We start from the raw sequence: 72,089 nt of genomic DNA, 5'->3' as shown, positions 1-72,089 counted from the left end.
GGAGCAATAGTGTCATGTGGAACAGGTTTTAATTGGTCCTAGAAGAAATAGAGCATAATAACGAGAACCTGTTCTTGTTAGCATAAATTAAAGCTAATTTGAAGAAATCCAGGCTTTAGCTACAGTATGGAGCGCAATAGTGACCACCAGCTCTTTCAGCTGTCTTTATTCCAAAAGTATTTTTCCCATTCATTCTTTTCAGCCAGACAGCTGTCTCTTTTTTTGCTAATCTTGGCATTGTGGTAGTGAAGAGATACGTATGCGTGCAAAGCTCACTACTGCACTAATTCTCTGTACTCTAGCCCTTTATTTCTTCAGTCTCCCTCTTTTACTTTCTTTCCCCTCCACTCCATCTTTACCAAATCCATCTCCCTCAAGAATAGCATGACTACACTTAACTTGTCAGGAGCGGCACGCTAACAGGGGTCTCCCCATGTGTTCAGAGAAATTCATTAGCATGAGCTATAAATATGAGCAACCTCAAACTCTTTTCCATTATGGGTTTGTTTTTTGTTTTTTTGGTCCTTTTGGCATTTTTGAATGCAACTATTATGTTCTCTTGGGAGGTTCACAATGAACACGTCATTATGTCCAATTAGCTTCCATCATGATTATTTAATTGACACACCGCCAACTTGGAAAGTCATGCTGAAAGCTTCATTTTTATTTGCGCCAAATGAAATATAGTTTGACTAACGTTTTCCGTTTGTGTATGTGAATGTGTGTCTCTGTATTAATACTTCACAAAGTCATTCCCGAACTGAGACATTAGCCTTACATAAGCAGAACTACTTTAAATCAGGCATTACACAAGACATCACATAATTTACAAGCCTTAAAGGAACAGCTCACCCAGAAATGAAACGACAACAAAAAATAGGTTATCAAGAGTGCCTTCCAGCCACAAAATATATTGTATTGTAGTTTTATGTTTGTGCATATTCAAAAGTGGCACTAAATTAATCATGGCTAACATACATAAAACACTCACTTTTAGATGGCTTAATCTCCGCCAATCAGAACAAAAGTTGTAAGGTTGACTAACCAATCACAAACAAGCAAACATTCAGATATGACACATTGTGGTCATAGCCTTCATTAATAGATGGCCTGGATTGAGTTCTATTGCTCACACTGAGTCAGAGACAAATTATGTGGTTTGCCAAGGGCACGGCAACAAAATCATTCAGCTCCAGCTGTGTATGTTCATATATTACGTGTATCGGTTATGTACGTCTTTCATTTTTTGCATGTCATATTTTTATTATTCTTGTTTGTTTGCTCTTTTTGTAGTAGTTGCCATGTATTTGAAACATATAATTATTAGATGAAATTCCGTATTTAAATTAATGTCCACTTTAAAACTTTTCATGTTATGCCTTTTTTAAGTTTATTTATTTATTTTTTGTATAGTACAAATTCCAATATTCATTGTCATTTATGCCCCATTAAGGCCCTGAATCTTCAAGGACGTCTGAAATTCCTGCATGGACAGAACAAGCGTTTGGATGACGGAGGCCAAATGCCACCCCAGCTTGCCCTGTTTGCCATAGCGACACCCCTACAGCCTCCTTCCATAATGGAGATCCGAACCAAGAACATGATTTTCAGAACCAAACACAAGTTGGACTTCACCCCAATGGCCTGTGATGCTAAGTAATGATGGACGTTTCTTTTGAAAGAGTTGTAACGTGCATTGTATACAAATGTTTATATATCCATAAGTACAATAGAAAATGATGTAAGAATCACTGATGTTGGTTTTGCCTTTGTTGTAGGGGTAAAATCGTTCTTGGCTACACCGAGGCAGAGCTGCGAGTTCGTGGTTCAGGGTACCAGTTCATCCATGCAGCTGATATGCTCTATTGTGCTGAGAACCATGTCAGGAGTAAGATTTTCAGATGTGTCATTTTGGAGTTTTATTGTTCAAGAAAGTCAAATTCAGCCTAAAGCATCTATGTTGAAAATGCGACTTAACTAATAATGTGATTGACTGAATACATGAAGATTAAGAAACAGCTATGATGAGCTGTCTTTCTGCTGATGCATGCTGACATTGTTGCCAAAGGCTTTGTGTCTAAAATAAACTAGTGACGCTAAAAGACATGAGCAGTGTGCTCTTAGGCAAATACTTGAACAAGTGACAGTATTTTCATTCAGCTTGGTTCACAGGAGGTAATCTATAAATGTTATCACAGGAAGTGAAATCGACTGATATTATCAATTGTATGGACTTTTGAATTCTGATTATTCTATGATGGTCTATGGCAAGAAGTGTAAAAAAGAGACAGACAGAGCAAGAGACAGGAGGAGGAATGTTTTCCCATAATCCCATAGATCAGTGGTTCTCAAACCTGTCCTGGAGTACCCCCAGCCCTGCACATTTTGTATGTCTCCCTCATCTATCACACCTGATTCAACTCATCAGCTCATTAGTGGAGACTGCAAGACCTGAAGTAGGTGTGTCAGATATAGGGAGACATACAAAATGTGCAGCGCTGGAGGTACTTCATGGAGAGGTTTGAGAACCACTGCCATAGCTTATGGAGGAGATTGGATAAATCCTTGATGTTAGAAGTAGAGGGACATGTGAACTAGAGCCTTAAAACCAGTAAAATCAGTAATTCAATATGGAGCCAACATCTGTTAGCAGAAAAAGGCAACAAGGCAGAAAAATCTGATGTGTATGTTTCAACTAATAACTGGGTTTAAACACTGTTGCATTGTCTATTGCAGTGATCAAGACTGGAGAAAGCGGCCTGACTGTTTTTAGACTGCTTACAAAGGACAACCGCTGGAAATGGGTACAAGCTAACGCTAGACTTGTCCACAAAAACGGCAAGCCTGACTACATCATTGCCACCCAGAGGCCTCTTGTGTAAGTACATTATGGCTAATATCCATTTATATTTCTGCACTAACAATTTACAAAATAGATGTAGTTGATTAACATGCTAGTGTTCATCTTTAAACTGTTAAATAGCATGGACGAATTAGCAAAATTTTGGTGAATGTACTTCTTACACATCCACTGACAAAGTTTTTTATTCATTTATTCAGAGAAGAAGAGGGTGGAGAGCATTTGAGGAAGCGATCTATGCATCTTCCGTTCACCTTTGCTACTGGAGAAGCTCTGCTGTACCAAATCAGCTACCCCATGCCAGGTTTCCCCGACACCCTTCAGGGCAAAGGCAAGAACAACAAAACCAAAAAGAACAAGGTGGGCAAAAGTTCAAAGGATGATCTGGACCCAAGTTCTTTGCTGGGAGCCATGATGAGACAGGACGAGTCTGTTTATGTTTGCCAGCCTGCTATGGAGCCTAGAATGTCATTCCACAGTAGCCTCTTCAGTGAGCAAGGAGAGACTGGCACTTTCTCTTCTTCGGCGGAAAATGAAAGTTGGAGTCCAGCGCAGAATGGTGTAACTGCAGTCTCCAAACAGGAACCATCAAGTTTTGACCCACTACTGGCAACATTAGACTCTCTGTCCCTAGAAAATGAGGAAAGCTGTTCCAACAGTGAGCTATTCAGTGCCCTGGAAAACCTGGGACTCATCGCAGAGGACCTAGAGCTGCTGCTTCTGGATGAGAGGATGATCCAGGTAGAGATGGATCCAGATTACATCCCATCTCTGAATGATCTTCTCACCAACAACGAAATCCTCTCCTACGTCCAAGACTCACTGGAGAACCGGATCAAGGACTCAACAGATGCTCAAAACTCTGCCACGGCATTAGATTCTGTTGAACCCCCTAAGCCATGTTCTGCTTCCGATTCCGCTTCTCAAATTACTTCCTCCATGACTGCTTCTTACGTACCTTTCTGGCCACAAAAACAGATAACACCCATAGTTCATCTCTCACAGCGTATGCAGCAACATCTCAATGGCAAGTCGGTTTGCCACAAAACCGAGAGCTGGATCCAGGCACCAAAACCACAGGTGTCTACAGCAGACACTGAGACAACTACGTTTACCCAGCATGATACTTTGTTGGTGAACTCGGTACCAGCTGTACACAATGGACACTGGGTTCCTGAACACACACAAGCCAACTTGAACTCTCAACTTGGTGACGAGATAACAGGAACTAGTAAATCACAATCACATCAATGGCAGCACAACCAGTTGCTTAACCCATTCCAGTATAAACAGAAAACAGCTGTGGGTAGTGATACCCCTCCGAACGGGGTCTACAATGATCCGCAGTGGAATGGATATGACTTCACAGACCAGTTGGACACAAATAGACCTTATTTTCCCAATGGCCAAATGGCACACACACAAACACTGGGTACACATGTTGATTACAATATGACTGACAATTCAGGGGTGGAGTTTACAATGAACATCTGTACTGCTGGGGATGTAGGCCAGTTTCAGGGAGCCATGGCCTCATCTTCATCCTATCAGCAGGGTTATCAGAAACAGCAGCAGCAGCAGCCAAAGGTCGCACCCACTTATTACGCCTCCTATACCAAACAGAACTCCTCTCTGGAGCATATCCTGGGATTAGCCCCACCTTCAAACCTTCCCTCGCTGAGAGATTATGGCTCTGAACTGACCCATGACGCCACCCACAGTAAGGTAAGAATTAAGGAAGGATACAGTTGCGCAATGTGATTTAACCAAGTTGGACAAGCTCCTGGATCAACATCCCAAACAAACATATAACAGCCAAACCTTATCCACAACCCCAAGTTCACCCTCAACTCCTGATCTCAAATAGGAAATTATTGTGGATGAAAATGTTGTCAAGCCCCTAATCCTAAAAACTGATTGGTTGAAACGAATGTTGTCCTAGAACCATCAAGGATGGATAAGGGAAAACCAAAGGTATTGCAGTAACCCAGGAGTGTCCAATCCTACTCTTGGAGGGCCACCTTCCAGCAACGTTTAGCTCTTGTCTTAACTAAACACACCTGAACCAGCTAATAAATGTCTTGAGGATCACTATAAATTTCCATGCAGATGTGTTGGAGCTCAACTCTGCATGAAAGTGGCCCTCCGGGAGCAGGATTGGACATCCCGTTTTTTTATTTACATTGTCAAGGTGGTATAGATTGCTGGCTTAGAAATATTGTGCACTAGAAATTGTATCAAATTGTTTTTAACATTTCACATAATGATAGATACCCTTTTGACCACCCTTCACTACGTTCGATTTTATGTCTACATGCTCTTTAAACAGCTCGGATTGTCTAGTATTGTAGTTTAAAAGATATTCTGGACTCCAAACCATGAAACGCCCCACTCCACCCCCTCCATATTTCTCATCTTTTTTTCATTGGCCTAAATGCTCACTCTGATCTAATTGTGCTCTGTATAAGTGGCCAAGACCTAATAGGTCATTGCTAATGTGCTGAGATTGCATAATGCACAGTGACAGACCTACAATACAAAGTCTTGGCAGTCTCTGGAGATTCGCTATGGGGCCCCACACAGGTGGATGTTTGCTTTGCCTGCTGTGTTGCTTTATTATGGTGACTGTGGTTAAGATCGTAATCTTCAGCTTAAGAGTGTAAGCTTCCAGGTCAGCCCACCAGCATCAGACAGGTTTTTCCGCTATACTGATGGCAGCCAACTGTAGCATCTAGTCCATTGTGAAATGGGAGCCCGAGGCTATGAACAAGAGTTAGAGGAAGAGTAGCCTCCACAAAAGGACCGCTCATGCAGCAGGCAATATTCAGAGACCATGGGCTCCTGTCTGCACTCATTTATCCAGACGATCTTGCCTTTCCGCATGTAGAGCACCATGCTGTGGTTCCACATGTAGGGATTGTGTTTTCTGTAGATGGTTAGCAGTGCTTGCTAAGACAAATTTGGTAAATAACTCATCCCTTGTTGTCTGTGCTACTTAAGAATGATATCTTAAATACTGTGTCTTGTTGAGTACACTTACAATTCACTGGCAGACAACTGAAACATCTAGACCCCAAATACTATCATAGATACTTTTGGTTGGACTGTTTTGACTTGGGCCAGTGTACTGCACTGCAAGGCTGTGGCATTGTGGTAGTGACTTTTGCAATAAAGTGCTGGAGCTACTTTTCCAAAAAAAAAGGAGGTACAGTTAGAAATAGTGCTGAAATTGGAATGGCGAGGTTAGAAAAATGAATCATCAATGGTAAAGCAAAGGGAAAAAGAAAGAGAGACAATTCATTCCAGCGCTACATTCTAGGCTTTGAGTTTTCTGAGTTGTGTGTGTTCAGGGTCATTGCTCTCAGCTGAAAGGAGAATAGAGCTTAAATGCCCAGTTAGGCGTGAGCAGCCATGACCTACAATCCAGCATCAACATTACCTCATGCATACTAACACTACACTGTCATATACTATAACTAGAGGAGATTTGTGATACAGCCAATGATTTACTTATCATCTGCACAACACATTCCTACATTAGCAAAAAATTATGAGTTGGTAAAATAGCATGCACTGACAAATTATGCCAAGTGATGTAATTTTTAAAAGCTTTTACCCAGCTAATCTTTAAGATTTGTTTTGGTTAGCATGTTGTATGTGGCAGTTTGGAATTTGATTATTTTGATGAGTTCCTCCAAAAACAGCATGGAATTAGTTTTTGTTCCTGATTATGATCCTGGTGAATGTATCTTGTAAAGACCTTAAATGACCCCAGCAAACACAACATCTGCTGTCCAGATGCCACTAATCTGCTTAAATAAGCCACCGCTGTGCTAGTTCTATAAGTAAGCTCTGTAATTTGGGTCAATAGCAGAGAAGTTCTTCTAATGCTAATGAAAGGTCATGGTTGCTCGCTGTGGATTTTGTCAATGTTACCTTCAGTTTACTGACAGTTTAAAGAATACTTATGTGCGTTGTCAATAATAAAGCAGTTTAGCTGTACAAAAAAAGAATGAGACTCTTCTGTAGATCTCACTTGTAGATCTGAACCCTTCTCATTATTACATTTTGTGAGATTAGATTTTGGAAAGATGATTCCAGATCAAATGTGTATTGTTCATGTGTATAGTGAATCCAGAACCAACCCAGTCTTGTGACGAGCGCGTAATAATTGGTAAGAGTTAACCAGGTAAATCAGGTAAAGGCATAAAATATTTACATGCAAATATGTACGTGCAAGTTTTGAATTGTCTCAAATTAAGTAAAAATTTTACATTTTGTATGAGCCAACCTGTACAATCTACTACGATTTTTAACATGTTAACTCTAATTATTATGCGTTTGACATGAGACCATGTTGTCCAGAACTTATCATTAATGCATTTCAAAAACCAGTTCAAGAGCAGTTTTGTTTTGTCCATGAAAAGAGATTCTGGAAGCTTACATTGTTGAATGTGATGAGTATATTGTAAAGCAGTTAAAAAAGTTATAGTTTTGTTAGCCAATAAATTTGCACACCGCAAAGCTAGCTTCCCAGACACCGATTACGTTTAGTTTTGGACTAAACTCTGCTATTAACAACGTGAAGAACTTGTGAGCATTTTTACAGTCAGTTGGGCTTCTTGGTCCAAACCCAAGCTCCTTACAGGTCCCTTTTCTTCAATTTGCCTCAACACCACTAGCGCTTTTATGAGTGCTAGCATTAGCCATTTACAGTACATTAGTTACAAATCAGAATGAGAAAATGCATAAAATGGCAGCAGTTTTTTACTTCGACTAGTTGAGTAGATAGTGATTGACCTTTCCCTCAGATATTAAACCATTTTGTTGTATTGCCCTTGGTATTTTCAGTGTTTTCGTGGTTAATTCACTCCAAATCCCAAGAGAGACTGTTGCTACGCAAGACACCTTTTCTTTCTCTCTCTCTTTCTGAATTGCCATCAGTCTGTCAATGGTTATTAGTTCAACTACATCTCACCGACCTCTCTTTTCTTTCCAGCTCAATTGATTTTTTCGGTTTACTGTAAGAGTCTGCTGATGAAAGGGGCAGCCAGCACATAATCCAACACAGGCCTCTGAAAGTAGGTGACTGAGCACCATTGTGTGCCGATGTTTGATTCTGGCCTAGCATCTTTTGTACCCTTCAAATCAGTTATTGAAAAGTTATTGTATTTCTAACATCATAAAAACAAAAGTGCACCATGATGGTATCATGGCAACATTCTTACCCATGATTCTATTCTCATTCAACTAAAGCAACATTCATGTTGTGTTGGAATTTCTGTAATTATGAATTGACAACTCAATAATAACGTTCATAACAACACATGGACCCAACTGCAGTTGTGTTGTTGATAACAGCAAAACAATCAGTCACTACAACAATTCACCTCTATATTGTTTTCCAAAATGTAAAAGAATTAAGCCCGCTAGGAAACATCAGCTATAGTATATCAAACAGAATAACATATTATTTATTACAAGAATTACAAGGTAACCAAATAACTACCTTTCCTTGTTGAAGCTTTGACGTCTTGTCTGTTGTATGATTTAAATTGTTTTAACTGCATTTAATGGATACTGCCAAGAAGGTCAAGATCTCTAAGATTAAATTAAATGACTTTGAAATAATTTAATAATTATTAACGAATAAATAAATGTAATTTAATTAGAAGTTACAAATACAAGGGGAATTAAATTAAAGATTAAATGACTAAAATACAAATAATTAAAAAATTAAGAAATAAATGAATAAATAAATATAATTAGAAGTAACAAATTTGGGCAATTAAAGGTTCAATTAAATGACTAAATTACTTTAAAATGGATGGATGAATGGATGGATGAATGAATGAATTCAGGGGGGAAATGGCGCAAATCAAAAGATCCGTCAGACCTGATTATGGATCAGTCTTTGCTTTCATCTTTCTCTGTTGAAGTCCATACTGCCAAATCTTCATATTTCCACAGCAAGATCAACAGCGCTTCAGACACATGCAATCTCTTCAAAACATTAAATTCTCTCCTCTGTCCCCCTCCACCGATTTTAACAGCTGATGATTTTGTTACATTCTTCACAGACAAAACTAAAACCATTAGAAGTCAGTTCTCAGCTCCATGCATACAGGAACTTAATATCCGCTACTAAAACTATTTTCTCCCCCTTCTATCCCCTCATTGAGGCAGAAGTATCTAAACTTCTCCTCTCCAGCATCCTACAACATGCCCCCTAGACACAATCCCATCTCCACAGCAAGATCAACAGCGCTTCAGACACATGCAATCTCTTCAAAACATTAAATTCTCTCCTCTGTCAATCCTCTAGACACAATCCCATCACACTTTCTCCAAGCAATCTCTCCTACACTCTCACCAGCACTCAAACATATCATCAACACATCTATTCTCACAGCCATTTTTTCCACTGCATTCAAGCAGGCTCGGGTAACCCTACTGCTTAAAAAAACCTACATTAAACACTTCACTTGTAGATAGCTACAGACCTGTATCTCTCCTTCCATTCATAGCGAAAACCCTCGAACGAGTTGTTTTCAACCAGATATCATTCATTCTTTCACAGAATAACCAACTGGATGTTAACCAGTCAGGTTTCAGAAGAGGCCATTCAACTGAGACTGCGTTACTGTCAGTCACTGAAGCCTTGAGGATTGTTAAAGCTGATTCCAAATCATCAGTTCTCATTCTGCTGGATCTATCTGCGGCTTTTGACACTGTGAATCATCAGATCCTTCTGTCCACTCTCTCATCACTGGGCATCACACGATTCCACTTCACTGTTTTGAATCCTATCTCACCTTTCAGGCCTGTGGAGGGGAGGTATCCAAAGCACATCAACTGGTCACTGGGGTTCCTCAGGGATCATTTCTTGGACCCCTCCTCTTCTCCATATACACTAAATCACTGGGCTCCATCATACAGGCACATGGTTTCTCCTGCCATGGCTATGCTGATGACACACAGCTCTATCTTTCATTTCAACCAGATGATTCAACGGTAGCTGTACGGATCTCAGGCTGCCTGGCAGACATCTCAGCATGGATGAAAGAATATCACCTACAGCTCAACCTGGCAAAGACTGAGCTTCTCGTCTTCCCTGCCACTCTGACTCTAGCATGATTTCACAATCCAGCTAGGTTCATCAATAATTACCCCATCCAGTTCTGTCAGAAATCTCGAAGTAATCTTTGATGACCAGCTGACTTTCAAGACCACATTGCAAAAATCACTCGGTCGTGCAGGTTTGCATTGCACAACGTCAGAAAGATCAGGCCCTTCCTAACAGAGCACAACTTCTTGTCCTGGCCCTTGTCATTTCTAGGCTGGACTACTGCAATGCTCTTCAGGCTGGACTTCCATCATGCACAATCAAACCTCTACAAATGATTCAGAATGCAGCAGCACGGCTGATCTTTAATGAACCCAAAAGGGCTTACATCACACTTCTCTTTATTTGTCTGCACTGGCTACCAGTTATGGAAACAGTCACAGACTCAGCACCCTCCTACTTCCACTCACTCTTACGAATTTACATTCCCTCCAGAAGCCTGAGATCTACAAGTGAGCGACGCCTCGTGGTACTATCACAGAGAGGCACAACATCACTTTCCAGAACATTTTCCTTCACCGTACCTGGCTGGTGGAATAATCTTCCCACGCCCATCCGGAATGCTGAATCCCTGACCATTTTCAAGCGACAGCTGAAAACTCATCTCTTTCGTCAACACTTGACTGCATCCTAATATAAAAAAAAAAAAAAAACTTTGCTTCTCTTTCCTTAATCCCTCCCTGTCTAGCTTGTACTAATCTGAACAATGTCTAAAACTGTACGAGTACTTCCTGTGTTTATTTTTACGATGAATCACTTGTTGTATTCCTCAATTGTAAGTCGCTTTGGATAAAAACGTCTGCTAAATGAATAAATGTAAATGTAAAGATGAAATTACCACCGAATGCAGCAGACAGTGATGCAACCTTACCTCTGCAAAAACATGCAAGTATGAGAGGCGTATATTCCTCATTTTTATCTGAATTATTAGATATTTCACATCAAATTAGCCTAGCATGAGAAGTAGATACATTTACATCAAATCAGTCATTCCTTCTTGACTGAAAAAATTTAATTAAATTTAAAATAAAAAAATTAAGATAATCGCGACTTTTTGTTATCTCACAATTCTGACTTTTTCACACAATTTCAAGTTTATGTCTCACAGTTCTGAGTTTATATCTCAAACTTAGACTTTTTTCATCAGAATTCTGTTTACACCTCATAATTCAATTTTTTCCCCCGCAGAGTAACATTTTTAAAAAGGCAATTGTCTTTTTATCACACAATTCTGAGTTTACGTATATGTCGCATATCTGTTTATTCCACAGCAGGAGCCTGGCACACATAAACACACATGGATTTGGGTGGTGCGAGAGCATATTCGCCTGTGCCAACCAGACAAGCCCAGGAGCTGAAAATAGATGCAGATCAATGGGAGTCACCAAGCTGCGCTCCACGATTCCGACTTTGTCATCAGAAACACTGCAGCCCCAAGGACACGGAGAAAGAGAGAGATTGGGGGGAGTGTTTGAGGATGAAGGAAGGTAAAAGATCAATACGGGAATCAAAGGTGTGTGGAGAGCAGAAACAGAGCATGTGCATGTCTCTCACACTTCCGCTCGTCCTGTTCCCGCTCTCTCTCTCGTTGTCGTTGATGGCTTGTCCAGTATCGTCCATTATGGCTTCACTCTCTCAGCAGGGGGCACAGCAGTGGGGTTTGTTTGTGTGTGTGTGTGTGTGTGTGTGTGTGTGTGTGTGTGTGAGTGTGAGTGTGTGTGCTTGTGTGGAAGCAGAGCAGATCTCAAGGGCAAGAGTCAGGACATTCTGCCCACGAGTTACCGACATTCAGATGAGACTTTTAACTACGGATGTAGATGTAGATGAGTTTATTTCTTCATCAGAACAGATTAGGAGAAATTAGCATTACAGCACTTATGATAGATCCTCTGCAATGAATGGGTCTCTTAGCAGAGACCAGTTGTACTCGATCTCTTCTAGAAGATTCAGTTCACAAAAGCACTGTGTTTCTATATGTCTATATATAAAGGTGCCACTGTACCTTTAAGACTTCTGTATTTTAAAGTATGTGAATTATCTCTGTTATCACTAACAGAAGCAGCACATACCATTTGTGGCTCCTCTGTCTGACCCGAATGGACCTATAAAGTATGTGGCATCGGCCCTTGGTCATTTTAATACTGTGGTATCCGTTCCGTTATCCTTGTCAGAGCAAGTCAGTTTTTTATTTGTTTGCTGTTGTTTGCTTTCATAATGGAGTGACCTAGACTCGCAAGTCGCCAGATGAGTAAGACTTGTGATTGGTCGAACGCCTGAAGGAAACATAAACAAGGAAAGAAAAGCGAAATGCTCACTCATAATATTTTGATAGGGCTTCTGGACAATGCACTGATTTGTCAACCGTGTCCCGGGGACATCTGAGTGTGTGTCGTGTAGTTTTGAGGTCTTTATATGAGCTAAAGATATGTACAATAAAAAGATACACTTTATTAGCTAGCACAAGATAATATTTGATATGCTTATCCACAATTTACTTTATAAGTGCCGAAAGAAATTCAGTTATATTAATGTACAACTTTTTTTCCCTTTTTTTTTATAATCTTGTAAAGAAAGCATTTCCCTTATTATTATTAATAATAATATTATTATCATTTTCGATTTAAATCTAGGGTTACATCTTTCATTTTTGCCCTACTGATTATTTTAATTCATTTTATTTTTTAATTTTCTTGCATTTCTCCTCTTATCATGAGCTTACCAAGTACCATTTATACCTCAAAACTAAAATCCTGTCATCATCATTTACTCACCATCATTTTTTTTGGTGAATTTTATGCTGTCAGGATTCAAAAATTATGGAATCCTGTTTTCGCCCCAGAATAAATAAATTAAAAAGCTAATTGCTTATGTTTATCTCACAATTCTGCCCTTTTTTTTCTTTTCAGAATGCAGAATTTTGAGGTGTTAACTTACAATTCTCAGAAGAAAAGTCAGAACTGTGTGAGATATAACATGTGAGGGGGAAAAGTCTGAATTGTGAGATAAAAATTACCGTTTTTTTATTTTGTGGCAGAAACAAAAAAAACTCAATGTGAGATGTCAACTCAGAATTCAGAGAAAAAAGTCAGAATTGTGATGTATACCTTTTTTTAATGTTTTTATTCTGTGGCAGAAATAGATTTCCATTAAAAAAAATTGACAAGGAAAGGGAATTTTTCAAGAGAAATAAAAGCACACCACTAAATATTCCCCCTAAAATCATTATTTCTTCCATCACTGCTTCTGTTTTATTCTGTTTTTTGAGGACACGAAGCTTTCACTTTAATTGTTCAAATACTAGTATCAAGTTCCATTAGTTTTGGCACGGTGGTACACCCAGACCCTGTGCTGTACTAACCAGACGATATTTATTCAAAACCAGCTAATTCACATTCGTAATCATCTGCACTGGATTCCCAAGGGGAAAGTTTCTGTGAAAAACAGGAAAAATTGTGGAAGAGTTCAAAGAGGACCCTTTTTTAATCGATCCAACAGTTGGGTTCCCACGAGCACGGAGCATATACGTAAAACAGCTTCATTCCAACAAAACTATTTATGATTAATGTCTCCATCTTTCTCTGGTTCCTCTGATCTACGATAGAGTTTGCTCTTATAAGGTTGCACACCTCTGTGAAGAACAGGCAGTGTGCTTTCGTCTGCGGCCAAGTTTATACAGAATACAAACATGGATCCGCACTTGATGTTCATTCAACTTTGGGCGCTTTTCCCAGAGTTTGTTTTCTTTTCATTCATTATTGATTTTGTCCTCTTTTTTTAACTGATTGTTCGTAGCCATCATGGATCTGATATAATCCACCTCAGCTTTTGAGTGAAAAAAGCACTATACAAAAACTTACTTGACTTCAATCTAAACAAAGAATGAAATAAACAACTACTTCAATATTTATCATGTGAAATTGGTCATTTCCACCATATCAAAAAATGGTAGCTTATATTTTTATGGCTCATCATTTCCATTCACGCTGTAATGTTGTCAACTTTTGCAAAAAATTATGCAAAATGCTATTAAACATTGGTGGGGGGGGGGGGCTTTTTTTTCTCTGACGCATATGATCACTTTTGTTAATACTTAAATAAATAAACTCTGAAAAGTGTTTATTTTCTAAAACTCCACATGAATGAAAGTGAGCATAGTTTAAGAAGCACCCTCATATGATTATCATGTGAATTTCCAGTAAAGATGACAAACAGCATGCTCAAAACATTAAGGAAATAGCTAAAGAAACCAAGTAATTGTCACCATTTCAAAAGAAAAAATCCTTCTGCTATCTTTAAAACATTTTTTATGTGAATATGACACAAATATAAAAATACTGCCTCTCTGTTAATGTTTTCTGTGTGTCTGGATCAATCAAAGGAGATATACCTGTGCTGCCAACAATAATGCAGATGCAAGAATGGACTTTTCAGTCTCTATAAAATATCTCATCCCACACCATTCATACTTCAAACAAACTGTAAATAATACCTCAAATCATGTGGCTTAAGAAAAAATAAAAGTAAATTATTAAATATTTATTAGATTATTAAATAAATTATATAGGCCTAGTCTTTTGTTAAAAACGTTATACTTTTCATTATTAAAAATTTATTATATGTTCTATAATAGTTATTATATAAGTCTATAATAATATATTCCTTATTATCTTTATTAAAAATTCTAATTTATTAAAAATTTAATTTTTTAATCAAAAAAAACTATTTAGTTCATATTTTATTATATTATAAGAACATATATATGGTCTTTATTAATTACATTTATTAATTTGGCACTAATGGTTGAGCAGTTCAATGTTACGTTCATCTGAACATCTGCTATTTCATATGTGATAAAATCCCAGATCCATTCAGGAAAACCCATAAAGGCTGGAGAGATGAAGGGATGGAATGATGGAGCGATGAAGGGAGGGAGAGCGAGGTTCACAGGATTAAGTCGAGGTGGATTAAACACTTTTCGGTTCATTTCATGACCTCCCAAATGCTCTGCAGTAATACTGCTGCCAAACCCTGCTAGAACTCATTCAGGACGGCACTCGCTGCTCTAATTTTAATGATGCTCTTTACGGCATGTTTCAGACGTGGATATTAAAGCTTGAGCGTTAGCATTAGCATCTAGCTAAATATATCGCCTTCATTATTTTTGGGTTTGTACAATTAAAAATGGCACGTTTCATATTGTTCAACAGCGAAACAGCTCCCCCGCCGCCTCCTCCGTTGCGCAAAGGATTGTGGGTAATAATAGCCCAAATAACATGCTGTTACCTTTCAATCAAGAAGAAGTACATCGTCCAGGCACTTTTGGGATGCATTAATCCTAATATTATGACTCGGGGCTTAGCAAAACTGAATAAATGTAGACATGTGAATGGGTGACTTCTGCTAAAGCACTTGGACAAACACTCTTTTTACCTGCTCACGGCTTTAAACCCCCTCAGTTTGAATGGACATGATGCTTCTGTATGCAGTGGCTTTCCTCTCCTCTCATAACCTTTTTCTTTGCCACTCTCGGTCCTCTTTTCCCCTGCAGGAAAACACGAGGGGTGTTACATTTGATCTGTCTGGTTTAGTAAGTGTCTCTCTCTCACGGCTGAGCTCTTGGCATTTCTGCCCAAAACATCAATGTCATTAGTTCAAATCTTTCCCTTTTTTTCACCGCACAGTCTGTCCACCGTGGGCTGTTCAATCCTCTCTATCTGTCATACCCCCTCTGTCCCAGTTAACTTATTCCTCTAGCATAAATGTAAGTAATCAGCTGCTGTGCAGCTGTCTCTGCTGGGTTGCATTTATAGAATAAAGAAGCCACATTTAAACATTATTGGAGCCCCTTTTTATCTATAATTGAACATAATGGCATAAACAAATGCAGTGGAGATGAATTTCAAACCTTTTTAAATTTTCTGTAACTTGTAAAAAAATATGAACATTTTAAAAAGATGAAAAATAAAATATATTCTTATTTATTATTATTATTAAGAAAAAATGTAAGGATAGATAGACAGATGTTATGTGTAATGTGTGTTATTTTTATTTTTATAATAATAATATTAAATTGTTTATTTTATCCCTCTACGATACAGAATATGATATCAATGAGGAAAAAAATATTTGTGATGTTTTTCCTACTTAAAATTTGACACTATAACAATATCAATTAAACATTTTCATTATTTAATTAATTTATTTATTTTAAGTTTGTTGCCTCAAGGCAACACTGTATCACAATGGACACATTTAAATATTTGACATTTTCTTGCAGAAAAAAGAAATATATTTATTGAAAACATCAATTTCTTTAACCAAACACTTGAACAAACAGATTTACACTGAACAAAATTATAAACGCAACACTTTAGTTCGTCGTCGTAACCGACTTGAGTGGGCAAATGCTCACATTCGATGGCGTCTGGCACTTTGGAGAGGTGTTCTCTTCACGGATGAATCCCGGTTTTCACTGTACAGGGCAGATGGCAGACAGCGTGTATGGCGTTGTGTGGGTGAGCGGTTTGCTGATGTCAACGTTGTGGATCGAGTGGCCCATGGTGGCGGTGGGGTTATGGTATGGGCAGGCGTATGTTATGGACAACGAACAAAGGTGCATTTTGTTGATGGCATTTTGAATGCACAGAGACACCGTGACGAGGCCCATTGTTGTGCCATTCATCCATGACCATCACCTCATGTTGCAGCATAATAATGCACAGCCCCATGTTGCAAGGATCTGTACGCAATTTCTGGAAGCTGAAAACATCCCAGTTCTTGCATGGCCAGCATACTCACTGGACATGTCACCCATTGAGCATGTTTGGGATGCTCTGGATCGGCATATATGACAGCATGTTCTAGTTCCTGCCAATATCCAGCAACTTCGCACAGCCATTGAAGAGGAGTGGACCAACATTCCACAGGCCACAATCAACAACCTGATCAACTCTATGCGAAGGAGATGTGTTGCACTGCGTGAGGCAAATGGTGGTCACATTGATTTTTGAATTCTCGAGCTTGTTAAAGCAGGATGGATTCTGATTGGCTGTCAATTTTTTATCGTTCATCAGCTGGAGAAAAATCTTTTGAAAGTGATTCATCTGTGACTCATTAGAATCGGATGATTAAAGTTAACATTCACTGTTTTTGGAGAGTATGTTTACAGAACGGCTGGATGAGACTCGGTGAGACAGAGAGGGAGAGAGGTGCTGTTTTAAAGCTTTCTTATAAACAGAAACCCCCCCCCGGACCCCCCAATACAGTAAAACTGCACATTTTAGAGTGGCCTTTTATTTTGGCCAGCGTCTGTTCATTCTAACACCAAGAACGATAACTATAAAGATAATTATAAAGATAACGATTTTAGCGTCCACACCAGCGAACGATATCGTCTGCTGCTTTAAATTCTCGAGCTTGTTAAAGCAGGATGGATTCTGATTGGCTGTCAATTTTTTATCGTTCATCAGCTGGAGAAAAATCTTTTGAAAGTGATTCATCTGTGACTCATTAGAATCGGATGATTAAAGTTAACATTCACTGTTTTTGGAGAGTATGTTTACAGAACGGCTGGATGAGACTCGGTGAGACAGAGAGGGAGAGAGGTGCTGTTTTAAAGCTTTCTTATAAACAGAAACTAATGGGTGGTCTGTCTTTTTGTGCAGTTAACTGTGGCCCACTCTCACGCCGTTCCAGGAGCTCCGCCGTTTGTTCTCCCAGCTGCAGTGGAGTTTAAATGTTAAACGCTGTTGACCTCTCCTGGTCAGGAAGTGAACGGCACATACTGCATCAATGCCAGCGTGACCCCTGGTGGCACTGTCTATACAACCGCTCCTATGACCATTAAAAATGAGCAGAACTTATGTTACAGCATCAGCCAGCACAATGAAATGCTGAAAGTGGTGCTTCAGAAAGTCCAGGATAGATAGATAGATAGATAGATAGATAGATAGATAGATAGATAGATAGATGGCCCACTCTCACGCCGTTCCAGGAGCTCCGCCGTTTGTTCTCCCAGCTGCAGTGGAGTTTAAATGTTAAACGCTGTTGACCTCTCCTGGTCAGGAAGTGAACGGCACATACTGCATCAATGCCAGCGTGACCCCTGGTGGCACTGTCTATACAACCGCTCCTATGACCATTAAAAATGAGCAGAACTTATGTTACAGCATCAGCCAGCACAATGAAATGCTGAAAGTGGTGCTTCAGAAAGTCCAGGATAGATAGATAGATAGATAGATAGATAGATAGATAGATAGATAGATAGATAGATAGATGGATAGATGGATAGATGGATAGATGGATGGATGGAAATGATTGGATGCGAATGAATTGACCATCCTGTAATCCAGTGAATCCCGGCGGAGGATTAGAGTCTCATCTGTGTCTCACTCATTCTCTCTCATCACCCGCTGTGTTTACTGTGAGATGAAGTCTTGAGTGTCATAATCCCAGCAAACAGCACAAATCACTCATGAGTGAAGAATGACCACCTCACACACTGCACTGCATCCTGATGTCAGAATATCATCTTCAGCTGTGAGTAACCTACATCTATCTATCTATCTATCTATCTATCTATCTATCTATCTATCTATCTGTCTGTCTGTCTGTCTGTCTGTCTGTCTGTCTGTCTGTCTCTCTGTCCATCTATTTATTTATGTATCTATAATCTTTCGGTCTGGCTGTCTGTCTATTCTTATTACTTCTGTATTATTAATTTTTAACCTTTTTACATGGAAAGGCAACTCTAGAACGATACAAAAACCAGCAAATGGATGAACAATTCCTTTGATTTAAGACTCTTTTTAGGTCAGAGCTGTAGTTTATATCAGAGGTCCTGGATGAAACTCAACCCTCCTTCCGCAGATACCTGCACAGTTACATGATCTGAGGGGTTCAGGTGAACAGCGGCGGCCCACCTGCTCTCACCGGCCAGTATTCACCTACAAGGAAAGGGGAGGACGAATTAGGTCAATCCAATCAAGACCGGATCTATAACATAAGGTATGTATATATAGTAAGGTAAATGTTTTAAACATCTATACATGTAACATTAATCCACGTTATTTCTACATGTCCAACGTTTGTGTTCAGCAGAACTGAAATAATGCAGGACAAAGTGAGGCTTTGGAGAGCTTTAGCTCTAATCCTACTTTCTGTACTCCTCCTTCCCTTTTCTGATGTGAAGATGGATGGAGAGCTCAATGGGGGTTTTTCAGTTTTATCCTTCTAGTAATATCCCAAACATAAAGAGAAATAAGCTGGTTTTAACCTTTGCTCTTTGTTTCACTAAATCTGTCATCTGCGTGTAGATGGACGGGATGTATAGACTGGCATTAAAACCGGTGTAAGGAGAAACTGTGCTCATAGCTGAGATGGATGGGATTTTGTTCCAATTCCGAGATTACAAGTCTGATTTTATGTATGTATGAAAGACCAAAGGAGAATATCCCATAATGCACCATGCTACGAGATCATTACACTGGTATGTCAGTAAAACTTCACAATTGGGATAAAAATCAAATGTTTCAAAAGAAGAACATGAGGCTAGTGTGGTTTAAAAGTGCGTACTAACCTTATCTGTGCATATTTTCGTCTAGTCTATCCATAGTGTAACCTTTAAAGGGGTCATATGATGCAATTTAAATTTTTCCTTTCTCTTTGGAGTGTTACAAGCTCTTGGCGCATAAAGAAGATCTGTAAAGTTGCAAAGACTAAAGTCTCAAATCCAAAGAGATATTCTTTATAAAAGTTAAGAGTCAGCCACGCCTACCTAAAACGGCTCGTTCTAACACGCCCCCACATATCTACCTCACTATGTGGGAAGATTTGCATAACGCCGCCCAAATGTTCACGCAAAGAAAGAAGGCGTAACTTTTATTCTCGCTGTAGTATTGTTGCCGCCGCCACCATGTCGTGAAGGCGCTGTGTGCTTCGTTGTGAAAGCGAAACTACTTTGTTTGGACCTCCAAAAGAGTACGATAGCTGATACTTGCTGGTCGCTGAGGAAATACTTCAACTTCATGCTGTAGATCGCCGGATCGCCTTTCACCGTGGACGAAGCGGAGTCCAGCCCGGGGTCGTCACATGTGGTTGCCGCAGGCATCACAATATGTTAAGGGACGTAACATTTCCGTCACACGCTTGAGGAATTCGGCCAATCACAACGCACTGGATAGCTGGCCAATCAGAGCACACCTCGCTTTTTCAGAACGATGAGCTTTGTAAAAATCAATGCTTTTCAGAAAGGCGGGGCATAGAGGAGAAACTATTATGTACAGTATGTGGAAAATAATGTGTTTTTTTTTACCTTAAACTGCATAAACACATTTCATTACACCAAATATACAAAATAATGTTCTTTTTAGCAGCATCATATGACCCCTTTAATTAAAAAAAAACATATTTTAAAATTCTATATTATAATTTTTTTAGCTATTTTAAATTGTAGCAAGAAAAGGCTTTGAAAGAAGAACATAACGTTTTTTTAAATTACATAGAAAATATCCATATTTATTTATTTATTTTAACTATTTTAAATAGTAAAAAGAAAAGGTTTTGAAGAAGAACATGACATAATTTATCATATATATAAATATAAACAGGTAAGGATAGTGTAGTGAAAAATTAAAAATATTTTGAAAAATTAATAATTTTGTAAAAAAAAAAAAAAAACCTGCCATGACCATGTAAAACTGAACCCTATAAAAACTATAAAAATAAACAAGTTTGTCTGCTTAAAAAAAGCTGTCTGTCTGCTAATCAATTTAATTTATTTACATTATATTGCTTGTCAAGTGTATTTATTTTCTTATTTATATTTGCATAATTTAGGTCCGTATTATATGTGTCACCTGTATTACAATTCATAATTGTCCTCTTGAAGTGATGTGGTTTGCACCCCCTCGTTGTGTCTGTGCCCTCCGCTGCCGGCGTGAAATATTAATCACTTTGCTCTTTCTCTTTTCTCTTCTCTGCCAACAGCTGCCTCTGTATGTGCAAACACACAGAGTGTGGTATACAGGCACATCACACACGGCTGCTGCTCTGATGGCAGACACCAAACTCAGGTAAGGCTCCATATACACTTACTTTTGACTAAGTTGACCTTAAGTTTTCGGAGCTGAAGTAAACCATAGAACAAGGCACTGGCGTTTATGATAAGATCTGTGCTCTGACAGAGGACGTGAGGTACGACAGGTATCACAATACGATACATGATTGAAAACGAACCCGATGTGCTAAAGTGCGGATCTTTTTGTAGACGTTCTGTATTGTTAAAAGACGATTCATGTTTATTTATATGTATGTTTTATAAATTGCATATAGTTTTGTAATTATTATTGAGAGTAGTTTTAGTTGTACTTTAAATCTTTTGAATATTTGCTCTATTAAAATTATTTTGTTACACCAGATGACCATTTAAAATGAATTAGTGATGGTTAGAAGGTGCTTAAAATGGTGAAGAAAGGAATGCTTAACTTTTGATTCTACAATCCTATAAATTTTAACCCAAAAATACATTTTGATCAAATAAACATCTATAAACAAGTTCAAAGCTCATTTAGTAAAGTTCCTGCATGAACAAAACCACACTTGACCTGTAATTGTATAACAGGCTTTTGAACATTCGTTTGCTCACCTGTACGCAAACATCAAGTGCAGCTAAACATGTAGCTGTCCCGTCTGTGCTGTTTGTTTACATAGTTTAAACTGGAAAAGAGTATGTAAAAGCTCCATAAACCCATGCTGAATCCACAATTCAATTTGTTAATGATCTAACAGAAGCAGATAATGGAGAAATTTAGCATAGAGAAAAATAGATTGTTTTGCATTACACAATGACATAAATGCTATATCCCAGGGCATCAAAATAACAATTCAGATTCAGATTATTTTGTAATAAAGAACAATTCTTGTATTTTTTTTATTTTGTAACATATTCACCTAAAAGTATTTATGAAATTTGGTTGGTACAAATTGAAAGAATAGTAAGTTTACATCGTTTAATAATACAGAAAATAATCATATAGATTAGATCATATAGATTATTACTATTATTATATGTTAGTATCATTTTATATCATATATGTAATGTGTGTGTGTATATATATATGTATACATATATACTGTAAATGTTATATTAAATTATATAGAAATGAATGATTGTAATAAAATACTAACCCTAATATATGTCATATACTCAAAAAATTCACAACCATGCTCACGGTGTTTGCAACTATTTAAAATACTTTATTTCAAACTTTTCATTTAATAAGAAAATGCTGGGAGAAAAAAAAAAATATATATATATATATATATATACAGTGGGTACGGAAAGTATTCAGACCCCCTTAAATTTTTCACTCTTTGTGATATTGCAGATCTCAAGGATGATCAGAAGAAATGGACAGCACCTGAGTTAAATATATGAGTGTCACAGCAAAGGGTCTGAATACTTAGGACCATGTGATATTTCAGTTTTTCTTTTTTAATAAATCTGCAAAAATGTCAACAATTCTGTGTTTTTCTGTCAATATGGGGTGCTGTGTGTACATTAATGAGGAAAAAAATTAACTTAAATGATTTTAGCAAATGGCTGCAATATAACAAAGAGTGAAAAATTTAAGGGGGTCTGAATACTTTCCTTACCCACTGTATATATATATATATATATATATATAATTGTTAGTATTGTACTAGTATTATTATTATTATATAATATACAGTATTTACTACTATTATTATTATTAGAATATATATTAATTATATAATTACAGAACTTTTTACAGTTACTGTATATAACGTTATGCCAAAAATTGTATACGTCCTGTTAAATTTATTATATAAATTTATTATTATTTGTATTATATTTCATTTATAAATTACAATTTATATTATACATTATGATATTATCATATATTATCTCATACATATATATATATAAACAGTATATATATCATTATTATGAAAAAAACTATATTGTATACTTTATATCATTATATTTAATTACATAGAAATAAATTTTATAATAATAAATATTAAAATACAATTCCTATTATATATCATTTACTCAAAAACAGTGCTGTAATGTAAAAAAAACAGTGCAATAAAGCAGTGTGTAAAATAATTACAAGTCTTTTCATCATATTTAATATGTAAGTAAAAGCTCTAAATAATCTATAATCATGCACACTGTACTGGGATATCTGAATAGCTTATTGGTTTAAGTTTGACACAAACTGTCTTGGTTTCCCTGCAGAACCTCCAGGATGCATCTGTTGTTCGTGCTTCCCTTGGTGCTCGAGGTCCAGTCCATCTCCAAGAGCCACAACTTCACCTACGACTGCACCTGCCACCTGGAGCTCAAAATCTCCAACTGCACCAGCAGCAATTTCACCCACCTGCCCGCCGCCCTTCCACCCTTCACCGAACAACTGGACCTGTCCCTCAACCACCTGAGTGCCATCCGGCCCCAAGCCTTCCACAGCACACCAAGACTTCGCATCCTGCTCCTGAACGACAACATGATTGCCATGCTAGCCAACGGAGCGTTCTCTCTTCTAGAAGGACTGTTGAGGTTGGACCTAAGCCGAAACCGAATCTCATTCCTGAGTGAAGGATTTTCACGGGGTCTCGGTTCCCTTCGAGATCTGTCACTGGCTGAGAACCGATTGAGCAGCTTGGACAGCAGTTGTTTCGTCCACTTTGACGCCCTCCAAAGACTCAACCTCAGCCATAATGCTATAGAGACCATCAAGATGAGAGCGTTCGGGTCTATGAGTACCCTACGCCAGCTACAACTCAACTCGAACAATTTAACGGTTCTCAAAAATGGCATCTTCTCCATGTTACGAAACCTCGAAGTCTTGATCTTTGGTTTTGAGACTTTAGTCTTTGCAACTTCAGGGATCTTATCTATTCACGAACAGCTTGTAACACTCCAAAGAGAAAGGAAAACTTGAAATTGCATCATATGACCCCTTTAAGGTCTTCTATACTCTTTGCTTTTAATGAGAAACAGAAAAAAAATGAACAAGAATGATCTAATACTGTCTCGTGTGCAGTGAAAAACACAATGTAAATTTAAAATGAGAACCGCTAGGTAAGATGTAACGTTAGTATGTAACTTTTGACATGACTTCTTTGACTCGCGTGTGTTTTGAGGTTGCGGTTAGGACAGTCATTCACTGCTTCATTTTTTTAAACGTTAGATCGATTAAGAAACATAGATGAGATGTTAAAAAGAGTTATTAAACGCTATAAATTCACGAAAACGCCCAAAGCACGTGCACAGAGAGCCCTGACGTCAGGGTGACGAGTTTCTTTCACAGCTTAATGCACATAATGGTCAAAAAACACAAAATTATATACAAAATAAGTAAATAAAGCCCTTTGTTGGTGAGCATTCATGTCGGTTGTGTCTTAAACTAATATAAACAGTTGGTAAATAGTGTATCTTGAGAAGTATGCAGTGCACTCATATTACAAAATGGGCATTTTTGAAGATTGAATTGATCTCATTTTTCATCTCGGAACTAAATATGGTTATTTTGGATTTGAATCCAGTTTTGTGCGCATCTACATAACTAGAACAGTTATGGATAAGGGCCTGCACTCTTGTCCTCCCATGTGCAGGTACCCCAGTACGTCTGATCTGGTGATGGCACTGGTTCGGGTCTCAGAGAAGACTGAGAACATAATCATCATCGCCGTGTCAGCAGGAGGGGATGCTCTTCATCCAGCTGATCCAAAAGAAACGGGAGGTGGCGATGAAACAGTGTGGTCATGGCTGACTTCAAAACCCTGGCAGATGTGCTGGTGCAGTTAGTCATCAAACACAACATTGGAAAACAGGTGATAGCCTGGCATTATAATTAAAGGTGCAAAGCCCTTTGTTGGTGAGCATTCATGTCGGTTGTGTCTTAAACTAATATAAACAGTTGGTAAATAGTGTATCTTGAGAAGTATGCAGTGCACTCATATTACAAAATGGGCATTTTTGAAGATTGAATTGATCTCATTTTTCATCTCGGAACTAAATATGGTTATTTTGGATTTGAATCCAGTTTTGTGCGCATCTACATAACTAGAACAGTTATGGATAAGGGCCTGCACTCTTGTCCTCCCATGTGCAGGTACCCCAGTACGTCTGATCTGGTGATGGCACTGGTTCGGGTCTCAGAGAAGACTGAGAACATAATCATCATCGCCGTGTCAGCAGGAGGGGATGCTCTTCATCCAGCTGATCCAAAAGAAACAGGAGGTGGCGATGAAACAGTGTGGTCATGGCTGACTTCAAAACCCTGGCAGATGTGCTGGTGCAGTTAGTCATCAAACACAACATTGGAAAACAGGTGATAGCCTGGCATTATAATTAAAGGTGCAATAGGTGATTGTCTTCAGAAATGTTTTTTGTTATGCTGGTTGAAAGTCTCTCAACATCCCGATAGCAATCATTAAGTTAAGTGGTCTAAATGTATTTGTCTGTATTTATATATTCTGTGGAAGGCGTAGGATCAAGAAATGTTCATCCAGTCAAAACGCTCGGTCCAAGTGTTTTAATATGCTTTCCTACCTGCCTGCCAACGTATGTATTAGCATACCTCTGCGCACCCTGTTCGTGCAGACAGGATACGTCATCAGCACGTTCAAGCAAGCTGTGCAGACAGAGCGAGGATGGCAGGCAAATATCAACAACCCGATCTTCCTTCCTGGTATTGTAGTACTTTTAAAGATTTCTCACCGGTGAATGACACATGATGTAGCCCAGCGGTTAATCTAGTCCTCGCGCTAGCTCGTTAGAAGTGAGCTACGTGCATGAACTGTTTTCCGATCGATATGATCCCTACACAGTGTTCATTGCTCCCTACTCCCTGAGTGGGGGAAATCCGTTGAAGTTTACTTCACTTCGGAACATGGGCAGGAATTGGGAACCTGATGTAGCCTATTGTAGTAATGTTGTCTCTGGTCTGTGAGCGTAAATGCGTTCGGGGGCGTGGCTTTGGACAGCGATTGCAGGGAGGGTGGGACGTTCACTTTCAGTGCTATCAGGCTAAAGTTAGCATTTTCCAAGATCTCCTACTGCACCTTTAACTCTCTTTGAAGGAAGTTCTTGTGTCTTTTGAACCTCCCAGAATAGCTCAAAACTCGCAATTGTGAGAAAAAGTCAAAATTGCGAGTTCAGAATCCCAATTTTGACTATTTCTCCTGCAATTGACCCTTCGCAAAGACCCGCCCCCCTTAGTTACTGTTGCTACGTCTGACAAGCCATGCCGCTCTCACACCACACACCATGTTCTCACACAGTGAAAAATACATAGCGGAGCAAAAAGGAAACTGACAACGTACCAACAGACAAGACAGAGCAGGTTACTTTTTGTATTAAACAAAGTCTCGCTCTCTCAGCTTTCAAATGTATTTTTTTTTTTTACAAATTCAAACAATAAATACCATTTTGTGGCTCTTTAATGTGTCGTGACAGATCGCTGTGGAGCCTCAGTTCAAGCGGCACATGAACCGATCATCTTTTCCTCTTTACTATTTACAGCACGAAATAAACATGAACAAACATCAGAAGGTATCTTGTTTCAACTGCGGAAAGATGTCAATTCACAGATTACACACCATTTTTCAAGCTCAAATCCACCGACGTTAATCTACTCTCCTGTCTGGTTTGTTTGTCGGAAAAAATGGCAAATTCCGCGTTATGATTGGTCAGATCGCCTGTCCATCAAACTACCAGCGAAGGGTCAATTCTGAGAAAAAAAGTCGCAATTACCTTTTTAATTTTTTATTCAGTGGTGGAAACGGACTTCCATAGTAACATGTCCGACCACTCACACTTCTTTTTAAATAAGTATTTAAAGGTGTGCCATTTAACCTGGCATTATTATAAACTCTTTTTGAAAGAAGTTCTCATGTCTTTGCAACCTCCCATATCAAGCATCAAACTTCTCATGTTCTTCATTTAGTTTTTTTTTTTTCTCCACATTTTGCGTCTTGAAGTGGTCACTCTATCAGAAGAAATCACAGTAGAGGAACTCCAGAACTCGCCTAATTTGTAGGAAACCATAAATATTACTTACAGAATGTCTGTATGTGATGTGCCCTTCAGGATGAACTAGTAGTTTAAGCATGTAAATGCAAGCTGCTGTCTCAGAATGAGCGTCTTTCAACATTTCATTTTGTGAAAGTAGGCCTCTATGTGAATATTATGCAGGCAATACAATGCACACTGTAAAATGCTATTGAAATATTATGTAGTATGTAGTGCATTCTGTGTCACAGTTCTGATTCATTGCAAAATGGCTTGACATGATGGCTTCAGATGGCATCAGTTGCTGTTTAATTTCGGTTTCAAACCCAGATGTTTAATAGGGGTTAACTGGTTTTCAGGCAAAAGGTCCACTTGACTTGAGTATGTAATGATTTATAGAGAAGTCATGAAATTCTGACCTTAGAGCTGAGAAAATGCAATCTGGCAGGTAACTGAGCTTGAATGCATACTTGGATATTTATTCATTCATAAAGATGTAAATAAAAACCAACTTGCCATTCTCTACAAAGCATGTTGCTTAGGGAGGGGCAAAAGATGTGCCTGTTCACTATTTAATTTGCAACAAAGTGAAACGGTTTCAACTGAACAAAGAAGAGCTGGGGAACAGGTTGTTTTCGATTGTGCAAATCAAAAGATAGGCCCAACTGGGATGATGTAGCATAACAAAAAGCCCCCATAATGTGTTTAAAATACATGGTTATTAAAATATGAATGCATGTAAAACAAAGTTTCTAAATATTTTAAAAGCGACTTAAGCATTATATATTGTAATAATGTTTGTTCATGTTAATTAAACTAAAAATAATAACTGATGCACAATAATAATATTCAAGAGTCTTTCTTTCCCATTAGAACGCAAATAAAACCACCTTATTTTCACCTACTTAATATTCAAGTACCAAGCCCTCGCTATTGGATGGATATTCAGCAACGTCAGCGCGTTACTATTCAAAAGCCACGCCTTCGCCAAAAGAACCCGAGCTAACAACGTCAGCACCTAATTAATTTTCATGAGGTAGACCCCAAGTCGGACTGAGAGCAGGTGAACGCTGGATTCTCGCCACCAAGCAACAAAAATGCCTCGACAAGGCAACAAATAAGGGAGAAAGAAACGGTTTAAACTGGCAGAAAAGCCAGTAGACCAAAACACAGTCCAGTAAACAAACATTCATTGGAAATGGAGGAAAATCAACTTCATCATCGAAACGCGTCTGTTCCAAAGTAAGCGACTCACCTGAAACTACCGAGACTACAGGTAAATACACAATGACTGTTTTCATATAACATGCCAACGCTTTTTCTACTGTAAATATATAGTTATATGCTTAACATTCGCTTGATATGGATGGACGTCTTCTCCATTTCCTGCATTTCTTGAATATAAGACGGGTTTTGTGACCCTTCTTCCTGTTTAAGACGCATAGGTTATCATAGGAAACCGAGAAACGTGTTTTTTTTTTTTAGAAAGATCTAAAAGACATTGCCGAATAAATATACAGGCTATCTTTTATTAAATGACATCTTAATAAAGGAAGCGCTGATACTTCCGTAAAAGTAGGACAGTTTTAGACAGGCGCGCCATAAACATTCATTACGTCATTCGGCAGTATACATCCTGGTTAGTGTTCACGTGTTTGTAAAATAGTACTTGTTTACTACTTGGTGAATACGGCACAGCATATAATGTACACGGCTAACTTTTTTATATATAATATGTGAAACACTAACCAGTATGCGCCAATGAACATTTCATATGGTATGCTTCATTGTCACGTGACTTCGTCACGTTATCATTTTGGAAATATTATTTGGAAATATAGTTATTTTACAAACTGTAGTAGATCATATGGGTATTCCAAGCATACAGAACATTTGCATACTGTGGATAGTATATTAGTACTGGAGTAGTAGTAAGAATAGAATTTAGTATGCTATACTTCACATGCAAAACAGTGATGATATACGATTTTTAAAGCCATAATTGTGCTGTAAAGTGTTCTGATGTTGTTTTCTGATTTTCTCAAATTGTCAAATCTCTGTTAAGATATGTATTCCCCCCCTGTTTTTTTCAATGTAATTCTTTTGCTTTCAAAATCATCCTGAAATCAAAATGGACCCTTATGTACATATGTTTCCGGACATGCTGTATGCCGTTTTTAACACATGCTCAAAATTTATATATTAATATTATCTTCAACCCAACTTTAGAAATATTAAGCACCCCAGCAAAGATGGCTGACGACCGTGTAGCCATCTTAACTGACGATGAAGAGGAGCTGAAGAGGAGACACCTCGAGCGTTTCGACCGCCTGTCACTTGAGATTCAATCAGATCAACCTTCACAATCATCTGTGGACAAAGTACCCAACGATACAGCACCAACGCCATCTGCTCAACACGACATGAGCTGCTGTGAACGATTGTTCCTACGGGTCAACCCCCACCTTCTTGTGTCAAAAGTGTTTTATTTGTTCTTCTATGCTGCATATGGTTCCCTCCATCCACTTCTTGCTTTGTACTACAGGCAGCTGGGGATGAATCCCACCCAAAGTGGTCTCCTAGTAGGAATCCGTTATTTCATTGAGTTCTGTAGCGCCCCTTTTTGGGGCATTGTTGCAGATCGTTTCAGAAAAGGTAAAGCAGTCTTATTGTTCTCAATGTTATGCTGGGTCCTCTTCAGTTCTGGGATTGGCATTGTGCAGCCAGCGGACATGAAGTGTAAAGAGGAGAACCTCCCGACGACCACAGCTATGGTACCAACTGTCCACACTACCACATCTAACGAGACATTCTACCTCAATACCAGTTCCATCCCGACAACAAACCAGATGAGACGCCGCAGGGATCTGATTGGACACTACCTTTGGCGAACCATTCTTCCCTCCATTAAGTCTTCAGGCTACAACTCTGAACACCGATTCAAACGGGATTCCAACTCAAGTTTCACTGTGGCACCTGATGAATTAGCTAACACAACGCAATCTGACCAAACTACCACAAGGCCCGAGCCAAGCACATTCGACTCAACATCAGCCCCAAACACCACGTCTGGCAGCACTATTCAAAGTACTACAACCAAACAAAACCAACCTCCTGAATATAACAAGGACCAGGTTCATGCCATTTTTCTGCTGATTCTGCTCGTCATCATCATTGGCGAGTTTTTCAGTGCTCCAGCCATTACCATTGTGGATACGGTACGTAACCTTTTTTTTTTACTCCAAATAAATTCAAGACAGATCAGTTAGTAAAGTCCATTTTATAAGCCATGGATCTTGAAACTGTAATTTGTGGTTCCTAGAACGAAAGATTTGAATAAGCAGAACTTAATAAGAGAGATTAGACAATGCTTCCATTGTATTTAAATGTTAGACAAACTACAGTCCCATTTCCAACGTCAAAGTATGGTGTTAGTGCTTGAGCCAGTTCCCATTCTGGAAGCACATCTATGTTCCCAGGCTTAGAGTAACATAGGAACATAGCGTCAACCCTGGGAAGATTGGAACATTCATTATATGCCATATAAAATATGGCCTATATTCTGTGGAAAATAGGTGCCTGGGAATGTAGGAATGGTATTGTTTAGCTCTCAAATCAGTGGTAACCCTGTCATGAGAGATGTTGTTAGATCTTCCAGCACCAGTTCCAACACCATTTTGGTAGATAAGTGGTATTTGAGTCTAAAATAGGTTTATTTGGATCGTTTTAGGTGACTCTGCAGTACCTGGGTCCACACCGTGACCGCTACGGCCTCCAGCGCATGTGGGGATCGCTAGGCTGGGGTATAGCCATGCTCTGTGTTGGCATCTGGATCGACCACACTAGCACTAACCTCGTCATCGGCAACATGGAATGCGTCATGGAAAATTACAAGAACTACCACACTGCCTTCATCGTGTTTGGCGTATTAATGGGAATAGCTTTGATCGTTGCCACTCAGTTTAAGTTTGATGTTCAGCACCAAAACACGATTGAAGGAAACGAGGTTGGCAACCAGCAGCAAAACGCCCAACCTAGAGGTTCCCCTAGAATGGAGAACTCTGAGACCCCAACAATTGTCCAAGTCGAGGAGTTCCACTTCTGGGACTTGATGCGACTGCTGTGTGGCGTACAGTACAGCACTGTGTTATTCGTGGCCTGGTTCATGGGTTTCGGCTATGGGTTTGTTTTCACTTTCCTTTACTGGCATTTACAGGACCTGACAGGAACCACAACTCTTTTTGGTGTTTGCTCTGTCCTGAGTCACGTGTCGGAGCTTGCTGCCTATTTTACCAGCCATAAATTCATCGAACTGGTTGGACACATCAGGTGAGGTTCCTGTGATTCCTTGTCGGCATAGGGGACTTAGAATGGTCTGGTTCAGATCTGAATCTTGGTCTGGTTCAGATCTGAATCTTGGTCTGGTTCAGTTCTGAATCTTGATTCATTTCTGAATCTTGGTCCGTTTGTTTTTTGTTTTTGTTTTGTTTTTTTCTGTTCTGAATCTTGGTCCGTTTCAGTTTACCTGTATTTTGGTTTTGTTCAGTTAAATACCATTTAAGGTAATACACACTGCATAAAGTACAACAGTCTAACCAGTTGTTGTCTATCACCATTCATTGGCTCTGTTTCAAGCCCTGTTAAGGTGGCTGGCTATCTATAAATTATTAAAAAAATTACAGGCATACTTCAGGATCAAATGTGTTTCCCAAAAGTAGGCACAAAAGTCAAGTTGCTTTAGAAGATTCTTAATTTTGAACAATGTTAAAGGATTAGTTCACTTCTGAATTAAAATTTCCTCATAATTTTCCCACCCCCATGTCATCCAAGATGTTCATGTCTTTCTTCAGTCGAAAAGAAATTAAGGTTTTTGAGGAAAACATTCCAGGGTTTTTCTCTATATAGTGGACTTCAGTGAGGTTCACTGGGTGTAAGGTCCAAATTGCAACTTCAAAGTGTTCTACACGATCCCAGACGAGGAAGAAGGGTCTTATCTAGCGAAACAATCTGTCATTTTCTAAAAAGAAAATACAATTTGTGTATTTTTTTTAACCTCAATCGCTCGTCTTGTCTAATTCTGCGTGAACTCCGTGCATTCCGGTTCATGAAGTTAAAAAGTATATAATTTTTATTCTTTTTTTAGAAAATGACCGATTGTTTCGCTAGATAAGACCCTTATTCCACGTCTGGGATCAACGCTTTGAAGCTGCAATTTGGACCTTCCACCCAGTGAACCCCACTGAAGTCCACTATATAGAGAAAAACCCTGGAATGTTTTCCTCCAAAAACCTTAATTTCTTTTCGACTGAAGAAAGAAAGACATGAACAACTTGGATGACATGGGGGTGAGGAAATTATGAGGAAATTTTAATTCAGAAGTGAAGTAATCCTTTAAGGTAGCATTGCCTGTGTATTCGGCTTGGTTACTAGGTAGTAGCTTACTGGCCCAAATCAAAAGAGCCCATCCTTATGTAGATGCTACGTTTTGTTGCTGTTGTTCTTGTTGGTGTGTCGGGCTGTTAGCTTAGCCACATGCTAACATCAACTGTTAGTGTTTGAAATGACATTCGGTTCCATTTCAGTTAGGATGCTACTTTGGAAAGTTGCTGCTTATGTAGACCACAAGGGGTTTAGAACCAAACCATCATAGTAGTTTATTCCAGTCACAGGCAAGACAGGTAACCCAAACTGTCTCACTGCACCATGTGACTCCAGCTCATTTGATCCTGACCTTGAATCAGTGAGTCTTTGTGTGTGGCTCTGTCATGCGACTTAGTAGGTCTGCACTGGGATCAGTGAGGCATTGTTTGGTTGAAAGGTCTGGTTCAAGAGTACAAAGCCTTATTCTGTCAGCGGTGGCAGAAGTCCAGAATGCATTGCACAGCAGCTACAGTGTCCACTGCGTGGCTCCTTTTACAGAGAACTTAACATTAATGCTCTTTGGTGTTCAAGTTATTTGTTTTAAATTATAGAGAAAACCATTTGACTGAATGACTGACAGAGCAGTATGAATTCATAAGTCATCCTTCCTTGACTGGTTTACAACTTCTTGTAAGAATATTTGCTACAACTTGTAAAAATTTAAGGAACTTCCTGTTCGACATTTGTATGTTTTATAGACTTATTTTTAAAAGATGACCTGCATAAGCTGTAATGATCTTTGCAATATGACCATGCAGTTAAATCTCAACTTGATTACTTGTTTTACAGCACAGACGAAGTTCATTTAATTAGTCATCATGAAACGCAGAGCAGTTGAGAGAACTTTTTTTTTTTTTTGCATTTGCATAAACATTGAAATTAGTTGGGACCATTAAATTAGGGCCATTAATGTTTTTATGTATTGCAGCTAGAAAATGCTATTTTATTAATAAATGTATTTGTTTGTTTCAAATTAGCAATGAATTAAAAATCACTCTTTAATATCAATTTTCTTTAAAATATCAGTATCTTTTTTTTTCTCCTTTACATTTAAAGGGATGAAACATGAGCCTGACATGTTCTTGAGATGTTTTGTGAGATTCATGCATGTATTTTTTTATAACTGTGTCGTGTGCTTTTTTCTGTCAGAGTTTTGTACATCGGCCTGGCCTGCAACACCGCACGCTACCTCTATATCTCGTATCTGAAGAATGCCTGGACTGTGCTGCCCATGGAAGTGCTGCAAGGTATGAATGGCCAGTCATCAAGTCCTCAATCCTGGGATAAAGCATCACCAATCTTTAAATTCTGTAAATGTGGTCTGCGTGTGCACAATACTATAAACCATCAGATTCGGTCAGAAAAGTAGAGAGATATGTGCAGAACAAAGAAAGGCCGGGGTTCATTTCAGGAGAGGAAATCAAGTCAGTTTGACGTTGTAAGTTCCACCACCCTTTCCTGTGGCAAAACAATCAAGAAGAAAACAAGCATGTAGATGCATTAAAGAGCATAACATCCACTCACAGGAATGAAGACCTGGAGCAAGTCTGATTACATTCATTACAGACGTTTTCATCTGTTCAAAGAAACATATCCATTCTGTTACAGACGTGTTAGCTGCCTTCTCTCTATATATACTTGGAAGTCCAAGCTAATACACATACATTTTCATGTTATGAGACAGATATGCGTGTGTGCACATAAAAGTTTAAGCATGTAGTAGGTGCATGCTGGACTTTTATAAACTGTGGTTAATTAAACCGCGTTGTGTTTTTTTTTTATGTTGGCAGAATTATTTCACCGAAAAGTAATAAAAAAAACATTGATTGCAGTTATGAAAAATACATATCATTTTATTTATTTATGAATGAATGAAAGACACTTAAAGCAATAGTTCACCCAAAATGAAAATGTACTCTCCCCTCAGGCCAACCAAGAAGTTTGATTCTTCGTGGGAACAGATTTGGAGAAATGTAGCATCTCTTGCTCACCAATGGATCCTCTGCGGTGAATGGGTGCCGTCAGAATGAGAGTTCAAACAGCTGATAAAAACATCACAATAATCCACACCACTCCAGTCCATAAATTAATCTTGTTTGAAAAAGAAATTCATTATTAAGACTTTTTAAACTTCTCACAAGTCCTCAATCTACAATATTGTTTTCGCTATTGAAAAAGTAATCTCTTAATCCAAAACAGTTCTAAATAAATATGTTTGTGGATTTTCATGTGAGGACAACAGGGGATGGACATTTTCTGGAGGAAGCATTATTATAGATTCTGGACTTTTTTTTTGGCCTGAAAAGACATTAAAGTTACACCTTAATGATGGATTTGTTTATTACAAACATGCAGCTTTTCACTTCACAAGACATTAACTGATGAACTAGAGCGGTCTTTTAGATTGCTTGTGGATTATTGTGTTGTTGTTATCAGCTGTTTGGACTCATTCTGACGGCACCCATTCACTGCAGAGGATCCATTGGTGATCAAGTGATGCAATGCTAAATTGTTTCAAATCTGTTCTGATGAAACAATCTTGGTTGGCTTGAGGGTGTGTAAAGTTTCAGCAAATTAAATTTTTGGGTGAACTATTTTTTAGAGATTATATTCTGCTGAATAATAAACTTGTGTGTCTGTGCAGGCATAACGCATGCATCCGTGTGGGCGGCGTGTATCTCCTATTTGAGCGCGGCTGTACCTCCGCCGCTTCGGACATCCGCTCAGGGCATCCTGCAGGGTCTCCACCTGGGGTTGGGCAGGGGCTGTGGGGCGATGGTCGGCGGGGTATTTGTCAACTACTTTGGTATGAACAATGCCCATTGTTTTTGTAATGATATGACATAATGAATGCCGGTGTGTGTGTTTAACCAAGAGGTCGTCTTATTTTTCAGGTGCTGCCGAAACATTCAGGGGAATTGGAATGACCTCACTTGTTATTTTGCTCATCTTTTCATTAATTATGTGCATTACTGGCCAGAATGAGCAAAAAGGTGAGCAACAAAATCTTGAACATTGCTTATTCTTTTAAAATAAGAGCTGAAACATTTTTTTATTATTGTTGTTTTTTTGTTTTGAGTTGGTTTGGGGTTCATTTTGCTTTTTTTGTCTTTTCTTTTCAGTTCTGTTTGCTTTTGTTTTATGTTGGGTTTTTGTTCAATTCAGTTTTTTTTTTTTTATTGTTTTGTTATCTGTTAGGTTTTGCCCTTTTTGTTTGGTTCAATTTATTTAGTTTTTCGTGTTGTTTTTTGCCTTTTTTGTACTTTGTGTTATTGAATATAAATGATTAAGTATATAATAGTGTAAATATAATAAAATATAATCACGTTTTCAGTAGTGTAATTATTTTTTTCAAAATGGTAGCAAAACCTGCCGTAGAAAAGTGTCTTTTCCAAATAGTGACAAAGAATTTTTTTATGTGACTTTGTATTGTGAAATGTGTGCAAACAAACTAAAATGATGTCTCCAGGTAGTCCAATTAATTTAATGCAGCAGTTCATTTGGAAGGTTTGTTCAAATGATTTTCTGATTCGTTCTTGCTTTAAGTTTTAATGTTAGTTTTGAAGTCAATAAACCGTTTTAGCCAAATAATGGATAGTTATTTAAGCTTAAATGTAGTTAAGTATTTTCATTCACACTAGAATAAAATGTGGAACAAGTCTCCTTCAACATAATGTTTAATTTTTTACCCCACAGAGGACAAGATGCTAGCAGAGAACATTCCTATCCCGTCCAGTCCTGTTCCCATAGCGACCATTGACCTGGTTCAGAACACAACAGATGTGGCGGCACCCGCTCGACCCGAAACCAAACTTCCGGCTCGGAAAACGCAGCACCAGGAAGAGCAGGAGGATCTGAACAAGCCCGCTTGGGTTCCCTCTGGGTCTCCGTGGGTTACAGTCGCTCTCCTGTTCTACCAAATCAGAGAGATGGTCGTCATCGCAAAGACCCATGCTGAGGTCCAGCCCCTTCAGGTAATGCAGAAGAAAATAAGAGGACGATGGTGATTAATAAAAATGTATATGTATCTAAATGTTTTCAAAATAGTACTATGTTGTTGTGTGTTTTCTCGCTCTTTTTCATGCATTCTGTGGCAGAAAGGTGAGAACACGTCGATTTAGTTAAAAATGAAAAACCGAATATCTGAAACCCCCACAAATATACAGAGTATTCAAATAATTTCCACCCTCATTTAACAGAGTTTGGCACATAGAGTACAAAATATTATAATGACTATTTTATTTAAAGAGTTGGTTGATTCGTCATTGTTCAGATGCTGATTAATTCAGGTAACTAAATGTTTTGTCCGATAACAAAAGTTTTGTCAGTTTGTGTAAATAGCTGGTGTAAAAATTATTTCATGTAGTTTACATGTGCACTGAGCCAGCTTTATTCCATTTATTCCAGAGAATTTTGTGTGTGTGTGTGTGTGTATTTATTAATATATTTATTATTTTTTTGTGTGTGTGTGTGCTCCTGTGTTTTTAGTGTTTTAATGGTTTTAGTGTTTATCCAATAAATGCAGTCTTGGTGAGCATAAGAGACTTCTTTCAAAAACAAAAAATCTTACTAACCTCACACTTTTGAATGGTAGTAAACGTGTGCTCCAATTAAAAAAAAAATTTAAGATGCATTTTTGTTTATAAAATATTCTGCATGCTTTTTGTGCCAAATAATTTCACCAAATTAGTTTTGGTGAAAATTTTTGGAAATAGCTTAATTAAACGGACTATTTTTCTAACTAGGGCACAGATGAGGTCCCCTCAAACTCTCAAGAAGAAGACCAATCACCTCCCATCTTTGGCGATGCTGCACGGCAAAAAAGCACTCCCAGCGGGCTCCAGTCCCAGGAGGACCCAGGGGCCGCCACACAGCTGGAATTCCCAACACAGGACACACAGCCCGTATTACATCCAAACAGCTGATGGCACAAACTGATCCGGTAACCCGTGGGTATTTTCTTCACGCAGTGATTTTGTTTTCTTTGTGAAGAGTTTTTATGAACTATGTGAGAAAATACAAGGAAGAGGGGAAAGTACTTTACTGTATACGTGGCCTTTGTATGATTTTTAACTTATTTCCAGGTGTTTTGCAAATCCTATAAATAAAGCCTGGCAGATTTTAAACTGTAACACGTGCCTGTTTGTACTTTCTTCGACCTGTAGAGGGCAGCAGCGCATGGACATTTTGCCCATTTACAATTAAGCTTTGAGTCCTATAATAATTGAGAATATCTTCCTTGTGAAACACTATAATTGAATTTAAAAAGGAAAAACCTTATTAATTACACTTACTAACGTCGACGTCATTGCGTTGTTGGGAATAACAGGGACATTCTTTTTCACACTTTCACCTCTGACTTGAGATGTAGGTGTAAAGGAGATTTTTGCAAGGGGATTTTCTTGTGTTTTTATTTTTGCGTGTGTCACCGAGCACCTTTCTCATCATTAAAGACACCAGCAATAGATCATCATCTGGTCTGCTTGACCTAGTCGATGATTAGCCAGCACTGGAGGGCAGTCATCTCCTGTTCCCATGGAAACCAGGCCATAATTCTTTCTTGCTGTGTTCTTGGTAATAATCAGACAGACTTGATTTACACGTTGAGCAAACATTTTAGCAGGTACAAGAATTAGTTTCTTTTTATTCCCAGAATTAATTTCTTTCTGTGGAATCAAACACCTTATTTGCAGCACACACCCACTCACAGCACACATTTCATCTCTGGTGGGATTAGCTGTCACTAACGCAATATGCCCTGCAACAATGTTTTGCCAAGTGTCGGAAATCACTTCAATGCAATTTATGATATCACAATGTTTGGATGAGACAAAAAAAACGTAGAAATATGTGACAAAATACTTGTATACTAATCTGAAGCAGCAGTGATAGTTATGTTTGTTTGGTTTCATTTTAGTTTTTTTTTGTGGGGGGGGGGGTATTGTTTACGTTTTTGGGGGGGGGGGTTTTTTTTTTTTTTTTTTTTTTTTTTTTTTTTTTGCTTTGAGGTTTTATATTATGCAAATATAGTTTTTTGTTGTTGTTGTTCAGCATTTTTTTTGGGGGGGCATGAAATCATGGGGAAAAACATTATACATGAGTCTTTAGTATTTAACCTTTAAGCCTTTGGTTCTCTTGTTGGTTTCTTTTTCTGAATAATGAAAGTAAATATAATTGATTTATTTCTGCAGTAACAAGCAATACACTATGGTATTACCATGTTCTTTAAACATTTCCCATGGTAATAGCACATTTTTATAATTTTTTTTGTTGTTGTTGGATTTGATATGAAGTAGTGCTGTTTTAAGGTAGTTTGGACCACAGTGTAAACCCTTTTGTGGTAAATTTGTGACAAAGTTTGCAAACATTTCACTAAAATTAAATACTTGTGGTGACAATTTTTCTTATGCAGTTTTGTAGATCAGAAAACATTTAAACATATTAAAGATAAACTTTCATATAACTCAAGTAAAACGTATGGTAGAAAATGACATGCAGTGTTTAAACTGGGAAATATCTGCATGTTTCTAATCCCAGCTGAGATTGTGCTGATCCAGAGAATACTGTGGCATTCTGTGTGAAAATTTCAGCGGCCCTTAAACACTGTTCCCACACGGCAGCCGAGTGTGGGCAGTCAACGCCTATTCTGAAATTCTGAAAGCGAAGATCCAGCCAGAGTGAAGGGATTATTGGGGAAACTAGGGAAGTCATTTGGATGGGTTTAAAAAGTAGGCAAACGTGTCTTCATGAGGGCTTGCTGAATGGCCATCCTGACCTGACCTCCTCAAAGTGATATGCAAGTAAATCAACTGAAGGCTGTGTAAACATGATACAATTACAGTGAAATGCACTGAATAGGTGGAGGTCACAGAAGATGTCATATAAACAGAAATTATGAATTTATTATGCGCACTGAGCTGGAATACAAGAAAAGTGAGTCACGCTCAGTGGTGTGAAAGGCGAATGGATCTACTGAGGATTGGACTGCGGATATTGTTCGAATCATTATTGAGTTGGAGACTCGCCTTAGTCAAACTGGTCGTTGAGATGAAACCCTGAGTTTTTATGTTTTGCTGCCATTTTGGGTTGAGGTTGATGTTCAGGTTAGACCAAATTCAGGAAAAGGTTTGCTTGCCAGGGTTTCAGTTCATTTTGAGTTACTGTGTTGAATCACGTTAAATTTATGGCTTATTTTCTCGGCCTGATTAATTGATTCAGGATTTCCTCCAGTGTGGTGGGCGGAGTTGTGGGCGGAGCCGTTTTCTCATGGGCCTCATTTCTCAGAGCTGAAGGGCCAAACATCAAAGCCTCCAAATGATAATCACCACGCCTGATGTGTTTACTGCATTTCAAAGGGGCGATTGAGTTTATTATCTTTAATTATGTTGCTCTTGTCTAATGAGTCTTTTGTTTGTCAGATCTCAGAATTTCCATTGTTCCTTTTCTCGGTTCTTTGTGAAGCAATGTCGCATGCGGAAGCTTTCATGTCGAGATAAAGCCTTTGAAATGTCAAAACTGTAGCAGGTAGAGGTTCCTGATGGTTTTCAAGTGATTAATTCACTTCGTTAGTCTTAAGGGGGCTTTAGAGGTGACAAAATGGTGAATTTAGACATCTACATTTCCTGAAAATAAATAAAAAAAATATGGCAGATGTTATTATTTAACTATATATTTGCTTGTTTTTTTCAGAATACTGAAAAAACGTCACATTTATTAGCACATCCTGAAACTTTGTGAAAAGTTTCATTGAAATGTATGCTGTTATTTTTATTTTTTTTATGTGCCACTAACATTGCAGTTTGATCTTGTGCTGTTTTCATAGTTATTCCAACAATTTGAAGAACGTTGCAGAAAACTTACCAGACAGGTATTTTCATATATGCAAAGTGTTTTTAGTTTTATGGTTTTGCTATATATATAATATGATTCAGAAATGTTTTTAAAATACTGTATTGCTATGTACCTGCAACCAAGATGTGACATTGTGAGTATTATGGGTTGTTGCAGTGTAGTTGCTAAGGTGTTCCGAGTGATTTTCTTTGCATGTTGCTATGCAGTCAATGGAAAGGTTGTGCCGTCATTTTTGTCCTATGTACTTACTACATAAAGCTTATTTTTAAGATAATAAATATGCTTCTTCAGAACGCTGAAAAAAATGTTATGATGTGATAACATCCCTTGACACATCATTTTGGCAGCTACTTAAAGAAAACATATCAGGGAGATATTTGCAGATTATTTCCAAAACGTTTTATTTTGGCTGTATAATTGTGTGCGCGAGAAAAATGTAACGTTTTAAAGTAGCATTATGGTACTGATCATTTTCTGGTAATCAAAATATGTAAAACTTTTAAAAGTGTTTTGTTGTGTTCTAAGTGTATTTAGTATGGTGCTATGCAGTTGCTAAGTTATTAGGCAGTTGCTAAGTTGTTCTGAGTGGTTTTCAGTATGTTGCTATACAATTGTTAAGGTGTTTGTGACGAGTGAGGCGGGGCCGAGAGCCATGGGTGCAGAGCGAGGCCGGTGGAGTAAATGATAATGAGCGACACCTGCGCCACTCACTGGTCTCGAGTCCCACGGAGGAGCTCCGGAAGGATAAAAGAAGGAGTGACAACAGTGCGAGACGAGAGAGGACTAGGCCTGGGACATTTTATGTTGTTTTATGTGGCATTCTTCCATAAAGGGCTGTCGCTTTACTTTACTTTTGTTTATTTGATCATTCAAGTTTTGTTTAAATGTTCCTCCCGTAACTACAAACTTTGTTACAGTGTTCTACTTGCTTTTAGCACGTTGCTATGCTTTTGCTACCATAGGCTGTAAAAAATAAAATAAAATAAATATGGACGACACGTCTACACTTCCTTCCACTACAGAAAAGTGAAGCCAAAATATCCCAGAATGGCCGCTGTCATCTTGCAAAATAGGCCCTGTCCCAAATGGAACACTTCTTGTGCTCTTGCGGACTTACAATGGCCGCCACATAAGCTTGTCCGATATTTTAGCTTTCAGAAGGGTGCTCGTGAGCGCCCCCTTTGCGGCTGCTATGCACACTCGATGCACACTGAGGCGAGCTCCGCTGCAGTCTTCTACCCAACAGTCAAAGCGGCATTACTTGATGAAAGTGTGGCCTCAGAGGAAGACCGCAAGGGTTTAGGGTGCAATTTAGGACAGGGCCATAGACTTCATTTGGAGCCAGAGTCTGCACAGTACAGTAGTGATTGTGAAGTGGAGCCACGTTATCAAAATCAGGATGCCACACCCCATTTTATAGCATCAAATAACTAAAATCAAACTTAAGTTATTAGAAAAATAAACACTTCAACATACATCAGCATGATAAGATCTACCAAAAATGATGGAAACCGTCTTTGGGAATTTTTAAAAAAAGTGTTATTAGATTATTATTTTTTTGTTTGTCTCCCGTCCCATTCGTTTACATGGAGAGGGTGGGGTTCATGGCCTATACTGCAGCCAGCCACCAGATGGCGATCGAAATGTTTTGGCTTCACTTTTCAAGACGTGTGTGGCACACTTGATTGCTAAGGTTTTCTATGTCGTTTTTAGCACGTTGCTATGCAGTTGCTAAGGTGTTTTTTAGCCATTCCTATTCAGCTGCTAGGGTTTTGCTAGGTGATTAATAACTGGCCCGAGTCTTTTGGATATTCTGGCTCTTTTAGACATGCCTTGGGTCACTCCTTCAATGAAATCTATGGGATTTTTCCTCTTGTTTGCCAAGTGAAAATCATCAACTCACTGAGGTCACGATACAAATCATTGCAAAGCAACTTTACAGCAAATTAAGTTTCTACAATATTTAGTGGTAGTTTATGTCAATCCCGTGGCACAGAGAAACAAATAGAGACATAATTGGCGTAGCTGCTGTTCCAACAAAGCAAAATTGATTTGTTTAACCCAAGCTAAAGAATAATAATGCGCATTTGATCAGATATAACTGCAGTACAAGATTATGAGATGCATTATTTGAATGCTTGGCCAAAGAGATGTGTCTTTAATCTAGATTTAAACGGAGAGAGTGTGTCTGAACCCCGAACGTTATCAGGAAGGCTATTCCAGAGTTTGAGAGCCAAATGCGAAAAAGCTCTACCTCCTTTAGTGGACTTTGCTATCCTTGGTACTACCAAAAGTCCAGAGTTTTGCGACCTTAGGGAGCGTGATGGATTGTAGCGTGGTAGAAGACTAGTTAGGTACGCAGGAGCTAGCCCATTAAGGGCCTTATAGGCAAGTAATAATATTTTGTAACTGATACGGAACTTAACAGGTAGCCAGTGCAGAGACTGTAAAATTGGGGTAATATGATCATATTTTCTTGACCTGGTAAGGACTCTAGCCGATGCATTTTGGACTACCTGTAGCTTGTTTATTGAAGATGCAGGACAACCAGCTAGCAGTGCATTACAATAGTCCAGTCTAGAGGTCATGAATGCATGAACTAGCTTTTCTGCATCAGAAACAGGTAACATGTTTCGTAACTTGGCAATGTTTCTAAGATGGAAGCATGCTGTACATGTATACAATTGTAATAATTTAATTTATTATTTATTTGCTAAATGTAAAAAAAATAATTTTTATGTAAATGTATGATGTTTATTTCAATTGTATTTTAAATATGTACTAAATGTGAACCCATGTAATGTAAATAATTACTCAAATAAATTACATTTATATGACATACATTATTATTTACTGTTATTTATTATTTCCAAAATGAGCCAATATTTGGCATGACATTTCAAAATGTCTCACTTTCAACATTTGATATGTTATCTATATTCTATTGTGAATAAAATATAAGTTTATGAGATTTGTAAATTATTCTATTCCTTTTTTACTCACAATTTGTACAGTGTCCCAACTTTTTTGGAATTGGGTTTGTACATACACACAAATTACATTTGATTTTTATTACAATATGCAATATGTATGTGTATGTATATATATTGCATATTGCAGCTTCAAACTCTCCCTGATTCATAGCAAATTACCTTTATTTATTTATTCCAGCCATGAAACCCATCACTTCATTACTGTTTGACTCTCTCAGACAAGTTCACCAAAGCATTATAGACAGAACTGTCTTCTGCATATTAAAACTAGAGTCAGTTAATTACATCTGAATGTGAGCGTGAAGTTGCATGCCACAAAGAAGGAAGAAAGAGGATTCTCTGAGTAACTGTCAGCTTAACCATTAAAAACCGCAAACCCACACGTACCCTGTCAACAGCCCTACCCTGCAATGACAACACCCACTCTGAGCAGGGGGCCCCTATACACACAGACACACACACACTCAAACCAGGATGTGTTTGCGCGTCACAGAGTTCCTATGTATATGTGTATGTGCATATATGCGTGGGCGGCCAAGTGTGTGGGTGTGTTTGAGTAGGAAGACACACTTGACTTGCATAGGCAGAGCAAATGAAAGGAATCTTAGTTTTTGTTTTGTTTTGTTTTTCAACGCCACCCCCCTTTTTCTTTCTCGCTCCCTCTCTTTTTCCTTATGTTTTGCAGATTTATTTTAGAGGTCATCTATTTCCAGACGAGGCGTTTCAGAAAGGCGGGGCATAGAGGAGAAACAATAATGTACAGTATGTGGAAAATAATGTGTTTTTTGAACCTTAAACCGCATAAACACATTTCATTACACCAAATACACAAAATAATGTTCTTTTTAGCAACATCATATGACCCCTTTAAAGATAAAACGCCATAATGTTGGATTTGTTACTTACAAACGTGCAGCTTTTTTCTTCACAAGATGTTAACTGGTGGACTGGAGCCTTGTGGATTAATGTGATGTTTTTATCAGCTGTTTGGACTCTCATTCTGACGGCACCCATTCACTGCAGAGGATTCATTGGTGAGCAAGTGATTTCATGCTACATTTCTCCAAATTTTTTGTGATGAACAAACAAATTGTCATCTACAGTTTGGATGGCCTGAGGGTGAGTAAAATTTCAGCAAATGTTCATTTTTGGCGGAACTATTTCACCGAAAACCGTTTTATTTTTTACATTTTGAAGTATTTATTTACACCAAAATGTACTATCAAAAGTCAACTACCAAGGTGAACATTTACTGTACTAAAAAGTTCGACAACTTTCCCGGGTTTCTCTTATTTACATGTATGAACATGGCCACCACAAAAATACACGCATATGCTGTACTGAAAGCGGTGTGGGTTCATGTTGAAAAAAAAAAACACTGTATTACCGATTAATATTCCTCAATATGTCATCGTGAATGTGTATTTTGCCGTGTGTGACCGTTTAGGTCTTCTCTCTCTCTTTCTCTCTCGGTATTCCGTCCCACGCGCGCAGCGTCGCCCACGCGAGGATTTGCGTCAAACCGGCGCGTGGGAGTGAGAGAGCAATGCAGCTTACATCGGAATATCCCCGCACAAGAGAGAGAGACACTCAGCGAGAGAGAGACAGCACAGATGAGTCTTCAACGCACTTTCTCTCCTTCGCGAGAGGCGGAGCGCTGTCTCGAGACAGCGGCGAGCACCGGGAGCACTCGCGCGCACCAGATGCGAAAGAGAGGTACGTGGACATAAACATTTCATACATAGCCATTCAGATGGGGAGGGTAGATTGTCAAAGCGTGTTGTTCTGAGCTAATTGGGTATATAGACTCAATATCCGAGTTATTTGCATGCATTGATCTCGAAGAGATTCCCAGGTGCATGCGAGGCAATAGTTTTGAGATTGGTAGATTGTCAAAGCGTGTTGTTCTGAGCTAATTGGGTATATAGACAATATCCGAGTTATTTGCATGCATTGATCTCGAAGAGATTCCCAGGTGCATGCGAGGCAATAGTTTTGAGATCTTCTCAGGTGAGTTTGCAGGAACCTGTCCATGATTTTGTGGAGAATAGTGTAATGCACAGCTGTGTTTGCAACAGTGTAAACTTGTATGTGACAGCCTATTCGTAATTGCATTGAAATGTGGTGTAATGTTGAAAGATCCGGTCAATAAGTTGCATTTGAGCAAGGCACTCAAACCCTGGTTGTGCCAAGTGGATTGTACCTGTAGTAAGTATAAATTAAGACACTTGGAATGAAAACATCTGCTAAATAAGTACTTAAAAGGAAAGTGTATAGGTTTTCAATGTTAAAAAACAATCATGTTAACAATAACATCTTTTTTTGCGGATACAGCCACATTTTCGTATCGAATTTGAGCTTCGAATGCACTGAAAGTTTGCAATTTCTGTGACTAAACATTATGTGACTGTCTGACTGGATATGATGTATAGACCTTAGTCAGGGCTTACTGAATATTACATGGTTGAAAACTGTGCCGGTACTAGATCATGTAATTTGCACAATTTTTTTGGGCAGTGTTTTTCATCAGCTAATCAGTTGTCATGTTGTTAAACAAAAGCACAATCTTTTGAACACTGTACTTCTATCTCTCGCAGCCTTGTTTGGATTCTTGTCAAAAATGAAATATGGCACTAACCTGACTAAGTACTATTCCAGATAAAACTATGTGCACTGAGTCAGAATTATCAATCATTTTTTCTTACTTTATCTTTGTTCATTTTTTATTTTGTTGTTATACACTGTAGCCTTGGGCAGTCCATATAATATGTTCCCTCCAAATGTTTTGGCAATCCTTTTTCCATTATGAGTAGCTTAATAATTATACATCACATCATGGTCAGTAAGTGATGGATAAATGCTCTTCACTTTTTTTGCAGCAATGCCATAGAAGAACCATTTTAGGCTCCCCCAAAGAATCTTTCAGTGAACAGTTCCTAAAAGAAGCATTTTTTCTTGGTGTAAAGAACATTGTAATAATTTGAGGAACTTTTTCCACTATAAAGAACCTTTTGTGCAATGGAAAGTTTCCATGGATTGTTAAAGGTTCTTCATCAAACCACTGATCCCAGTAAAGAACCTTTAATTTTTTTTAAGTGGTTTTGTCGCTCTCCTTTACCGGAGATGCAAACAAAAACACATCGGCTTTACAAATGATTTACACTCTTAAAAATGTAGGTTCTTTATTGGCATCGATGGTTCCATGAAGAACCTTTAACATCCATGAAACTTTTTGAAAAGAATCTTTAGATTACTAAAATGTCGTTTAAAGAACTGTTCGCTGAAAGGTTCTTTGGGGAACTAAAAATGGTTCTTCTGGAGCATTGCTGCAAAAACACCTATTTGGAACCTTTATTCTTAATTATGTTTTGTTTACAAAGTTTGAGAGGAGCACGTTCAGATAATTAGCCTAATTAACACGAGAGGAGCACATAAGTTAACAAGATAAGAGGTATATATACACAGCAGACTTACCTCTGTTCCTTGACCGTTTTCCAGCATCCCTCCACCACCCCATCTCCTCACTTCTAACTATTCCTATCCCAACCGGGGAGGGGGGGGGGGGGGGGTACTCTGGGTTTGGACCAAATTTCGAGCTCGGAGCGCCCCCCTCGGACAGCACGCCAAATATGCATAACTTTTACTCTATTTATTATATGTAAGTGTGAACTCTTGAAAGAGTGTATAGTAAAATAACATTGCAACTGGAGACTAATTGTGACAGTCATAGTGTGAGTTTGCAGACCTGTCCTGGGAAATAAATAACATTGGCGAGCATTGCTTCATGCTTGAAACATTTTCTGGGAATGGCAATGCTATGTTTTCCTCTGTGTTTGCATGTGTAGCCATGTCAGTACTGCTGCCACGGTCCTTGGGCGAGCTGCAACTGTACCGGATCCTGCAGAAGGCAAATTTGCTCTGCTACTACGAAGCCTTCATCCAGCAGGGCGGCGACGATGTGAAGCAGCTCTGTGAGGCTGGTGAGGAAGAGTTCCTCGAGATCATGGCCCTTGTCGGAATGGCGACCAAACCCCTTCACGTTCGAAGACTCCAGAAGGCTTTGCGGGATTGGGTCACCAACCCTTCCATCTTCAACCAACCGTTGACGTCTCTTCCTGTTTGCAGTATACCAGTGTACAAGCTACCCGAAAGTTCCCACAGCAATGGGCAACAGAACCAGCTTGCGGTGCCCAGGGCATTATTACCCACAAGCCCCAGTCCTGGAAGACTGGAGCTAAGCAGGGACGGCACGCCAGGGTGCTCCCCGCTGCAAGGGGCTAGCGAGACTCGTTTCTGGGGAAGCGAGAGCGAGCACAGCCTATCTCCATCTGGAGCCTGTTCTCCGTGTTCACCTCACGACACTCTCGATGCTCTCGATTCTGCCGCTGTCCAGTGCGTGATGGAGTGCGTAGAGCGACTAGCCCAAACGTTGTCCAAGATCGACCTCACGGAAGTCAAAGAACACATCCGCGCCAATAAGAAGCTCAGCAAGATGATCGGCCACATCTGCGAGTTGAGCGAAGACAATCCGCAGAAGGAGGCGGAGATTCGGAAATACAGCGCCATCTATGGGCGGTTCGATTCAAAGAGGCGGGACGGCCGGCAGCTTACGATGCACGAGGTTGGTTTGATTCTTCTGGTTGGTTCGAATGATAAGATATCGATATTGTTGATTGTGTGGATTAAAGAAATTGTTGTTCCTGACATTCTTAAAGTCCCCATGAAATCAAAATGAAAGTTTTTTGGGTGTTAGTATCAATATGTTAGTCTTAAGTTTATCTATAAGGCAGTGTGCTCCAAAACAGCGACAAAATGTGCATTTAGAAGATATAAGCATTCAAAGCTTGCAGTTCGTCACTTCCGCCGACGATTTTTTTTGACGTCACATTGTATTTCAGCTTCTCATCAAACTTTCTGTCCAATCAAATGCTCTCTAGAATCCGAAGCGCCTGCCCCCTACACTATAAAATAGATGCTGAAGCCGCGGCTGAAATCGGTCACTTGTCCACAGAATTAGTATTTTCTGTACAGTGAATGGCACGTAGTGCACTATATAGGGGACAGGGAACGATTCAAACAGTGTAAATATGCTTTCCATTGAGGAAAAAAATAAGTCTGGTTTTGCGCTGTCACGCTAAGCACCGCACCGCACACACACACTCTGCTCCGGTCCAGAGACACCATAGCATGGAGCGGATCACATGCGCGAGCTATATTTTATAGCAATATGGATGAGATTGTGGCTGGCATACCCTGTCAAATGCGGCTTTACGGAGCTCAACGGTTCTGAATGGCTCTAGCCCAAGCTGTGATATAAACAAACGCTATTGGCTATTTTAAAAAGGGGCGGGGCTGCTTGATATGTCCCGCCCCGTCTTTCTGTTTCAGTTAAAATGACGTCAACACATAGAGTAACGCTGCATGTTTCTAAGCATTTCAGGGGACCTTTAAAAATAAAGGTTCTATTGGTATCTGTGGTTCCATGAAGAACTTTTAGCATCCATGGAACCTTTCCATTCCACAAACCACTTCAGTAAAAAATGGTTCTTTAAAGAACTTTTTACTGAATGTTTCTTTGGGGAAACAAAAATGGTTCTTCTTTGGCATTGCTGTGAAAACCCCTTGTGGAACCTTTATTTTTAAGAGTGTATGGTACTAAACAATTGATGTTTTCATTGTCGTTTCATTTATCGTGTAGCTAACGGTCAATGAAGCATCCGCTCAGCTGTGCATGAAAGATCTATCGCTGCTGACCCGAAGAGATGAACTTTTCTCACTGGCCAGGCAGATTTCACGCGAAGTTACCTACAAATACACCCGCAGGAGCAGCAGGTAAGACACAATTCTTCTTAATGTTTGATTCTATAGAAAAACAGTTGTTAAAATCGTTTATTAACACTTTCCTCTGTTGACATATTGAGGACTAGCTTGCTTTTGTATAAATAGTGGCCGGGAATATTGGGTGAGGGAACTTCTTGTTCTAAAGAGCGTTCGTTTTTTGGAAATACGACCTTGCAATCAAGATTTTTTGTTCAATATCCTGTTAGAACTTAACTTTATGGAGTACATTAGCATTTGCAAACATCATAATACCAGACATACATTCATGAAATTGTTACAAAGAATTGATTTTGGTTTTTAGACACTTTTCTTGGTCTCTATTTAGTCATTTAAGGAGCATCTGTTTGTACAGTAAATGCCATCTTTTTAGTACTTTCACTAGTTTTTGTTATTTAATTGAAAAGTTTTACCACAATGACTGTTTATGGTGTTTCAAAATAAGTATAGAACTCAAAATACATCTTCATTTCAGGTCCCACTGTGGTGATGAAAATGAACCATCTCCCAAGAGGATCAAATCTGAAGTAAGTTTAAACAAGTTCTGTAGATTCAGCTCATATTCATAAACCTCACGGTGACAGATTGCTCTATTTGCATGAGACGCCTCAGCTTTGCAATCATTTCGAGCTCCAGGTGGTTTCTCGGGACTTCTTTATTAGTTTTGCATTCTTGTAATGATATTTATTGCCAGCTGCCTTCCCACTGCGTCTGAATTAGCGCTGTGTTTGTGTGTGCACTCTCTCTGTTAATAATCTCAGGAGAGTAATTACTGTCATTATTCACTCCGAAATGTCACGTTCACACAGCTTTTCCCATGAGTGACGGTCTTCGCCTCTGGGTAAACATCTCAAAGTAAATGATATCGTTGTTTTCGAAGCTCCGTGGGGCCTCTAATTCAACAAAACCGTTGCAAACAAAGCTCTCAAGATGTTAAATTAAAACTGTGATCAATTTTAGCTCGCTTTTAAAAGCTTGTTTTTAACGGAAGTTGTTTTTGTGGGGTTCTCTGGATGAAGAAATGCTTAGTTAGTACACAAACGTGCAATCATTCATCTGCACAGGCGGAGAAGTACACAGTGAACTGAAACACATAATTGACATCATCCTGTGGGTGCTTACTGAATTACCCACGCATGGCTGTAGCTGTCTCTGTCTGAGTCTAACGTCATACGTCATACGTGGACACACAAGCTCACTCACACACACACACATATACGTGATGACCTCAGAGGAAAATGCGGAGGTTGTCAAGGGGCGACACGAAGTGTAAATTAGTTCAAAGGTGACAACGGCCGATCTGTTAGAATAACAAAAAAAATACTAGTTGGAAACAAACAGGAACATTGCCATGGCAGAGAAAGATTGTTGATGAAGAAGTTTTTTTTACCACGATAAAAAAAGGATAAAATAATATTTGTGCATTTAAGAACTCAAAAAAATTGCTAAAATTATTCTAATATAAAGAAAAAAATGCTAAATGTAAAAAAAATGTAAGCTTTACTATACTGTACTTTTGAGGTCGGTGTGTTTTATGGTTTTAAAAATAGTTTTATGAACAATTGGTCAATTGTCAATTTTTTGCGTATTTGTGTAATACTAAATTTAAATTCAAAAATAAAATGCCATATTCATTTAGCCTTACTGGATCTTTTATATTTGAGGTCAATGAGCTTTGTGGTTTTAAAAATGGGTTTATGAATAGTTCACAAAAAAAATTGTTCTTTAGGATTATATGCATCCAAAACTCAAAAAAGTGAATATTATTTTAATAATAAATTTTTATTTAAAAATAAAATACTATATTTACTTAGCTTTACTATTTCCTTTATATTTGAGGTCAGTGAGCTTTGCTTTTAAAATGGTTTTATGATCAATCTTCACACAAATTGTTTGTCAGGAGGATAAATAAGTAAAAAAAAAAAAATTCAATGTAAAAAATAAAATACTTCAGCTTTATTGTAACTCTTATATTTGAGCTGTGTGTATTCATACAACACATTTTCTATACATTAAGAACTGTTTACCAAGCATTTGCACGAACCCCCAACTGCTCCCCGGGCGCCGCAGCATAAATGGCTGCCCACTGCTCCGGGTGTGTGTGTGTTCACTGCTGTGTGTGTGCACTTAGGATGGGATAAATGCAGAGCACTAATTCCTAGTATGGGTCACCATACTTGGCCACATGTCACGTCACTTTCACTTTTTGTCACTTTCACTTTCATTGTGTCCAAAGATTTCTGTTTCAAATAAATGTTGTTCTTTTAAACTTTCTATTCATCGGGGAATTTTAAAAAACGTATTATGGTTTCCACAAAAATATTAAGCAGCACAACTGCTCGATTAATAATCGTATGAAATGTTTCTTTAAAAAAATCAGAATATTAGAATGATTTCTGAAGGACCATGTGACTCTGAAGACTGGAGGAATAATGCTGAATAATTTGGCTTTGCATCACAAGAATAAATTATGTTGTACAATATATTAAAATAGAAAACCATTATTTTAAATTGTAATAATATAACATAAAATAAAAATGCATGTTTGATCAAATAAATGCAGCTTTAGTGAGCAGAAGAGACTTTTTCAAAAACATTAAAAAAAATCTTACCAACCCCAAACCCGTGAATATTAGTGTATACTGTATAACCCCCTAAGTGACTACTTTTGAAACATTATATGGATATGAAGATACAATCATTAATAAATATATTGTGATACTATTTTCCTTGCAATATTGCATCACTACTTTAGATGCTTGTATAATATAAATATTTTTTATTATTCAATTATTTATACATTCATATGTCATTCGGCACATCACAAGTCATCTAAATATATAAAGATAAAGCTCATATTCTACTTTAGTCTAGTTTTACTCTAGTCAAAATGCATTCTGGGATTGCCACACTATCCACAAAGGAGCCATGTGGTTCTGCCTTCAAATTTGGCCAAAACGTGGTATCCCTGAAGGCAGCGTAATGTTGCCACCTACCTTTTGGAACAGCCTTCAAATGCTGTCGAGGTAGAGCGTTAATCTTTAAAGAACCAGCGGAGAAACGCTGTACAGATTAAAATGGCTCTTGTTGGACGCTGTTTTTGCATGCATGTTGTAGCCTGGATTGGCACAGGTTTATCTCAGTATCATCCTGGCACATTGACACCTACACCGCTCCATTAAACTCTGATGTGTCAACGTAACGCGCGTATCAGCAGGGCTTCAGAGAACTTTTTGTAATTTATGCAATCTCTTGCATGCAAATGTCCTCGATGAAGGTAGCACTTTCTCTCTGAAACTCCTACCTGCCCTGTGCAAGCTGCGTTAGTACACTGCGAGTAGGTGAGGAAGGGGGTGTGGATTTACTCGTCTTTTTGACGTTTTGGGTTTTTCTTCCGCCCCAATGTGGGCAGAGCCTGATGTCAATCAGTGTCATTTACTGATCACACTGGTCTTTTGAACTGATTTGAATATCTGAAAAATACGTTTAATACCCTCCCCTGTTAATTTGGTGACATAGATTTGAAACACTAAAAAGTACCATACTTTATTTTGGCGTAAGCTCTTACGCTATGTGTTTGTTTACTGGCAATGGCTGAAATGTGTTGAAAATTCCAGCATACTGAAACTGTTATGATATGAGAATTGATATGATAATTGATTGCACTTTTACTCTTGTTAAATAGTTTTTTAAACCACACAATGCACCAGAAACACTGAAAAAAAGTGCTGTTGAAATGATTATTATTCAAAAATTGCTAGTAAATATCACAATTACAAAGAAATGGCAAGTAACACACTGAATTAAACATGACATTTTGAAGTAGAAAGAAAAGTATTTACTTGTAAAACATGCTCCATTATGTTGTTGTTGTTTGTTTGTTTTTTTACTCTGTGCACATACAATTTAAAGGAATAGTTCACCCAAAAATGAAAATTTGCTGAATATTTTATCACCCCTCAGGCCATCCAAGATGTGTTTCTTCATCAGAACAGATTTGGAGAAATTCAGCATTGCATCACTTGCTCAGCAATGGATCCTCTGCAGTGAATGGGTGCCGTCAGAATGAGAGTCCAAACAGCTGATAAAAGCAACACAATAATCCACACCACTCCAGTCCATCAATTAATGTATTGTGAAGCGAAAAGCTGCATACACATACAGTTCCTCGATCCAATAATATTGTTTTATCCAGTGAAAAAGTCATTTTTCTGAATCGGGAGAGAAATATGCACATATCAAGTTTGTTTACAAACGAAAACAGTAAAAAAAAAACAGCTCTAAACAAACATGTCAGGGATTTTGATGTGAGAGGACAACAGGGGATGGACTTTTTTTTATTATTATTGATTATGGAGTTGTATTTTGGCCTCAAGTGACGGTTTTAAGTTAAAACGCCTTAATGATGGATTTGTTTCTTACAAACATGGAAAAAGTCATTTTTCTGAATCGGGAGAGAAATATGCACATATCAAGTTTGTTTACAAACGAAACCAGTAAAAAAAAACAGCTCTAAACAAACATGTCAGGGATTTTGATGTGAGAGGACAACAGGGGATGGACTTTTTCACTTATTATGGATTATGGAGTTGTATTTTGGCCTCAAGTGACGATTTTAAGTTAAAACGCCTTAATGATGGATTTGTTTCTTACAAACATGCAGCTTTTCGCTTCACAAGATGTTAACTGATGGACTGGAGTGGCGTGGCGTGGATTATTGTGATGTTTTGATCAGCTGTTTGAACTCTCATTCTGACGGCACCCATTCACTGCAGAGCATCCATTGGTGAGCAAGTGATGTAACGCTAAATTTCTCCAAATCTGTTCCGATGAGCAAAAAAAAGCTCATCTACATCTTGGATGGCCTGAGGGTGCTAAACATTTGTTGTACTTTTGCTTGGTTTTCATATTGCCTCATTTTATAACTCAAGTTTGAAGAAAAATGTGAAAACCTTGGTTCAATTTCTTTATTGTCATTTTAGGTATTTTAGGTGCAAGCTAACCAATACATTTTAAATTGAATTTTACATTCATTTGTATTTCAGAAAATGGGTCTCAGAAGGAGCCCAGGCTTCTGGAAAAGAAGACCATCAAATCAGAACCAGAGGACTCCAGATAACATCTTGAGCCTCAAAGTGAAACCTGCGTTTTGTTTGCTCAGTGGATTTAGTACTGAAACTGTGTGGCCTTAAGAACTGTAAATGCCTAGAGATCCATTTATTTAGATTTTTAATTCTTAAGAATTATTTTTATTTCTAATTTTAGAGCAAAAAACATGAATGTCTTGCAGTCGGTGTACACAGAGAAATTGTCCAAGAGTGTATTTGTGCATTTTTTTTGTACATAATCTGTGTTTGTTTATTTGATAGCATGTCTTATTCGTAACTATTTTTATTTAAGCTATTCGTTATTCAATGGAAACACTGGAGTTTCGTAGAAAACGGTTGTGTAGTCCTTAGATTAGTTGATAAGGTTAAATGATGACATTCATCTGTTCGTATCGGTTTGTCGTTGAGGATGAACTTAACGTAAAAGAATACTGAATATGTAGAATTAGCTTTGCGTGTTTTTGCGATTGCGTCAGTTTAGATGTTAGTATTAGGAAGAAAAGTTTGTGTATTTGTTACCAGCAACTCTAGCCTTATTCTCGGCGTACATATATATATATATATATATATATATATATATATATATATATATATATATAATAATGAAATAATAAGCTAACAACTTAAAACTGTTTATTTATAGAGGCGGCCTGAAAAACACGGTTCTTAATCTGGAAGCAGCTTACAAAATCGAGCTGATCCAAGCAGCTTCCTGTTCTGTTAATGTCACACTCATACGTTAATGCTAAAAAATGCGCCCACGCTCCATGCACACACACACACACACACACACACACACACACAGCCCTACACGGGTGTTCGTGTTCCTCGGGAGTGACAGCACCTACAGAAGCCCCGTGTGGGAGTGTGAGTGTGTGTGTGTGTGTGTGTGTGTGTGAGCGGAGAGATCACTGTGTGACCCAGCTGTGTGGGCGGTGCCTGAATGTGGGCGGAAACATTGCGAACAGCGCTGCGGCTCACAGCCAACACTCCGTTACAGCACAGGCTTTGTCTTGATGGAAGTGGGATAGAGTTAGATGCACTTATGCAGAGCTTCCTGATTGTGTTAGGCAAACACTTTATCCACAGATGTAAGTATTTAAAGGTTAAACCTAATTTCACTGGATTGAAGAATGATTTGAAGTTATTTGCAAAATCCCTTCAATGGATGATGGACAGAAATGCTTTGAAACTTCTTTCTGCTTTGGACTTATACATGTTATTAGATTAAGACCCTCACCCCCTTTTTATTATTATAATTTTTTTTTCTCTGTATTGTTTTTTTTTCTTTTCTTTAAATGCTGTTTCAACACGGGGGAAAAACAGATGTATGATTGTTAAAATATGCCTTAAGTGTTTGTATTCGAATAATGTTTAATAAAAAAATATATTATTATTTTTTTTTATTAAAATTTTTTATTTTTTTTTTAAACTTATGCAGAGCTTGGCTTCTTTTGGTTAAAGATTCGTGATCAAAAAAACAAAACATCAGCTCTCCTTCAAGAAGTAGGAGAAGAAGAAAAACGTTAATAAAAGCCTTCTTGAACGTTATTTTGGTTTGACAGTGCAGGTTTCCCACCAGGGCTCTCCTACATGACTGGGTTTAACCGTGAGCATGTGTTTCCTGATATCTCACTCTGTAGATCTCGTCTCTGTGGGATGATGGAGGAAACACTGGTTTTGTGAGAGTGGGTGAGTTAGAGCTGCCTCATTTAAGATATACTACTTTTAAAATCCACTTGAATTATCTCGTGCATTAAAAATGATCATATAATATAAAGAAGAATATAAAGAAATGATCAAAAACAAAAATAATAATTAAAATATTATACTAAATATACTAAATAATAATTAACAATATTCAGATTATATATACAATATAACATTAAAATATAATCTATTATTTATATATATATATACATATGTATATATTAAAATATTTTTATTGTAATATTGTATTAAATGTATAGTAAAATATAAAATATTACTCAAATACTAAATCATATTTAACTAATAGATTCGTTGTATTTGATTTATTGTGCAGTAATTATTTTAATGTGTTATTTATATTTGAATATGTTTCAAATCCTTTTAACGTTAGAAATGGAAACGTAATCCTATATGATTATTGTGTACAGCCCTTAGAACACGTATTGTTCTCATTTTGTCTATGTAACCTTTTTCTAGTTAGAAGAAAAGTCCAATTCTGTCACTTTCTAAATTGCCCACAAGGTGGCAAGATAGCCTAAGATATTAGTACGCTTTCCTCTAGAGAAAGATTCATGTTCAATGCATATGTGTAAGATGAGTAATAGCATCTAATTACATTACATATTTGTTGTGTTCATATGCTAATAATGTGTATTATAGTGTGTGTGTGTGTGTGTGCATGTTTATGTGGTTTATGAGCACACAAATTTGTATAATAACATGGGTATGACATAGGTATTACAACGAGAAGGTGATTTATGAGGACATTTTCAGTGTCCCCGTAATTCAAAAGGCTTATAAATAATTCAGAATGAGTTTTTTTGAAAATCTAAAAATGCAGAAAGTTTCCTGTAAGGGTAGGTTTAGGGGTAGGGTTGGTGTAGGGCAATAGAATATACGGTTTGTACAGTATAAAAACCATTACGCCTATGGAGAGTCCCCATAAACCATAAAAACAAACCTGTGTGTGTGTGTGTGTAAACCTGAATGCACACCGACTAACATGAATGCAGAAAGTTTTGTGTGAGCGGTAGGGTTGGTGCAGGGCGATGAAATATAGAATAGTTTGTACAGTATAAAAACCATTACACCTAGAGTCCCCACAAGGAAAGCAAACCAGACATAGCAGGCTTTCATAAGGGTTTCGAATCCACATTCAACAGTAACTCCTGCGTCACATTCTTCAGTCTGACGTCTAACCCTACAGTTTTAGATCACGTGGCTTTCAGGGTTTGTAGCTATTATAATACTCATAATAGCAGGCCAGTCATTCGGTGAGTAACAGTCTGCATCCACAGGTTCTCTTCTCAGTCAATATCATGCTATGAACTGGCAGCATGGATGTCATTTTGCATAATATTGTATCACAGATGTGCAAACTGCTCTCACTCAGACCAACAGTTATACTCAGCTAATGGCCCTGCATTTGAAGGTCAGCGCATCTATTAGCATACTATTATTTCTGAACTCCACCATTTAAGAAATGCCATAATTGGAGCATTACATGAATATGTTCAAAATAGCATACTAGCATACTCTTACTGTTTCTGCATGTCTGTCATACTGTGCACAGTGTGTAAAACAGAGCACACTGTGTGAATACTGCATCCCACAATGCAATGTGCTCAGCTTGATGTTGTATTTCCAGTGATAAATGAACCCCATCATGATTTTTAAGGTGGCTGGCTCATAATACTAGCATACAGCACAATAAATACTGTATACTGCCTACTATTCTTATAATAAATATTAATTTTATATAATATGCTGAAATATTATTTGCATTTGCAATCCAAAACAAATGGTTCAAGAAGATAATAATTAATAATGTCAATGAACTGGTGAAATGTATTAATAATTAGTAATAAATTATATTAATAAATTATTATTATTATTTCATGCTTATATATAGCCTAGGCTATTTATCCATATATTAATTTTAATATCTTCTTGGCAAATTTGTTCAGATTGCAAAGAGTAAATATTAATGAATTTTATTTCATATATTAATATTAATGAATATATTACTAATTAGTTAACAAAAATTTATATAAATTAATAATATTAATTCATCCATATAAACACACACACACACACACACACACACAAGACTGCAAAAAAATGGATTTTAAATTACAAAAAAACGAATAATATGATATTATATGATTTTAATAATTAATGTTCATTATAATAATTAATAATAGTTTTAATAATTAAAATAATATTATAATTAACAAAGCATTATTATAATCTTGTTGACTTGATCAGACTGTATGCAAAAATTACAAATAAGTCAAGTTTAATATTAAATATCAAACATTTTATTATGAATTATTATTTATAAACATGAATTATAGAAAATATAATTCATTATAATTCATATTTAGGTATTTAACTATTATGTACACACATATAGTTGACACATTTGATCAGATTGCAAAAAGTGGATTACAAATATTCAAATTATATTTTATAAGATATAATTTATTAATAGTTCATATTTGTTGTAGCAATTAAATATTAATACTAGCCTATATAATATTAAGTTTTGTTATTTAATCATTAATTCTTATAATGAATATAAATTATTATTAATTATGATTTGTATTTGTTATTGTATTTTTGCAGTTTCATGTGTTTACACAAATTCGTATTAAAAATGTTAAAAAGTATGCTCAAAATATTGATTTTAGAGATCATAACAGGACTCCAGTCGCTGAAGAATACGTGACGCAGTGATATCATCCGCGAAATATGCTTATTGTTACATAAGGTTTGACATATTATTTTCTCACACACAGTATGCAGTGCATAGATATGTATACATAATATCTGTGATGCAGTGTATGCACCTTTTCACATTTCCGGCTTTGACTACCACACATATATTTTGTGCATTCCCATTTGCTCAAATAGCAAAAGAAAAACGCCATGATAGTGTTTTCACGACTTCAAAAAAAAAATTTAAAAAAGGGAAAACATTGAGAGAGATCGGCAGTCAGTAGAGAGAACGATGTCAAATTTACCGTCACTCCCATAGACGCCGTATTAAAACACCATCGCATTAGCGTCAACTATTTATTTATTTATTTTATTTTTTGTAATTGATGTAAAATTAATATAATACAAAGTATAGTATTATAAATGTATATAATAATAAAAAAAATGAAGATACAAAAATCTTTGGAGGATTTACGTCGCTGATGACCGTTGAAACGCGTCATCAAGCGCAGGGAAGTGATTGGCGTCATAATAATGATTGACGCCCGTCTAAGCCAATCACCGTTCGCTCTGACGTCACTGCGACCAATGGACTGTGAGCAGCGCTTCAGTGGGCGGATTTGATTCTGTCCCGTGAATACTAAATACGCACCGAGAGACGAGTGGAGAAATCGGCACGACTGTCTGAAAGAGCGACATTCTCATAACATACGGTGTAATATTACTAGCGTTATTGTCGGAAATCATTCTGTTTAGCTTGTCGAGTTTGAAATGTTACAGTTTAGGTTCTCGAGGGCGTTAAAGGAGTTCTGCAAGCCCAGTCTAAGGCGCCTTTGGAAAAATAATACAGCCGCCGCCGGAGGATGCGCGTCTTCACACAGACGATCTCTGTGCATGCAGACAGATGCGGCCAACGAGAAGTGAGTAGAGCTGAAAACCTGCTTGATAAGAGGGGGGTTGATTGATAGCAGGTTTGGTTTCACTTTAAAATTTGGTGGATTCCATTCATTCATTCATTCATTCATTCATATGGGGGCCCCACATTCCCTACACATGATTCCTCGGCCTAGTTCACGATGATGGGTGTGGGGATTTTTCTGGTATATTTATAGCTTTAGATATTTTAGATGAACCATAAGGTGGTCGAGATGTTTAGGACAGAGTGCACTGCTTGATAAGAGGGGGGTTGATTGATAGCAGGTTTGGTTTCACTTTAAAATTTGGTGGATTCCATTCATTCATTCATTCATTCATTCATACATATGGGGGCCCCACATTCCCTACACATGATTCCTCGGCCTAGTTCACGATGATGGGTGTGGGGATTTTTCTGGTATATTTATAGCTTTAGATATTTTAGATGAACCATAAGGTGGTCGAGATGTTTAGGACAGAGTGCAGAAAGAGAAAGAGCTTGTACAATGGATGGGGGCCACATCCCAGAGGCGTCTCTGATGTCCTCTGAATAATCGGAAAGGTTGGGCTTTTAAGGGTGGGTTTTGATACATTTGAAGCATTTTTTAAAATTGAAACAATGCATTTCTTGGTATGAATCAGGATAATGGACCTTTGGAATGTTCTAGAATCTTTCAGATATTTCTAACCAAAATATTTTAGAGGAGACCAAATGTTAAGAATCAGTAACTGATCAACCTGTATTGACTATTCTATTTTTAAAATGCTCTTTATTTGCATAAATTAATGGTAGACTAATTAAAATCACCTGATGATGTCAATCCTGTATTCTATATGATATATGAGTTCTATATTTTTAAATATTTTTATTAAATTGTAAAATGTTTAATTAAAGCGTTTTTCATATTATAATTATTGTATATTTTAATATTTAAAATTGTAAAATTTTTATACAGGGCCTCGATCTTATTCTCTACACTGTAATGTGTGGGTGTCAGGCTTCTGTCCTGAGGGAGTTTACCCAGCATGTGGCCTCTTGATAGCTTCATTTTTACACCAGACAAAGCGTGTTTATTCAAATGTATTTGCACCAGATAATTGGTGTTATGACTTTGATTTTTCACCTGGCAGACAGTTTTAGGTAGGCGTGGCTGACTCTTACCTTTTATAAAGAATATCTCTTTGGATTTGAGACTTTAGTCTTTGCAACTTTACAGATCTTCTTTATGCACCAAGAGCTTGTAGCACTCCAAAGAGAAAGGAAAAATTGAAATCGCATAATATGACCCCTTTAAATGTTGATTACCGATAAATTTTTAATCCCAAATTTCAAATGAACTCGAGCATTGAAATATTATCCAATATTATAACATTTATTGTTGCACGACAAAAAATTTCAAACGAAATCTAGTCATTTCTAAAGGAATCAGCAAAATTGGGAGTTTCTACAAATTTTCACCAAAAGTGAAACTAATTCTGCTGCACTTACAAACCTAGCTTACAAAAAGAGTTTAAAAAATCACATTCTGAAGGCCCTTTCTCACCAATCACAAACTGTAATGATAACTAAAATTATAAATGTTTAATAATCGCTGTAATTTTATTGGAATACGGAATACCAGTCAATTATAACAATAATGGCGCAGAGAAACAATATCGTTAGAATCACTTTCAGAATGATTCTTTCTTGCTGATGAACAATAAAAACTTCCAATCAGCCAATCAGAATTCATCCAACTCGCACATTTAAAGAGGCAGATGACAAATCTGCAGTGCGAGATCATAATAAAAAGAACATTATAGTTGTTTAGTGTGGGCGCTAATGTAATCATCGTAATCATTATATTTATATCCGTTATAATCGTTATATCGGTTTCCAATTGATCATTTAAAAATATGCCTTTTTAGATATCAGTAATTTAAACCATATATTGTGCATATGTCATTTTCATACTCTTAGATTTATATACTAAAATAAATGCTAATTTTACTTAGTTAAGTGGTTTTTGTTGGTCTCAACGCAAACCCTGTGAACACTAAAGGGAGTGTAAAATGAATCATCTCATACTCTGACATCCGAGGTTTATCTGACATGACGGCACCAGCTGACACATGAGTCAGTGTGTGTGTGTGTGTGTCACGCTGACATCTCTGCGTGCATTGCTGCAGTGAAATTGTGCCAGTTTGTGCCCACCATCTTGAGCCAAATGAATCCTGCGAGCAGCGAATGGAAATAGTCATTTCACATTTTGTGAGATCATAATAAAAAGAACATTATAGTTGTTTAGTGTGGGCGCTAATGTAATCATCGTAATCATTATATTTATATCAGTTATAATCGTTATATCGGTTTCCAATTGATCATTTAAAAATATGCCTTTTTAGATATCAGTAATTTAAACCATATATTGTGCATATGTCATTTTCATACTCTTAGATTTATATACTAAAATAAATGCTAATTTTACTTAGTTAAGTGGTTTTTGTTGGTCTCAACGCAAACCCTGTGAACACTAAAGGGAGTGTAAAATGAATCATCTCATACTCTGACATCCGAGGTTTATCTGACATGACGGCACCAGCTGACACATGAGTCAGTGTGTGTGTGTGTGTGTGTGTCACGCTGACATCTCTGCGTGCATTGCTGCAGTGAAATTGTGCCAGTTTGTGCCCACCATCTTGAGCCAAATGAATCCTGCGAGCATTTCACATTTTGTTTTTTTTGTGCGTGTATAGTGGGATATTCGATTAGAAAACCATGGTAATACCATACCACGGTATTTTTCAGTTTGTGGCAGCTGGTTCATTTTCTGGTGTTTTATTCGCTGCAAGCCAAAATATGTTGCAGTGGATCTATAAGCATGCGATTCTATGTGAATATCAGCTGTTTTGCTGGTTGTTTGACCAATTCTTGTTGAAGTGGAAGAAGATGATGAAGATATTGTTACAGAATCATTTAACTTACACGTGTTCACACACACGCACGCACACACACACACACACACACAGCTGTCCCCACAAGGATGTTTTGACATGGTTTGCAATTCTTCTGGAGGCATTTTCAGACATTTCCCCACATAAACATGAAACCTTCTTCTTCTTCTTTACCTTTATTTAACCAGGAGGAAACTCATTGGCCAAGATAGGCAGCAGTACAACCATACATGCATACAGGTACAAAATATAGTAACATAAAACAACTGAAATAGCAAATCCTTTAAAATAAACCACAATCAATAACACATCAGGCAGAACATCTATAGCCAGATGTGACTGCCTCCAAGTCAGTTAACATCCTCATCCTCTTCTCTTACAAATACACAAATATTACACACGTAGCCTATGTCTCTTTCTCTCATTTTTTAACCTACCACACAGATGAACTCTTTTAAAAATATTCACATTGTACTTGAATATGGTAATCATTCAGTACCGTGGTACCACCACAGTACTTTTTGTAAGGGTCTGTATGTTGTTTACAAGTAGATTAGCAAAAAAGAAGAACAAAAAACACTTATAAGAGGTGTACGTATTATGTTTTGAAAAATGGTGACACTTTAAAATAGAAGTATAATTGTTTATACATTTCAGAAGCAATCCAGTGGGGATGCTAATCAACTTTTCTCATCTCACGTAACTCATCCCATCATTAAAGCAAATAAACAGAGTGTTTATTTAGCTGTGTCATCAAGTGGATTATTTCCAGTGTGTAAAAATAGCGGCATCAGAGAGTACGTTTGGCGTGGTGCATTAGCGAGGATCAGAACTGAGACCTTGCTAGGAAGTGAAGGCTTATCTCGCCTTTGGGACGGGAGGGGTGGCTGCTCTCGTCAGGTTACGTGTCCTAGTTTAATACCTTGCCAGGTCATCAGAGCGCTGGCTGTGTTTGTACACAATAGTGTGTGTCTGATAGCTTTTTAGCAATAGTCTGGACTAGGGTTGTGCCGTTGAAGAAATGTTCCCACTGGTTAATCGACGTGTGACAACCCCGGTAATACCGGTATCACCGTGGGGGCGGGGGCGTTCCTCTTTTTCCTCGCTTTCCTTCGCTTTTAAATAGCTTGTAAAAGTGGTGTGTGCATTTTACTTTCACTTTCAAATAGCGGCAGTTCGGAGTAAAGCAATTATTCGTTTGAATTTTCCCTCTTTTCCTCGCTTTCCTTCGCTTTTAAATAGCTTAAAAGCGCCATGCGCATTTTACGTTCACTTTTGAAATAGCGGCTGTCCGGCGTCAATTGCTTGAATGCAACAACAAAATACAACGTCAAACTCACTTTAGCCTATATATAAAACATAGAACTTGTATTAACAAAACAAATAATAATACACCATGCTATAGGGCAGACTATGCCTAATATAAAATAACAAATAACTTACATAAAGTTAAGTATACAAAACTGGAAATAAGTCAAATTGTATAATATATAACCAAATAAATAAAAAACGTAGAACGTTTATTAGCAAAACGAATGTCAAATAAAATAAAATGACAAAAGGTTTAAATAAAGTAAAAATCAGCAAACAATGTGGAGCCAATTAAATAAGAAACGAATGTTTTAAAAATAAATAAATAAACGGCAGAAGTCAACAGGTTTTCAAAATCCAAAATATTGCCAAACAGGCGCTTTTGCATTTCGTTTCGAAACTAAATCATCCGCCATCTTCTTGTCTGTCTCACGTCAACTCACTCTTTTTGTCAGTCAGCTCGACTCCCTCTCCTCACTGGAGAAATGAAATCTGATCTGTGATGCTACTGTCGTTCAGCACGCTGCTTTGAAGCAGCCACGTTCAGTTTTTAATTGTGGTGTCTGTTCTTTTACTGAACTAAATAATTTTTATTACTATAAAAAATCTAAACGACGGTGGGGGTCGGAATCTAAACGCGGTGGGCAAGTGACGTAACCGGTGTTGAGGCTTAACACCGGTATCACCGTCAGCACCGTCTATCGCGGCAAGCCTAGTCTGGACCAGTGTTGGGGTAACGCATTACAAGTTACGTAATCAGATTACTTTTTTCAAGTAACTAGTAAACTAATGCATTACTTTTAAATTTAGAACAATATACAATATTCACTGACATGCCCGTCCCTGTGTTGAGAGAAATGGGGAGTGAGGCTGAGGCTTATTCATTTCACTTTTGGTGTGAAAGGGCCTTTACAATTGCCAAATATATTACCTTTTGCTTTTTTGTTATTAAAAACAAATAAGCAAGCCCAGCCCAGGTGACAAAAAAGTAATGCAAAAGTAACGTAATGCATTACTTGCATAAAAAGTAACTGAGTAATGCAATTAGTTACTTTTTATGGAGTAACTCCATATTGTAATGTATTACTTTTAAAAGTTTTAAAAGATGCTTGCGATCCTCAGTCAGTATTACTCTGTCATATCCAAGATCAAGATAGAAGTTTAGAGATGTTTGCAGTGTCCAGTCCTAGCCTAGGCTATGGAACAGTCTTCCCTTATCTGTGTCTTCCGTATGTGATTTTAAATCTGAGTTACAGTCTCATCTTTTGTTGTGTTTAATTGTGCTTTATAAAGAAATGAAATGAAATGAAAAGTAACTTTCCCCAGCACTGGTCTGGACTGTAGGCTGAAATCTCCAAAACCGATTTATCAACCAAAATTTTAATGTTTTGAGATTTATTTCCCCTCTGTGTCATTTCCAAAAGCTATAAACAGTAGTATCATTAAAATAATTTTTGTTATAATTTGATTTGTGCTTTGTGGGTATGTCATTAACTAACCTAGTATCTCTATTTTAATTAAATCAGAGGTCAGTTTGGTTTTAGAAACTGCGTAAATAATACATATGCATTCCTATGTGTTTATTTATTTTTCCAGTGTTTTATATGTCTGGATGTCTCATTAATTTCTGTTATTTCTTTTTCTATCTCTCTCTCTCTCTCTCTCTCTCTTTTGGTTGTCTGCATACTTTGCATTTGTTGTGTAAGTATCTGGTTCATTTTATTTGGTGTGTTTTTTTTTTTCTTTCTTCCAGTTATTTCTTACAAAACGCTATGCTTTGTTATCCCCGCTGAAGAACATTCCCATTCTGTGTTCTAAAACCATATGTATCATCCCGAAATGACATCACAAAGGTCTTGAGCCGCTATTGGTGGCCATTGTTTCAACCAACAATGTATTTAGAACAGTAGTTTTCCACCAACGTAAATAATGTCCAGACACTCTTAAGTTCATTTCTGGATGGTTTGTGGTCAGACTGTAAACCAGAGTGCTTTCAAAGCCTGTATTGTGTAGCTATCCCAGAATGCAATCCATTGGAACTTCTGAACCTACTGTAGGAAGTCCTTGGACGTGTTATTCCCAAATGCTTTACTTGGCTCCTGCTTAACATGTTAACTTTTGCAAACCTGAATAATGTTAAATAACCACCTTTTCTAACAGACTAACCTTTTTTCTGAGAAAAAAAAGGGTTTCAGATGATCTCACAATGTCAGTCAGGGGTAAAACGCATTTTCCCTTCACTCTTCCCATAAGCAGATATGCTTATGTTGATGTGATCTAGCTAACTAACAGTTAATCACCTTAACTCAATTCTAAATACCTTGTGTAAAACTGACCAAGAAGAAGCACCCCTAATGGCAGACTTTGAGAATGCGACTTTTTACTTGCATAGAGCAGTGTTTCCCAACTTTTTTTTTAGTCGCGGCACCCTTTGGAAAATTTGACAAACTTGTGGTACCCTACAAAATTTATTTTGTCACAATATTTGAATTTCTAACTTTGATATAATTTGAAAAGTATAGATATTCGGTACAACAGGGAAGAACTGCAGAATATAATGTCATACAGATATTTTTAATTGCAATCAGTAGGCTAATTTCTAATGAAGAGACCAATTTATATGACAGATTTTAATGTAGGCTTTTATGCATATGTAAACATTATTTAATTACCATTATAACTAGCTATCTCACAAATTTTTGCTCACTCAGTGTTTTTTTTAAGTTTACAGTGGGGTAATTTTGGTGCAGTAGCACGAGATGGCTTGATTTCAAACTTTAAATTGAATAAAAAATGAGAAGTAAGCAGTCAGTAATAAAATAAGAACAAATAAAGAAATGAATAATGATAGCACAAATAAAAAATAACGACAGGCCTTTGAATTAAATAAATTGCTTTTTAGTTTTTCAGGTAGGTCTAACGGTAGGGTTAAGATATTTAACTTTTTTTTATTTTTATTTTTTTTACCAATTATCCAAATAACCCCGGTTGGGAAACACTGGCATAGAGTATATTTTGGGTCTGACATTTTTTGAAAATTACAAAGAAGATGAAATTGGTTTAATTCAAAAACAACTTTGTTATCCAATCTGAAACCTACTGACTGGCATTTTGCGAGTAATAATTCTGAAACTAAAATGACATGGAATTTCAGTACGACATCTCCTGCTGCTGATAAACCCTTTTTGTTGAGTATACCGTCTATTTTAGTTTTCTGTCTGCTTACTGTATTCTCTGTGTATCTGTTCACATCACAGGAGAAGGAAGGCAGGCATTTTGCCCAGCCTGGAAGATCTGCTGTTTTACACCATTGCAGATGGCCAGGAGAAAATTCCAGCTCACAAATTTACCACGGTAAAACCAAACACCAGCTGGCCAAGAAGAGCAAGGCTATCGCTACCGTATCTCTTATAACACATATCTTGGTTTATAGACCAAATAGTTGTGTCAGTTTTCAAGTTCATTGGGTTTTAAACAAAACACAAGATTTGTTGTAAATTTAGGCTAAATGTTGTTGTTTTTCAGGCGCTGAAAGCCACAGGTCTGCGTACTGGAGACCCTCGTCTTAAGGAGTGTATGGAGATGTTAAAAGTCACCCTGAAGACCACATCAGATGGTGCTCTGGATCGACATCTCTTCAAAAAGTAAATAAATGGGCAATATTAAACTTAACCCTGTTTGCTTAAAGGATGAAATGACAACTGACTTCGTTTTTTTGTTTAATAAGAATATATTGGCTGTAGTGTTTTTTTTTGTTTGTTTTCTAGTTCCTGGATTATTTTTGAGCATCCATTTAACATATGTAGCCTTCAAACATGAAGTTGCTGCAGTCAGTGTACTATTGAGATGGCTGAAACCCGTCACCGTTACTTAAAGGGATAGTTCACCCAAAAATGAAAATTCAGTCATTAATTACTCACCCTCATGTCGTTTCAAACCCTTAAGACCTTCGTTCATCTTCGGAACACAAATTAAGATATTTTTGATGGAATCTGAGAGCTGTCTGACCCTGCATAGACAGCAACACAACTGAAATGTTCCCAAGTCCAGAAATGTAGCAAGGAGATCAGTAAAATAATCCTTGTGACATCAGTGGTTCATCCGCAATTATACAAAGCTACAAGAATACTTTTTGTGTGCAAAAGGAAAAAAAAACGACTTTATTCAACAATTCGTCTCCTTCGCATCACCCTGTAAACAGCGTTGTGTTGCTGTCTATGCAGGTTCAGACATTCCATCCAAAACATCTTAAATTGTGTTCTGAAGATGAACGAAGGTCTTACAGGTTTGAAACGACATGAGAGTGAGTAATTAATGACAGAATAAAAATGTTTGGGTGAACTATCCCTTTAAGCATGAGCTTTCATAGATCAGCCATTTTCCAAGGACACATCAAATCAGGGGTCACTGAGTTTTTTAAAGGCCTGTTATAGTCCTGCAGTATATTAATTATTCAGTTTCACTCAGAAAATAGAGAAAAATGGCTTAAGGCCTGAACATACCATCATATCAGGTTTGTTATTATTGTTTCTAAAACTAAAACCATACATATATAATTTTTTTGGTTAACCTAAAATAATGTTTAGTTTAATTTTAAATAGTAAAATAACTAAAACTACATCAACTACTTATTTAAAACGTAAAAATACAAATGATAAACACAACAAAATTACTAAAACTTACAGTGAAAATGGAAAATCTAAAAATAAAATCCAATTAAAAAACAAAAACTATAATAGTAAGTAATACTAAAACAACACTACATCATACAGGTTTTTATACTACCAAATTTTTTTTTTGAGTGACCTGTGGTTATATTGTAGTTGTCAGTGAAGATATTGTATTCAGTATTTAATATATATATATTTTTTTTATGTAAGTGTTCATGTTTGTTTGGATTTGGATGAACATACTGATGCTAATAAAGATAAATCATAATCTTCACTTTTCTTCCTATAGGTGTGTGCAAAGCAACATTGTGTTGCTAACGCAGGCATTCCGGAAAAAGTTTGTCATTCCTGACTTTCAGTCATTCACCTCTCACATCGATCAAATTTATGAGAGTGCTAAATCACTGTCGGGTGGCCAGGTACAGTTATAAAATAAGATAATCCAACACAGTGTGAATCTCTGATACTATTTGTTTTTTACTGATTATTTTACATTCTGTTTTGTCACATTTTTATTGTATTAGGTGGCAGATTACATTCCTCAACTAGCTAAATTTAGCCCTAATCTCTGGGGCGTTGCCCTGTGCACTGTAGATGGCCAACGGTGAGATTTCTGTCTTTAGTACAATTGCTACATTGTTTTGATTTCGCTTCATTTTTGTTAATATTTTCTGGTAAACATAATTTGTTTTCTCAAACATTTATGCCAAGCTCTGTTGAAAATCTAAACCGGATGTTTTGTGTGTTACAGGTACACGGCAGGTGACACGAAAGTTCCATTTTGTCTGCAATCGTGCGTGAAACCATTAAAATACGCAGTTGCTGTTCACGATCACGGCACTGAATACGTGCACCGATTTATAGGGAAGGAACCCAGCGGTCTGCGTTTCAACAAACTCTTTCTTAACGAAGATGGTAAATAAAAAAACTAAAAAAGGAATAGTTCACCCAAAAATGAAAATTTGCTAAAAAAAAAATGTACTCACTCTTAGGGCACCCAAGACGTAGATGAGTTTGTTTTGTTCACCTGAGCAGGTTTGGAGAAATGGATCCTCTGCAGTGAATGGGTGCCGTCAGAATGAGAGTCCAAACAGCTGATAAAAACATCACAATAATCCACAAATAATCCACTCCAGTCCATCAGTTAACATCTAGTGAATTGAAAATATGCATGTTTGTAGTAAACAAATCAGTCGTTAAGGTTTTTTAAATTTTTTTATTAAACTGGTGCATGAGGCCAAAATACCCATAATCCATAATAATGCTTCCTCCAGTGAAAAAGTCCATCTCCTGTTGTCCTCTCATATCAAAATCCACCTACATATTTGTTTAGAACTCTTTTGGACTGTTTTCGCTTGTAAACGGTGCTTGATCTGTGCAGATTTCTTTCCTGATTCAAACGAGATGACTGTTTCACTGGAAAAAGCAATATTATTAATAGAGAACTCCTATTGTAGCCAAAAGCAAAGGTTAAAAATGAAAAAACTCTTAATGATGGATTTGTTTCTTATAAACACAACTTTTGGTTTCACAAGATGATGTTAACATCAGCTGTTTGGACTCTCATTCTGACGGCACCCATTCACTGCAGCGGATCCATTGATGAGCAAGTGATGCGATGCTAAATTTATCCAAACCTGTTCCAGTGAAAAAGCAAACTCGTCTACATCTTGGATGGCCTGAGGGTGAGAACATTTCCAGAAAACTTTCATTTTTGGGTGAACTGTTCCTTTAATGTTCCCAAAAACAAGCTTCATACGCTCACAGTCATCTTTGTTTATTGATTGATTCATCTATTTTTTCAGATAAACCTCATAATCCCATGGTAAACGCTGGCGCCATAGTTTGCACTTCTCTCCTCAAGGTAAACCACATTCTCATCTTTACATCCTTTTTTGATAAAATGGGGGCCCAAATCTGCTATAGCTGTGCGTTCCTGTTTTTTTCCTAATTTGATAACCTAAAAGTGCCTTGCCGAATGTTTAGCTTGATGTGTTTGTGGATGTTTGACATGAGAACGGATCAGAGGGACGAATGGATTTAATCTGATTACTTTCCCTCTCTCATCAGATTAAGGTTATGAATAATCACGCTGAAAGGATTATATTGAAGAGAGAAATAGAAGTGGGAGGGGGGAAGATAAGGGAAAAAGAGCAAACCATTGCGAGAAAGAACGAATTTGAAAGAGCAATGTGATTGAAGAATGACCACTTTAGAAACAAAACGAGAGATGAGAGGAAGACAAAATACGCTATATATATATATCAAATGTTTTTATTCTTCTGAGAGCAGTCAGAATGTTAGAAAATAGTCACAATCTGTAGTTAGCATCCTTGCTAAACCCTCCATTAGAAATGCAGGGCTTTGTTGACCTGTTAACACTATTATAAACAATATTGCAAACATGTACAAGTATGTGTTTATAACAAGCTAACTTTTTTTAGTAATTGATGAATTTGTGATGACCGTTTGTGGTGTTAAAGGTAAATCCTCTGCATGATACGCATCTTTCTCAGGCCTGTCGAGATGGTAATATGTGATGTCTGTGTGAAGGCTTTTTGTGGTTTTATTGTTGTTGCGTATTTTACAGCATTAGGAACTGTGGGAAATTTTGACCCTCCAACAGGTCAATGACGTTGGTAATTTCCCTTTCATTTATTTGTTTTTCCTCATTGAACAAATTTCAAACCAAGCCTAACGCTAAGCTACATTAGCGCAAGTCTGACAAATGCATTGCTTTGACAGAAAATCTAATGTAATTTTGTTTAATTACTTCAGAATCCAGCTTTATTTTTGTTTTAATTTTTAGTCTTTTTAACTTCAAAATTCAAGTATTTAGTAAGATACAGTACTATTTTTTGTGTGTAAATAAACATTTCTTCAATGTGGAAAAAATTATTTTAGAGCCTCAAATCAATGCATTACATGAGTTTCTTTAGAACTCTACTAAAACATACTTACAGACAGCACACAGTTCAAATTACTTGACAATTTAGTGTTTTTTTTTAAACTTTTAGTTTTGTCTGATTTTCCCACACCCCTTTAACAACTTACATTTGTGATTCCACAGCAATAATAGTACTTACTTGGACACAAACACTGTTTGCCTTTATTTCTTTCAATGATGTTACTCAAATCTAGTGAGCTAGAATCCTTTATTTTTTCCATTCTTCACTTGAAATGCTTCTCAAGCTGTAGAGATTTTTTTTTTTACTTCAACTGTCAATCTAATTTATAGAATCTCAGTCTATAATGGCTATGTATAAATATTGTGTTAGTTTAATAATGTTTCCTTTAACTGGAATGGCTATGCATTAAGAAGTTTGTGTGTAACTCTACAAAACAATTTGTTTCAATTATATAACACATTCATGCAGTTTCTTTTTGACTTTCAGCAAAGCGTAAGCAACGCTGAGAAGTTTGACTATGTAAGTATAATAGTACAGCATAACTCTTTTTAGATTTTTACTGTTTATCATTTTGAGAGCTGCTGTGTTTAATGAAGTGTTTTGTTTTAGGTGATGAACTTTATGAAGAACTTGGCAGGAAATGAATATGTTGGTTTTAGCAATGCTACGTAAGTGTTTTTT

General features: G+C 37.4%; 5 protein-coding genes across 8 annotated transcripts in view; all 5 read left to right on the top strand.

Moving 5' to 3' along the window:
• Positions 1-5,251, top strand: part of ahr1b (aryl hydrocarbon receptor 1b) — a 28,020-nt gene extending 22,769 nt beyond the window's left edge. The window contains exons 7-10 of the mRNA XM_016292974.1: positions 1,454-1,656; positions 1,779-1,888; positions 2,737-2,878; positions 3,061-5,251. Coding sequence (XP_016148460.1) covers positions 1,454-1,656; positions 1,779-1,888; positions 2,737-2,878; positions 3,061-4,621 — 2,016 coding nt within the window. The 3' untranslated portion in view covers positions 4,622-5,251. The remainder of the gene's footprint in view (positions 1-1,453; positions 1,657-1,778; positions 1,889-2,736; positions 2,879-3,060) is intronic.
• Positions 5,252-17,977: 12,726 nt separating this feature from the next.
• LOC107600951 (leucine-rich repeat and immunoglobulin-like domain-containing nogo receptor-interacting protein 1-B) lies at positions 17,978-25,319 on the top strand. The gene is made up of 7 exons (XM_016292953.1): positions 17,978-18,524; positions 18,855-18,992; positions 20,973-21,058; positions 23,251-23,867; positions 24,056-24,068; positions 24,627-24,773; positions 25,127-25,319. Exons 3-7 carry the CDS (start codon positions 21,039-21,041, stop codon positions 25,317-25,319), a joined length of 990 nt encoding a protein of 329 aa, XP_016148439.1. The 5' UTR covers positions 17,978-18,524; positions 18,855-18,992; positions 20,973-21,038.
• Positions 25,320-28,031: 2,712 nt separating this feature from the next.
• Positions 28,032-37,577, top strand: mfsd6a (major facilitator superfamily domain containing 6a). Its single transcript, XM_016292975.1, has 8 exons — positions 28,032-28,303; positions 29,257-30,245; positions 30,758-31,356; positions 33,598-33,695; positions 35,093-35,254; positions 35,343-35,441; positions 36,145-36,422; positions 37,194-37,577. The coding sequence occupies exons 2-8, from the start codon at positions 29,280-29,282 to the stop codon at positions 37,371-37,373; spliced, it is 2,382 nt and encodes a 793-aa protein (XP_016148461.1). The 5' UTR covers positions 28,032-28,303; positions 29,257-29,279; the 3' UTR covers positions 37,374-37,577.
• A 6,741-nt stretch (positions 37,578-44,318) lies between these two features.
• On the top strand, positions 44,319-57,397 carry nab1a (NGFI-A binding protein 1a (EGR1 binding protein 1)). Its single transcript, XM_016292952.1, has 7 exons — positions 44,319-44,326; positions 44,787-45,008; positions 47,138-47,913; positions 48,991-49,124; positions 49,606-49,657; positions 55,882-55,930; positions 57,342-57,397. The coding sequence occupies exons 2-7, from the start codon at positions 44,906-44,908 to the stop codon at positions 57,395-57,397; spliced, it is 1,170 nt and encodes a 389-aa protein (XP_016148438.1). The 5' UTR covers positions 44,319-44,326; positions 44,787-44,905.
• Positions 57,398-59,294: 1,897 nt separating this feature from the next.
• Positions 59,295-72,089, top strand: part of LOC107600978 (glutaminase kidney isoform, mitochondrial-like) — a 21,507-nt gene continuing 8,712 nt past the window's right edge. For 3 of the 4 annotated variants that reach the window (XM_016292978.1, XM_016292981.1, XM_016292980.1), the window contains exons 1-9: positions 59,295-59,589; positions 67,087-67,183; positions 67,355-67,473; positions 68,789-68,918; positions 69,024-69,103; positions 69,251-69,414; positions 70,305-70,363; positions 71,895-71,927; positions 72,018-72,076. In XM_016292978.1, the coding sequence (XP_016148464.1) occupies positions 59,441-59,589; positions 67,087-67,183; positions 67,355-67,473; positions 68,789-68,918; positions 69,024-69,103; positions 69,251-69,414; positions 70,305-70,363; positions 71,895-71,927; positions 72,018-72,076 (890 nt within the window). In that variant the 5' untranslated portion in view covers positions 59,295-59,440. The remainder of the gene's footprint in view (positions 59,590-67,086; positions 67,184-67,354; positions 67,474-68,788; positions 68,919-69,023; positions 69,104-69,250; positions 69,415-70,304; positions 70,364-71,894; positions 71,928-72,017; positions 72,077-72,089) is intronic. The other variant, XM_016292979.1, reaches the window with a different exon arrangement.

The sequence above is a fragment of the Sinocyclocheilus grahami genome, unplaced genomic scaffold (assembly GCF_001515645.1).
Source record: "Sinocyclocheilus grahami isolate Dianchi unplaced genomic scaffold, SAMN03320097.WGS_v1.1 scaffold295.1, whole genome shotgun sequence".
In the NCBI taxonomy this organism is placed as follows: Eukaryota; Metazoa; Chordata; class Actinopteri; order Cypriniformes; family Cyprinidae; genus Sinocyclocheilus; species Sinocyclocheilus grahami.
This window is presented reverse-complemented; position numbering and strand designations above follow the sequence as displayed.

Bases quoted from the DNA above. Each gene is read 5' to 3' on its own strand.
- LOC107600951 (XM_016292953.1), top strand. From the start codon at position 21,039: ATGGCAGACACCAAACTCAG. The intron at 21,059-23,250 runs GTAAGGCTCCAT...GTTTCCCTGCAG, and splicing joins ATGGCAGACACCAAACTCAG to AACCTCCAGGATGCATCTGT. The intron at 24,774-25,126 runs GTCATGGCTGAC...TCCCATGTGCAG, and splicing joins GGTGGCGATGAAACAGTGTG to GTACCCCAGTACGTCTGATC.
- mfsd6a (XM_016292975.1), top strand. From the start codon at position 29,280: ATGGCTGACGACCGTGTAGCCATCTTAACTGACGATGAAGAGGAGCTG. The intron at 35,442-36,144 runs GTGAGCAACAAA...TTTACCCCACAG, and splicing joins TGGCCAGAATGAGCAAAAAG to AGGACAAGATGCTAGCAGAG. The intron at 36,423-37,193 runs GTAATGCAGAAG...TTTTCTAACTAG, and splicing joins CTGAGGTCCAGCCCCTTCAG to GGCACAGATGAGGTCCCCTC.
- nab1a (XM_016292952.1), top strand. From the start codon at position 44,906: ATGAGTCTTCAACGCACTTTCTCTCCTTCGCGAGAGGCGGAGCGCTGT. The intron at 47,914-48,990 runs GTTGGTTTGATT...TTTATCGTGTAG, and splicing joins GGCAGCTTACGATGCACGAG to CTAACGGTCAATGAAGCATC. The intron at 55,931-57,341 runs GTGAGTTAGAGC...GCTCTCACTCAG, and splicing joins CACTGGTTTTGTGAGAGTGG to ACCAACAGTTATACTCAGCT.